Below are 70,120 nucleotides of genomic sequence, written 5' to 3' on the forward strand. Positions count from 1 at the left end.
TCTTCATTCACCAGATTTTTGAGCAAGAGCTTGAACAACCTATCCAATGGCATTGCAGGTGTCTCCCTCCATCCTCTGCAGGCCTGGGAAAGACATCTGAGAAGGGCAGAAAGAACAGAAGCTTTGTCCAGTTTGAAGCTCAAGCTGGGACAGAATCTGCGAGGAATGCCAATGACTGCAGGCTGGTGGCTAGATGAACAAGGGAAGCCCTGCTTGCTCTGTGCCCCTATTTGTCCCAATCCCACACAGTTGGGCATTCTCTCCTGTTGCCCTGCGTAGAGATCACACAGAAGGCGGCGACAGAAAACGCCAGGCTTGTGGACACAGTGGCTAAGTCCACAGGGAGCTGGAGGCACAGAGGCAACTTTCCTTGCTGTGTTCTTGGGCTTGGTAGCCCACAGGTGATGCCCCTGAGCGGAAAAGGGTGACATCTAGGAGTCAGCATCCCCACAAAACCCTTGTGCTCCTTCCTCTGAGTCATGCCTAGAGAAGGCAAAGTAGTTTGAAGGATGACAGCACAGCAATAAGGATATGCCCCTTCTGAACAACAGAAATGAAGAGCAAGTCCAAGCTCCAAAAGCTGGAAAAGCAGTGCTGGCACTCTGAAAGAGAACCTATGTACCTCAAGCAAGGGGATAGGCCTGGCCCTAGGATCACCATAGCCACCAGATGATTTAAAGCACCTCAAAGGCACGAGGGTGAGAAATCCCAGAGTTGTTCCTAGTGTCAACAGCAAAAGTCACAGCACGCACAAGAGTTAAAGTGGCCTTCCCACATGCTCAGAGACTTGGCTGCGCTAGCCTATCCCACAGCAGTCTGTAGACCTCAGCCTGAAGCTCAAATTACCCCAGGCAGGCTGAGGGTCCCATGTCAGCTGCCTTCATCATCCAGTGTCGTGTGGAGGATGTTGCCACTTAATGGGATGTGCTAGGAAAGCCCTGTGTGTGTCCTACTGGAAACCAGCAAGACAGGGGTATATATTGGAGGCACTGAGCAAGAGGCGGAGATGTTTAGCCAGCTCCCCTGCGCTGGCTGAGATCTTCATTTAGTAGTTACTTATCAGGACGTCCCCTGCATTGTAATATAATACAGTGCAGGGGGCACAAATCAAAGAGGATGGGGAGATGCGAGCGGGTGTCTGTGTACCTACAGTTACGCCAGGAAACACCAGCATGAGGTAACCACTTGTGACCCAGTGGTATCACAACCCCAATCTGAGCACACAGGGAAAAGGTTTATTGGGTATCAAAGTCGTTTTCCTTCACTGCCTCCCTTTCTCATAAAAGCTGCCAGCAGAACATGTTTAATATTAAGCTGTTTGAGGGAGCGGATACATTGTCCAATTAAACATGCCTCCTTGCCAAAAAGCTTCATGCACGTGGACAGCAAGAGGAAACCAGACCCGCAGAAACTCCAGCAATGGATGTTTAGCCCACAGGGCGGCGAATAGCATGGCTAGGCGAAGAGGGGTTTTGTGCCACATGGGACCAGTTAGGTGGAGACTGATACTCCATATCTACTGCCACCCCAGATTTGTTCTGTGGCTCCAGACAAGTCATTTCATCTGTCTCTGTCTCCATCTCTCCATGCCCAATAAAACCAGCCCTGTAGGCTGGGAAACAGCTCTCCTGTTAAGCTCCTACCTGGGAAATGCAGCAAGCCAGCCTCATCTCATAAAGCAAAGAGCCACAGAAATATTTCCTGGGAAGAGCGCACCCGACTTGTCTTCAGCAGTCTTACTGCATGAGTGCACTGTAAAAGGGAGACTGCATGTACAGAGCCTCCCATCCTTGCTTAGCCTCCTCCTCACCACAGCCTGCCCTCTTTGCCTCCCACTCCTAAGGGGAGCTGCAGTGGAAATGGTAGGGCTTCACTTCACTTGATCTCACCAGCCCAAGGGAAACCAGAAAGTCACATGGGAGCAGCCCTAGGACTCGCCATCCTGGCGGTCATGGGCTTTGCCTTGCAAGGGACAAACTCGGCGGCTATCCAAAGGGCTGGCAGCAATAACTGAAGTTACCAACAGGATTGGGGACTACACTTCTGAAAGACATGTACTGGTAAGTGCAGGTCAACAGATAGCTGTCACACATGCTGCTGCATGTAAGGAAACTATACCCACAAAATTAAACACACCATGTTCCACTCTGCTGTTGTCCACCACTGCCTGGAGAGCAACACTGCACAGATCTGCCCCAGAACTGCAAGGATCTTTCACAGTGCTGTACAAGGAATTGTTGCAAGTAGCAAGGATGCCATCTCTGCCTCACCAGAATTAATATACTGGCCAGAGTTGCCTGGAAGCAATGGTTGAGCTGCACGTCCTGCCAGAAGGGTTTGCTCACCTCCCAGGTCTTGCTTCGGGACTAAGACTACAAACTTAGCTTGATCTGTTATTGCCAACTTTTCCCCTAGCAGAAAGCAGATCCTGATAGGAAGCAACAATAAGACACACAGAGGCAACTCTCATGCCATAGTCCAGTTTAGTTCCTCATTTCTTTCTCCATTGTTTTTGAAAAGCTACAGTCTCTCCTCACGATTAATCCCAACACGCACCCTAGGGAGAAGTTGGCAAGGACTTGTGAGACTTTTGAGGGCCTGCAATGGCTACTATTTCTCATTCTCTTTGAAGGTACAACCCCTGTCCACACCAGCCTGACTTCCAGGACCATTTCATCTGGCAGGACAAGGCTGCCTCTTCTATTTTACCACCCAGAAAGCATTGCACAATGGAGGGAGCAGGCTGAGTGAATCAGGGCTAGATCCAAGATTACAGCCATGTCAGAGCACGTCCATGGTCCTACCACACACACCATGCCAGAATTTCAAAACCCAACTAACACAGACTTTAACTGCATGCTTACCTTCTACCCTGTCCTAACTCTGGGGTAAATGAGGCCATGTCAGCCAACCCCAGAAAAATGTGTCAGGTGTAACAGGTGATAATCTTCAGAGATATCTCTCCCTCCCAGTTCCCAGCAATGCCCCCAGCAGCAGGCAGTTCTAGTTTGGAATGGCAGAAAAATGAAAACCATGTCTGTATATCAGTGTTAATTCTCAAAGGAAAAGAGATCAATTGAATAACTACTGCTTGCAAGCATTGCAACCAGGACGCTATTCCTGGAGCAGGATTTACAACTTCTGCAGCAGCCAGGCTTCTTAGAAGTCAAAGCCAGGACAAACAGATCTCACATTCCAGCCTTGGGTACAGAGGAATGAGTTTCACCAGCATTCAGCAAAGACAAAAAGCGGCAAAGGATTTTGACAAGTTCCTCCTTTCTTCCTTCTTCAAATGCTCAGAACTCCCCTGTAACCAGACACAAACCAGAACCTGAAAGGATCAAATGGAGTCTCTTTCTTAATGGTAAATTCCATCCTGCTCAGGTGTGGATTCCACCAGTTTCTGAACACCTCTACCCCTTATAGGATGATAAAAATCAATTTCGTCTCCCAAGACATCCAGAAAAGATAGCAGGTACCAGCAAATGGGCACACGCTGGGGGCCAATCATGTCAAGGCTGAACATGTCATGCCTACTTTATCTTAGCATTAGTTTGTTCAATTTTTTTTACAAGTATCAGCTCCCTTGCACAATAGAAACTCTGGGATGAATTTTAAATGCAGGATTTTGATTCCCAAATTAAGCAACGTGGGGAACCAGAAAGAAGCAAATCTGTAAATCAGTGGCTTGATGAATCACACTTATATCTCATTTCAGGAAATCCAGAGTGGCATTGCTCTGCTATTCTGGCACTATAACACAGCACAATCCAGTTCCCCCAGAGTGCTGGTATCCCACTTTCTGCCGGAGCTGCACAAGAGCTGAAAGGAAGGTGCCTCCAGCAGTGAGATAAAAAACACAGAGAGACCCTATTCTTCAGCCTTCTTTTGCTACAATTTTTAGCACACAGCTGGAAGAAGCACAATCTTATTTGGCATGCCTGTGACCCCATCCAGCAATGCTCCATGGCTACAAACTTACATTTCTCCTTCTTAGACTTCTGTGCAGGCATACAATTCAAGCCTGGGAACACACTCTCCCATAGGTGCAGCAGCCTACAAATCAAACAGTGGATGCAGCCCTTATTCCCTGTATAGCACCACTGTCTGGGATTCTGTCTCCAGGCCATGCTGTGTAAACTGTTGATACACAAGCAGGTGGAGGAATGAGGTGTGTCTGTCTCTCCCAGAGAAAACCAGAGCAAGTGTCATAGGTTTAAATGCCCAGTTATCTGTGAACATGCTCAGTACGCATTATGCTAATTGAGATAAAGTTTTCTCAGGCACACAAGGTCTGGGTATCATTTGTACCCGGAGGTTTTGTTTGGGAGGGTGGAGAACAACAGCAGAAATCAAATAGTTAGGAGTGGTCCCATCAGATAGAAAAGGCTAGGTTGGATTCCAACAGCTGCAGAGGAATTACACAGCACCAGCAGACAAGGCTCTTGTTTTGATCTTGCTATGAATACCTATTTGGCAAACAAAATTTAGACCTGGGAACTGCAGCAGAACTGCACATTTCATGCCATCCTGCTGCCTCTAGCGCTAACAGGAGGACGCTATCTGATTAGCAGCTATGTGAAGAATGCTGCCCTCTTATCAAGTTTAAAAGGTTCAGATTAAATGAAGTCGTTCTCATTGAATTACTGCAAGGGGAAATAGTTTTTTCTTTCTCAGAAAAGCTCTCTAACATGGCGCCTGAGCTTGTTCCTCTAGCCCAATACATATTTCCAACTCACGACACCAAAACTGAAGCAAAGCACTGTGCTGGGCAGCCAGAATTCAAGAAAGGTTTGCTCATCATTGCAGCAAGAGGGAGACAGTACCTTCTCACCAGTTCACCAAAAATACAAGCTGGGACTGCAAAACAGCATCTAGCTGTCAGAAAAAACTTGGAACCTAACTCTCTTCAGCCTTGAGGAAAGCATCAGGGAAGGAAGGAGTAGGTCAGAATACACCCCCTGTCCAGAAAGAGCTGCCAACAGTGTTGCTCTAGATTGCTTTTACCTGAACACAGCCTTCACAGAAATGCAGGGTCACCCCAAGTCATTCTCCATATGTGTTGAGGCCTTACACCCTGTGCTCAGTGGCCTCATGTTATTTACCCTCTAAGGCACACACTGATTTAACTCTCTCCGCTGGGAAACAAGGACAGGCAAAGACAGACTTCAAACAATAGCACCTGCAAAGCATGGCAAACCCAGTGCTTTATGACGCTTCAGTGATCTCTTGCACCCTGGGCACCCTATTCATGTCTGCATAGCATCACTGCAGCGCTGATTTCCCAGTTCCGATCTCACAATGGACTCTGGGTACACAGTGTGTGAGAGAGGGGATTGACTGCCTTTCCCAAGGTCATGCTTTTCTCAGTGCACCCATAATCTGCATACACCTCATCCTCATACTAAAACCCAATTGTTAGAAGAAAGTAGAGCACATAAAGAAAAGGTTTTTTTTTTTTTTTTTTTTGAGTTGCTCAATTACTTTTATGCTCTTCTTTTACCATTTGCTGTTGACCACTGCTGAAAACAAGGTTTGATTATGTAACTGACTGATTATGTTACTTTACAGGGCAAGGTATTCAAGAGCAGGGCTGCGTACATCTCACTCAAAGTTTGCTAAATTAGCCCCTCGGTAATCTCAGGCTCCACATGACTCCCACCAGAACTCTTCTCCCAGCCTCAGTCCTTGCTGGCAGAACAAGGCCAACAGAGCCAACAGCTTGTGGCTGCTTCTTTGTTAAAGCTGTTCAGAAGTGGTGCCAAAGCTCAGGGTCTCAGCTGAGCTTGATCTGCAGGGCTCAGAGGCCTTTAGGAAATCTCTGTGCTGCTGCTCTGGGGAACTGGGCACCTTGTGGAATAGGTGCAATGAGAACAATGCTACTCCAACGTTATTCTGTTGCAAATACATGTCCAATACCAGCAGCTGACATAAGCGTGAACATAGCACGTAGCCCGGCATCAGCCTTTCTATTTTCTAATGTGGAGGAAGCTGACCCTACCACAAGGGTATGAGCAGGAGCAACGGGGAACCTTAGAAATAGAGGAGTTTAGAGCCAGGCAGCAGCCTCACAGCAGAAGGCTGTCACAACTCACCCTTGCGTCGCTTGAACATTTTTCTTACCAAAGTCACAGGCCAGCAACAGATACCAAGGATAAACGCCATTCCTATTTCATGCAGTTTTGAATGCCCATATCATCTTTCAACCAGTGTTTTATAAAACACTCACTTCACTGTGCTCAGTTTTGACTGACACAGATGGGAGCTCCCAGTGCCAAGCACCTCCATCTTGCCTGAGACCATGCACAAGCCAAAAGGCCAGGAGCATATGAAGCAGACCCAAGCCCTTTTATCAAGCCTTGAACCTTCTTTTTTCTCAAAGGCTTCCTTTAAGATGGCTTTTGAGATTCTCCATAAAGGCTCAGTGTGCACTAAACCTGAGGGCATTCATTTCTTGAGAGCAGACTGTCAAGTTATGGTGTGCCATCTCACCTCTTCTTGCTCTGGTTGCTTCCATTAACTTTCACACAAGTGATTCATTTTGCCCAGGCTTTTGTAAACAGAATTTGAAGCCAGCTGGAATTTGTTGTGCATCTAGATTACACTTGCTCATCAAGCTATTCCACAGAAGGGATTCATTTCGTTTTTTGTCTGTGGTGGGGACAGAGCAATGCACATCTATGAAATGAAAGAAAATCTGCTGCTGAAATAAAACAGAATTTAGGTAGTATGGCTAACATCTAAACCTCACTGCTATTAAAATATGAAAGTATCATTGAAGGAGGAAGGGGAGGAAGAAACTATTGGATCCCTTAATTGTAACTCTGCACCAAATGTCATTGCTGAAAAGGTGGGATGAGGGGAAGGAATGAACATTTTTATGAAAGGTGAGGAATCAACACCTTAAGCTAAAATGCAAAGCCTGAGGGGGCTCAGATGTGTGCAGATAACTTCTGCAGAGAGGCTGACCTTTCAGGTTGACCTGAAACCCTGCAAGGTTTCAGCTGTCCTCCTGCTGACAAAGAATTAACGGACATGTTGGGAAAGCACAAAAATTCACCAGTCAACAGCAGCAAAGGCCAGAGGGGGAGGGTTAAAAGAGCAAATCTGAAATGCAGTAAGCCAAATTTTTTGAAGTGGGACAGATGTTGGCATGAAATCACAAGTTCTTGAGGCTAACAGACAATCATGACAATCTCATCCAAGGCTGTATCATGACAAACATTCCCTTTGGAGGCAGGACCCATTCCCACCTCCTCTTCCTCTTCTTTCACTCCACTTGTGCAACTGCACAGGGAACCCAATGGGGTGTCACTGGAATACTGGACTACTAACCTACTGCGGGATGTCAGGGAAGTCAGTGGCTCTTTCTATAAAATAGGGCTGATATAGCTATAAATTAAACAGAACACCTTTCCTAGTGAACTTGCCTTTGTAAAACAGGCAGATTCATGCATGGAACGTGATAAGCAGAAGGCAAACTTCGCCATCCATGAATATAAGCAATGAGAAGTCAGGATAGCAGGGCAGACTGCAGATAATATCAAACACACACCAGGTACGGCACAAAAGTCAAAAGAAAGCTGTGGAGAGGACTTCAGCCATTTCACCTTTTCCTATATAATAAAGAATTGGAGACAGACTCATCCAACTAGCACAGCACAGACTTAAAAAGCCAAAGACTTTAAGAGCTGGCTAGCTAAGAGATGCTTTCTTGCGGTGCTGGAGCAGGGAAGAGGGAAGAGAAAAAACACAGCAAAAGCTCCTTCCTACAGCAAGAGAAGAAAAAGACATTTCCTTCATATTTAGTTATAAGTAGCTTTAAAGCAGAGTTAAATGTGGATTAAAAAAAAAAGTATGCCTAACATACTCAGTCATACTGCACTGCTTGCCATATAAGTAAAAGCTGTTTTTTTCTGACCAGAATTAAGCTCCTTTCCATCCAAAGCACAGCTCAGCTCACACACACTTTGTTGAACAGTCCAGCTGGAAAAGCCAAGGAAGACTATTCTGAATACTCTGCACCACACTGTGCCCCAAAATTAAACAGAGCACCTTTCCTAACATTACACACAGCACAAAATGCCTTTCTAGGAGATCTGACACAAGGTCGTATGCACAGAGCCAAGTGAATTACAACACCTGGAAAACAGAGCAATACCCAAACGCAGGACACCTGTAAAAACAGAGCTGGACCACTCAAAGAAAGCTTAAAACCATTGCAGATGTATTTTTCATCTCCACACTCATTGCTGATTGCTGCAAGATGGCACTCCAAGCATGGAAAGAAAAGCTAACACACTAATTGCTCCAAGATCTCCTTGCATATAAGAAGGCAACAGCGGCTCAGACTGGCAGGTCCATAGGTGTCTGCAGAACTGACTGATGCTGAAAAGAGGACTACCTGGAAAAGTCATGGGATAAGGAACCACATGGCTGTGTTGCAACATCCTCGGGTACACTGCCTAGACAACCAGCCTCTGGAAGCTGAAAATTCAGAGATCTTGCAATGTTTCAATAGAAGTGCACAACACGTACCCCAAACATTTCTGTAGGTCAAGAGGAGCGGTCACCTCTGTGCAGCTGAACAGGACCTGCTACACTAGAAGGAAGTCCCATTGACCCAGTTGCAAGACTTGCAGCCAGTGTGCTTTTTGTGTAAATAACCATACATCCTGCATAGAGACCGGCCTCATAGGAGGCACTGCTCCAAGACAAGGTTTAGGACTAACACCAAGACTGACAAGGTACCTAGAAAGGCAAAATGCATTATGAACTGTCTTGTGACAAGCAGGAGATGGGAGAGGAGTGCGCAACAGCACACGCACATTGCCAAGGTGGTGGGAGGACCATGGCTGAGGAGTTCTTTTTTCTCATTAGGCCCTAAGGCCAGAAAACTTCACAGGACTGACTATACCAATTCTGCCGAGTTTCTCACATGTCCAAGGAATAGTGCTGGCCTCGTATTCAGACACTTGCTTGTTACCATGAATGCCCCAGCTGTGTTAGCACAGGACAGCACCAAAGCAGAGTGAACAGTGCTTTTGTGACTAAAGAAACTCTAAAGCCATAAAACATGGAAACAAAGAGCTAAGAGATCAGTGAGGAGAGCCACATATTTTTTTTTCCTGTTCATTTATCTTGGTATTTAACAGGGCCTCCAAGATTCTTCTTAAAGGAGTCTTTTTATAATAGTTTCGATATAGGAAGGAGCATTGGCTAGCCATTGGCTTAATTCAAAAGCGTTGCCCTGAATACTGAAATGCCTGGCAGCACTTTTATTCAGTGACTGAAGTATTTAGCCCCTTGCTGGAAATGCAGAATTACTGCAGGCTAAATCTGGACAGCATTGCTTAAACCAGTGCCAAGGTGCTTCATTTGTGTGACTAACTAATACCAAATGAATCATTTCTTTAAAAAGCTTGGATTTTCAGGGACTTGCAAAAATAATAACTACTTTTACTTTGTCTTTTATACCCAACAAACATTTTGATCTATGGCTTCCTTTCAGAGGAAGGAATTATGAGTACAACTGCTGGTAATTATTAGGAAATTTTTACTTTAAAGCACAGATAATTTGCTCTTTAAATTGAGCTCACACTTATTTCCTTCCCTCTATAAACTTGTCTTTATGCTTTCTTGCTTTGATGCCGATGTCCACTAAGAGATTTTGAGAACAAGTGAATACATTTTTTTTTTAAAGCATGTGCGCTCTTCCAACAAAACTAAGAAAATATCGTGCATCACAGAGCAAGAAATTAACTCTGCGAGAGCTAGGAGGATATAGATTTAATTTCTCTTGATTTAACACAACAGCAACGATATGTATAATACTATATGTCACAGTCTTGATGAAGAGAAAGCTCATAATTGATTTTAAGTCTTCCCTGTAACATCAGATAATCTTTTATACATATACTACATAACATTCAAAGAAAGAGCATCCTGAATTCATCAGTGAGGAATAAACCAGAATAAAGCAATTTGCTTTCTTTGAGTCTATTCTTTTATTCTGTAGCTGGAAAATGAATTACCCAGCATTTTTTCCGTCCTACACAGAATTGATGCAGAGCAGGCATGCTGCACTCAGCTTCTTCTTCACTCAAGTTCTCTGGTCGATCACTGTTAGGGCTTCAAAGCGAGGCAGATTTCATTTCAGCCAGATCCACTTGTCACCAACATCAGCATTGTAGCCTTTCCTAAAATTGCGACCAGGAAGCTAGAGAAAGCAGAAATTTCAGTCAGAAACATTTTTCTTCTCACTGTTTACTGAACTTTTAGATTCTCTATAAAGTAGCTAGTGCTATCTGCAAGAGCCCAGTCTGAAACATTCTATTTTTTTCAGAATAAAGATTAGCACTTTTAGGAAATTCATCCCCCTTTGAAAAAAAACTTGAACTGCACAGCTGGTGGAAAAACCTGCAAAATATACTACACTATTTAAATACTAGGCCAATATCTCACTAACACAATAGCATATTACATCTGGATTCATCCAGTTCTTCTCTTATATTCCCTTGTTCCTCCGTTTGGTAAGAGATACCCCCTGAGAGATTTAACCATAGCATGCAGTAGAGGAACGGAATCAGCCAGTAGAATCTCATGCCAAAATAGGCACACATTATTAAATGCATGAAATATTGAGTCAATTATTACATTAAATTAAACTATTCAAATGAAATTGCTTATTTAGCTTTCAGAGCTGAACTTAACTTCATTAAAGCAGAAAGCAGTATCTGCCTGTCTTCATAAGCAAAGCCAGAAACCACTATTTGCTGCAAAAAACAAAATTTCGCAACCCTCTACCCAAATTTCATAGTTACACCGAGAGAAGCAGCAGCCTTCACTTGTTACCTCTGAACCTCACTGAAGCAATACTTCTTCTACACAGACCCTTAATGCTCCAGTGAGTTAACCTCTACCGAAGCAGCTCACAGACATGGTGGCTAGCCTGACTGACCTTTTTGGATCAGTGGTCCCCAAACCATGACTCAGGGAAACAGCAATGCTACAGGAAATTCCAATTCTTATGATGCAGTTTGGCAGTTTGTTAAGTATTGCCACACACAGGACAGCCCAGGACTAGGAACCCCTGCAAGTAGGCCTTTCCAGCAAGAACCTTCTGACAGGGTCTCAGAGTTAGGGCTGGTATAAACAGACATGTCTCTCTGGAGACACAAGAGGACCGTGCAAGGAACAGTTCAAATCTAGGAAACCAAGGAACAGACTGCAGAGGGAAAGGAGGGATGGACTGGCACAGAAGGATAGCAGCTACATTACAAAAGCTGAAGGGTCTGCACGCTCACCAGACAGGGAAAGCAAAAAGAGACGGAAACATGTGATGCCTTTCTTGGTAGTTCATCTAGGCAGCTAGCTTCACAGATATCTCTCAGTCAAAGCTCTGCAGGAGAGTTCAGAAGGAAAGGGATGTGCATATCCTGGCAGATGATGCATAGGAACAGAAAGTCAAGCCTGGCCCTCTTGGCCTGCTGCTGTGCGCAGCAACACCACAAAAAGCACTCCAGGTTGCATGATAGACACAAACATTCCATTGCAAAGCTGGTCTACCTTTAAAATCCAGAGAAAGAGGCTGATTAAGTAGCAGCCACTTTAAAGGATTATAGACACAGCATGGAGGACTACAAGAAAAAGCCTGTCAGGATGGTTAAAATAGCAAATGCTCCTTACACGGCTTACAAGCTCTCCCTGCACACTAAGACAGTGTTCCTCCAGGAGAAACAGGCTATATCAGGTCAGCAAAAGCACTCCTACATGACAGAAGACCATCTCACCACAAGTTTGCCAAAAATACTGTCATCAAAATCATCTTACCAACTTGTTTTACAAAAGCAGCACATATTTTCAATGCAGTTTCAGTCTGAATAAACATAAACCATGGCGCTGCATCCACTGGATAACAAAGCCATGAGAACAAAACCTCCAAGCTACAGGATCAGGACATAAAATAGATACTTTGACAATTATTCTAAACTGAGCGATCTTAAGGAGGAAACAGACGTAGATGCATTTCAACCTTTAGGTCTCAGATGTTAAAGCAGTGCTCTTCAGAAAGTACTGAGCAATGACCTAAAATGCCAGAAACGTTTAAGGTTCTATCTCAAGAAACATCTTGGTTCTTATCCCTATAAGTAAATGAGACATAAAGACAACATCTACCTTTGAGATATAACCCTGGCATCAAAAAGCAAAGCACCATCAAAAAGTAAATGAACTTTGTGAGAAAGTCTGAGGCAAGCAAAGATGCTATTACAAAACTCCTCTTTTAAAAATATGCCATCAGCTGAAAAATTATTACAAATAATTAAAGTTATTACAAAGAATTAAACTCAGATCATCTATGCATCTCCAAAGAGACAAACGCTTGCCCCACACAGGACCCCAAACTTGTCTTTTCAAAAAACTGTGAAACATCCTGTTTAAGAGAGCTGTCCCTGTGGAAAGAAGCATGACTAAGTCTTGATGTAATCTATACACAGGCCACAGAAATAGCTATTTACTCCAGGATGAAGTCTGTGTGTGTTTTTGTTTATTTTTTTAAATTAAGATCAGAAAATAAGACATTTCTTTCCATAAAATATCGAGCCAACAAAAGACTTCTACCTCTTTCATAACCCATGTACCATCCCACCTTGTCAGAAGCCATTACAAGTCATTCTTGATCAACTTTTCTAAGGTTTTTCATTTAAAGTTGTCTTTAATGTCTCATCTAAATATCAGAAGAAATCATGCAGTCCTGTTAAGAATTACTCCTGCTGAGAAAGAGTTGATGTGAGACAAAAATAAACGATTACGTTATCTCTGCCATCTAAATTTACAGCAGTGGGCTAGGGAAGACATCGAACCTGCTGTGACCAGCCTGTATCTATCAATTCTAGGACAAAAACAGCTTTCCCTGATCTTCTCCAGGAAGCATGTAATTGTCCCTTTGATACTTCAGGAGACTCTGAGATAACTAGATTATTAAAGCAACAGGAGCCCTCTGAGAAAATGCAGGAGTTTACAGTTTCATTTCTCGGTAAATCTCCCCTCTTGAAAAGACACAATATCAATCCCAACAGAATCCAAATTCATTGTCCAGAACAAATTCCCCATGTGTCTTTGGTTAGAGACATGCAGTACATCAAAGCAATTTTTATAATAAATATTCATCCATACTCAATCATTCACAGCAGGCCTTGGCATAAGCACTTGAATTGCGGGATATGTTATGGGCAAGCTTTCAAAATAGCCAAAAAATTCAAAAAGGAACACACTGTAAGCAAATCCCATACTACCTAGCAAGCAGAACCATGTAAATTTATGTTCTCTGCACCAGCTAGATTAGGCACAAGTAACAGACGTGACTTCCTGAGAAAGGGCCCTTCAAAGCTCACACTTGCTAAACTGTCCATAAAAGATGCACAACTTGGAACAAGGTGAATGTATGTATTCCAGAGAGGAAGAAGCTGTTCTGTTAGCGCATATGGAGCATTTGGAAAAACACTGAAAAATGTAACATGCAAAACCCAAAACCCAAACTTCACCTAGGTCCATCCCCCCTCCCACCCTAAAATAAAAGGGTGCCACATGCCTAAATCTGTGCTCACTCTATGTTCCCCCAAAAGAATGCTTACAAGGATATTTCTTCTAGAGGAGAGTAAGAAGGGTTTAAACAGCTGTAGTACTTCACAACTCATTTTATGATTTTATGATTTTTTTTATGATTCTCAGAATCTGGGCCCCAAAGGAAAAAGCCTACAGATTCTGTTTCTGTCCTGTTTTCAGACAGGTCACCTGCTTCTACCTACTCGGACAGGTGATTTTCTGACCAAAGAAGTGTCATTCCTGTTCTTGTGGTCCTCTGCCTGCCTTCCACTTCCTCACTAACCCACCTTCTGCCAGAACAAGCATTTGCTCAGCTGCATGAAGAGCCTGACTGGAGGACCAATTTGGATTAAAACAGCCAGATAAAAAGCATTACAGTGATGGTGCATGATGTGGCTGAATGGACTAAACAGCTTGATGCCAACAAAAAGGCAAGGTCCTACAGTACCAATCCTCTCATCTACCAGCTGTGCAGTCCAAATCAGCTCTGTAGCTTTCTGAATTGTTCCATAAGCTTAATCAACTCCCTTGCCCAGGGAGAAGCTATTCGCTCCTTTTGGCTGGGACAGTTTTCAGTGACTCAGTGAACTCAGTCAGCCAAGCATACACCAGACAGCTTCAAAAAAAGTGGTGGGAGCGCAAGGGAAGATTCAGGGAGGCAGGGCGGATGGCAAGATGGTGGCAACAAATGATTAAATCGGCACCCCAAACTTCACCCTTGCTTTTGACCCAGCTTAAGTACCCACCCTGTTTTTCCCATGGCTGCTAAGCCACCACAAGGAAAGGGATAGGAACAAGTGACTAGCATTGAGACTGTCAGTACTGCAGTCAGAAGAGGTAAACTGTTCAGCCCAGAAAAGAGATGACTGAAGGAAGACAGCACAAAGGTCTACATAAGTTTGAAGTAGCTGGGAGAACACAGAGAGGGACTAAATGTTTACTGTCTCTTCCACTACAAGATCTAGGTGCCATCAAATGAAGCCAAAAGGGGCAAGATAGAAACACACAAGAAGAGCTTGTTCTTCAGGTCACGGATAACGGCTTAAGAAATACCTTGCTGAAGGATACTGCTGACACTAAAAGTTTAGAGGGCCTCAAGGGGAGACTGGGCAAGTACTCTGAAGAAACTTGCATTTCCCGTGCGACTTCTGCATTTGAGCAAGTTTCACAGTCAGAATTGTAATGAAAGTCATCAAGGCCACATCTTTTGCAAGTGGTTTGCCCATTCACAGGACTGCTCCATGCTTGTTACCTTTAAATCAGACTTGAGTAAGACCAAAGAAAAACTACAGCTTAATGACCGTGTTAGTACCAGTATTAAAGCATCTTATGATGCATGAATAATTATTAACCATAACACATCTTTCCACAGGGGGGTAAAGGGAATAAGCATAGAGGGTCAAACCTTGGCTCAAATAAATCCCTTCAAACCCTCTTAGGTCTTTCACTGACATTGGCCAAAACAGACCTAAGGAGCATACCAACAGGCTTCTCCAATATCAAGTAACAGTTAACGCAGTTGACGTTTACACAAAAGCTGAACCATCTTTCCCACGAAAAGAAAGAAAAGTCACGTTATCACAGCAGCTACCTAAAAGACACATGCTTTGCAAGGTAGAATTAAGTCTCTGCCCATAGAAGCTTACAATTGAAGCAGAACTGGTCAAGCAAACAGAAACAGAGATTCAATTAAACAGACCCAACAGGTCACCCTTATCCCTGCAGCAGGAGGTAAATTAGAGCTACTGCAGAGTCACTGTTGAGTAACAGATTTTCCTACTCCATGGAAACAGATGAGACTGAGAATCGAATCTCAGTCTGCCGTGTTACGCTGTACAGAACTTATAGGTGGCAGTGAGGACTAACTCAGGAAGTATGCTCTGAAAACCACTTCACAATGAATGACACTAATAAAATGAGTTTCATCCAGCAAAGGCAGAACTGCTCAACTTTAAGAGAACATCAGTAAAAAGATGAAAACAAGATTGTCCCATCAGTTAATTTAAGAACTCTGCCACAGAAATGTCTGTCAGAACAATAAACATGATAAAAAGCCCTGTAAAATGGTATATGCTGCAGGGTAGCCACAAATAGCTTTAGTCACCTGTTTGCTATATACTGTAGCTGCATTTCATAGCTCATCAAAATAATTTCAGATCAGACATGCACAGGTAGAGCTTTGGAGAGTTTTAACCATCTGAAAAGGTGTACATCTATCAGAGTTTAGAGTCTGTCTTGTTTTCCAACAATTCTGGAGCAAAAAGAGTCACCATTCTTTTTCCTTCCATTCCCGTGTTACTTTCCACTAATGGCTGTGCTTAACAGCTAATGTAGATCTATAAATAGCGTATTTCGAGCAGTGATGATCAAAGAGCACTTAAAAACAGAGACATGACTCTGCAAAGCATGGGTTCATTCATCAATATACAAATCCTTTCTTTTACTGACCGTTTATAGTAGGTATAATAACACTATTAGTGAATATTACTGCTATTTCCTGCAGAAAGCCTGATTTCCAGAAGTTTATTGTCAATGTTAGTTGTTGGCACATAGCTAAAAAAATTAAGAGAATCTAACAACTGGTAACTTCATATATTAGTTATATTCTGGAAATGTTTGGTTATTATGTTCCAGAGCAACAGGAGGGGAAAAAAAAACAAAGGCAGGAGGGAGGTGATATCTCCTTCCAGACATACACATTCAAGGTGTATATGGTTTGGTTTTCAAAGGAGTTGCATAGATGGATGTTCATTTACAGCTCTATTCCTGCCATTCTTTACTCAAACAAAATTCTTAATGACATCCATTATAGTCCAGGCAACAAGCACAAAATTGATACTACAACCTCAATTCAGTAAAGCTTTTGAGTACTAAAACAATTACAATTCACTGAAATTGTTCAATGAATGTTGTCCTACTCTAAATTGAGTTTAAGCAGGAATCACATTTGAAGAAATGAATTTGTGAATTGTAATTTGAACAACTACAAGCACCATAAACAATCTAAAGCCTACCTCTACTCCTGCTTTTGCAAGACAGCCAGGAATAAGCAATACTGTTCAACTAAATATTTTGTTGCAGCTTTTCTCCACAATGTCAGCTTGTCCTAGTGACCATTCCACATACTGATAGAATAAAATATACATTGGTTTTCTTTGGAAAGAGAATGTTAAAAGCACCAATTAGCCACTACTGTGCATATACCTGCCGCAGGAAAAAGACAAGGAACAACATCTATGCTGGATAAAGTGTTATAATAATTGTAGACTCACTTTTCTAACTGAACAGGTAAAATGTAAAAAGCTTCTTACAACAGTATTCTTTATGTTACATTACCCAAAGTAACAGCAGGTTTTAGAAACGCCAGTTCATCCCTAACAGCTATAACTGAAACTGTCCTACCATACCTGCACAGTCCAGCACTTAAAACTGTCACTATTTCATGGTCACTCCTGGTTACCCATGCAAATGTTACCCGTAAGAGCTAGTACAAAGCAGCGACAGGAGGGAGAGTGAGAAACAGATCCCAGTATCCTCCTTGCAGATTTGATAAAACCTTTTCCTGCTCTAGAGCATGATTTTCAACATGAGATACCAACATCAAATTGTCTTCTCTGTTTTTGTTAAAAGTCTCCTGGGACACGCAGAACAGTGGAGAGGGAGCAGTTCGTCTGTGACTTCTTTCTCTGGCTCGTTTAATCATTAACAAAAGGTCTTTCTTCCTAGCTATTTTTCAGTTTTTGAATTTAATAGACTTTTACCCTGGTGATCACATTCCCATGTGGGCACAGAATTGATAAGGGTTTTGGAGAGGGAGGATGTGCTCCCACAAAAAAGTTTTTTCTTTCATAGGGCTCAGCAGAAATGGATTATTTTAATGCCAGTGGGATTTTATTGTCCTTTTGCTTTACGTGGGCACCTAGTGTACATAGAAGAATGGCAGGAGTAAAGAAGGACAGTGAAGAAGTGGAGAGAAGTAGATTACATACCCATTTCCACCCCTTTCCAGGTAACTTTGAGGAAAAACTTCATCGTTACTAATTTCTAGTTATTCTTCAGTTTCTTTTAGTCTTGCACACATTTAGCTATCTTTACATGTTTGTATGTACTAGTCAATTATGAAATGTGATGGCAATATCATACTGTTAGCTTAGAAAATGCTAAAAATATTTCTGAAGAGATAAAATAAATTGATAAAATAAATTGAGACTTTCTTAATTTATTGTGGTCTGTTTTCATTCCTTCCTGGATTCAAAAGCAGACAGGGCCGTGCATTAGAGCTGTCAAACATCTCCATCAAAATAAGAAACAGAACGGGAGACCTTGATTCTCAAAAATGAAAACTTCAGCAGAATAAGAAAAAATGGCAGGACAAGAAGAGAGAAACAGAAGATCTTGTTACCATAGCAGCCATCTTTGGCACAATCACAAACAGGGAGAAAAAGAGATATCCTAGGAGTGTTTAATCTCCTTACTTCGGAAAAGGCAAGAGTCCCATTGAAGATGATTCATGATTCAATTAAACTGTAAGAAAACCTTACAGCTTCTAAAAAACCATTTGACCAAGTTCTACTTGTATGTAGATTCTTGTATGCGATTACACATACATATATGTGATGTATACATACATATACATACACACATATATACATGTGTGTACACGTGCCTGTATGTGTGTTTATATATACATACGTGTGAGTGTATGTATACACACACACACACACAAGCAACAGCTGCAATGAGCCAAAGGCTAAAACGTTTACTACCCCACAATACAGTTATTACCATGTTAAAACTCAATGCATTATTTTGACACAAACACTCCCTGTTGCTCACCCAGACTCTGATTTCCCAGAAACTAAAGTATTTCCTTTGTAGTTCAGGAGATTTTAAATGGGGGATTTGCATGTAAGCCAAGAACGCTCTATATTCGTAAAAGAGATGAGAAGGCTAAAGGCCTTCCTAAACCCTCACTTACCATGGAAGCTATCGTCAGCCCCTTTGCAATCAGACCTGCTAAGACATCTCAGGTCATGTCAAATCTGGAGAAAATCTTCTCTTAATGTCCTCCTTTTTGGACTAGTTATAAACCTTCACAGTATAAACACATGTTATTAGAATACTCTTATTTGGGGTGTTTTAAGGTTGACAGTTGACAAATGTCATAGACCCACAGCTGTTTCCTGAGGTGTTTTACCTTCCTGTCATTCAACAGCTCACTGTGGTACAACTGTTTTCCTGTAACTATTTATATAACTAACTTGAGATATTCCAGCCCCAAGAATTTCCCCTTCAGGTTGCATCCTTAATTGGCTATGGAAAAAAGTGGAAATAAAGATCCTAGGGGAAAAAATTTGGAACTCTTCTCCCCTCCAACCTGTTACCTCTTCTCCATTTGCTGTTACAAGCAAGACTCTAGGGTAAACTGCCAACCACACTCTTCCAGATCACTGGGCCAAAAGGGAGAAGAAAGATGAGAAGAGGGATATGAAGATGCAGCTTGACCAGGCAGCTGAGCTGGTGCAGCTGCTGCCGAAAGGCAGCAATCCCACTCCTGGCTACATATTCCTGCTACTTCCCTTCTGCAGCTCCAGCATTCATCTAACCCCTCAGCAAGCCCATTCAGTTTGGCATAAGCCTAGTCCGTGAAGAAAAAAATCAATTGCTCTAAGGTTAGCAAGCTGAATGGACTTGCCAGAGGCACACAGTTATAAGAGCCAGCACAAGGAAGGGAGCCGGACCGCTTCTCTTAGGGGTAGCAAGGTCTTATGGTTTAAGCTTTCTTTGCCTCATTATCATCATCCGTATTCCAAGAAGAAGCTCCCATCAGGGGAGGAGAGTGCAAAAAGGAAAATGAGAGCTCTCTCTACCATTCAGTGGCATATTTATTTGCATTTTTGATGAGTTAAATAAATATTCGGCAGAAAAACATAAACCTCTGCTTAATGTGCAGCTATACTGACAATATACAAATATAACGTTTAGATGTGTAAGGGATGGGGATGGAGGACACAGAACCAGTGTTACTGCCAAAGAAGCCTCTGATTTGCTCACATGGTGAATATGCACGCGTGCGAAATATATCTTACTTTAGAAAGGGACACTGCACAATTAGATGTTTTAGAGGAGGACAATGAGAATGATCAAGGGCTTAGAAAGGAATCCAGGGATGGAAGTCGAAAGGATTGACAGCCAGTGTCCAACGATTAGCAAAGAGTCAATGCATGATGGTGGGAAAAATACTAAGTGGGTAGAGAAAGAAAGAGAAGCAGGTGGTTCATCATCTCAATATAAGAGCAAAACAACACTTAAGAATGAAAGATGTCAATTAAAACTGATCTAAGGAAACTTTACACACAGGCAAATGCACCCACTGGAGCTGGAACTCACTGCAACAGAAAGCTTCCTTGAAGGTAGTTCAAGAGCACGGAATACATTCTTCAAAGAATTCCTCACAAACTTTCTGCTTCAAGGGTAAGGTACACATCCTCGACTTTCTTTTTTCTGACTGTATAAATTGGGCTAACAAAAGATACAATATTTTGATACAGGCTTTGCTCTGGTACAACAGAAACTTCTAGGCACATAGGCCTTTCTTGTCTGAAGATGGATCTGTGCGCCCAAACATTTGCTCGCTTTCTTCAATGCACACACCAGCACATATGCTTAAAGAATCCCACCAGACTAAAAAGAGAATACTCCAACTGCTTGCTCTTAGCCTCAGGAGAAAGGATGGGGGGGAAACAAAAAACAAACCCTAGAGCATGAGAAGCAGGCCACAATATTTAACTTAACATAAAAACAGCTCTCTCCTACTATAAGATCTCTTGGACTTCTGTTTAAAGATTTTGAGGCTAGCCACAGGAGAAACAGTGGAAATGAATTACACAAACCAGGATCTCAGTGAGCAGCGTAACACACATGCTTTCTGCTAGAGCTGGTAACATGAAAAAGGTAACTTAGTTTTAAAGGTTTTGCTTCCATCTGCCAGAGTGACAGTGTTTCTTGGAGCAATCAGGGACCTGAGCATGGCTGAGCTGCATAGTTTTAGCTTAGAGATGTACTTCAGAGAAATCCCAAGTGACTAACGCACCTAAAAAGATTCTCTGTTCTAATGCCCAAGTGAACACCAACAAGCACTAGACTTCAGACTCCAGCAGACTTTGTAATAAGCAGCCCACTAATTTACCTTTTGTTTGTGTTTTTTGATCATTTCCTTTTTATCTGCAGTGAAGGGAGAGGTGCTAAAGTCTATTTTAAAGATCTCCATCTCAGTTTTCAGAGGTAAAGAGATAGGTGATGGTTTGAATGAGAATCTTAAGACAGCTGCATTTTTATGTATGCAGAAAAGAGTATGTACGTAAAAGAATTCTTATTTCACCCTCCCTAGGAGATTCAGGCAGAACTTGCCAACACCATTTGGGAGTGTGAAGTGCATAAGTACATTATTTAAGTACACTGATTCCATTAAACAGAACCATTCGTTTTCTTTTTCTCTGCAAACACATCTGTCTAAGTGCTCCAGCTTCACAGGGAGCACAGAGAATTTGGAGCATTATCTGCTGGGATTGCGTGTGGCTGGAAGAAAGCAAAGAGATATAGCAGTTGTTTAAAAAGAAAAAAAAAAAAAAAAGAGTAGTAGTCAAGTCTTTACTAGTCTGACAGTTCCTAAAATAATGTTGCTTCATTTAAGAATGAACATGCTTATCTTTCAGTGATCTACAGAACCTGACTCAAAGGTTACCTCTCCCTTGCCAGAAAAGCATCTTTAGAAGTTTATGAATGCTTGAACAAACTGCTGAACCCAGCCAGATGACTTTATGGTGAGAGAAGGAGTCAAAAAGCCACCTCCTCACAAGTGAAGAAAATATCTACAGAAGTAGTTTAGGGGATGCACACAAAAAAAGCAATTTTACAGAACTCAAAGCTCTATGTAGCTACCTCATGATTTTAAAGAAAGATGAACGTACCTAAAATTTTGTTCTCTGAAAAGTGTTTCCTCCTCCTCCCCAGCTACTTGTGACTAATGAATATTTTGAATAAAAAATAGCTTCTGCCTGGGATTTGAGAACCTCTGAAAACTACAAGGGCAACAGCAGCATTAGGCAGCATGAATTGTTTGCATGCAACACTGAAAAGCACAGGAGTTAGCTGCATATCTCTTTGATCAAGGATTTATGACTAGTTATAAGATTGCCGAGTAAAAAAAAATCCCCTACATAAACCATTGAATTTATTTGGTAAACATTTATTATACTAACTTTAAAAGCACGTATTTTCCACATGGAAATGCTAAAGTTCTGTAATTATACCATAATTAAGTCTTTAATTACAAGTCATGTGAGGCTAAAATCTTTATCTGCCTTCAAATGCAAGAGCAAAAGCATAGTTGTAACTGCCTGTACATAAGACATCGACAAGGCAAGGTTTTACGGGCTGAAATCCTCCCTCATCAGACTAAGCAACTTCACAGTCAAAGCCTGCGTGTCTAAAAGATCATCTACTTTTTCTGCTTGTACTAGTTGGTCTTATGCTATATTACTTCTGAATATAAGCCATCACATTGTCATTTGCAAAACAAAATTGGGGGAAAAATTAAGATCTTAACACAAAGAATTTAATTCTTAGAAGAATTTAATTCTTAGAACATAAAAAGGTGAATGGGGCTGCCCATTCTTTTGAGTAGCTTTTCTCTGGTAGCTTATGAGAGGTAGGAAAATTCAGCATCTTTTGCATTGTGCACAGCCATGCACAGACTCACTGACACTGAGTTGAGACAATCCTCCCTGAGGCTAGGACTGAATAAGAAAGGCATCACAAGCTGCTCAGTGTCTCAGTACAATTAAATCTTCTGAACATCTCCAGTGGGCTGTGGGCAAACCCTGAGCACTAAGGCTAAAGAAAGAAAATTCATTTTACTTTTAGGCCATGACCCATCCCTGTGGAATTTTATACGAACAGCAAAGACCACCAGCAGAGATGCATAGGGCCATGCATCTCTCTCATGAGCAGAGAATCTCTTACCTATCCCATGACAACTACCTCTCCCACAGCACTGTTTCATAGTAAAGCTAGTCATTTGTTCCTTCAGGAGATGGCTCTCTGGCACTCAACTCCAAGAAGCAGGGAAAGGCTGAAAATAAGCTATTTAGTAACATATTGCTTTCAACTAAAAAAAAAAAAAAAAGAAATGAGAAAAGACAGAATTGCTAGGTCACTGCATTCACAGGGAGATGAGAAAAGAGATTCGGCAGATCTACTGGGAAAGACGCCTTCTGAATAGCGGCTCCATCAGACACCTGAGGGATTACCACAAGTGTTTAAGCATTCAGAAGAGAGAAAAAACAGAGTAGCCAGCATTGTCTCAATTTAACAGAACCCTCTATGAAATGCACATGATCCCTTCTTACTCCAAAAGACATTAGCACTTTGCATAGTATTTTCCTGAATGAGGGCCTAAAAACATGCCTGCAGAAACGAGATTATATTTTGGCAAAGCAGTTTTTTGGCACTGATAATACTCAGTTTCTGCTGTCAACTAACCGGCACCAAACCGAATAACCCAAGATCACCATTTCCCTTCCCAGGTATTCAGATTTCTATGGCTAAGCAACCCTCTACTATGTCTGCAAGGCAAGTCACAATCTTTTTTGGAAGCCAGTTTTCTTATCAGCCAGGGCATTCTCAGTTTCTTGCCATCACAAAGAGGAATGTGCTGTTGTATAGTCAGAAAAAAAAAGGCTTTCAGAACTAGTACCCCTGGTTCCCAGCACACAGCACTGAGGTCACATCTAGCTGTGTGTCAGGCAGCCTCAATAATTCCCTGCTCCACTGCAAAGTGACATTTCAACCAAAAAGGCCTGTCATCTTCAGGAAGACAGGCACAGTCAGTACAGCTGGATGTTGCATGCTGGTGACGAGTCATGCAGCCGATCATTCTGAAATACGTGCTGCACACACAAAGACGTCTTTTGCAGTGAAGAACTCAAAAAATTCTTAGTCTGAGCTTGACATTTCAGATTTAAACTGTGATACCAAGAAAAGCTAAATTCTGGTAGCAATTTCCCTGGTAGATGAACCAGGGAATTTTCAAAACCATTAGACAAACTCAAGGAATACTGACAAGCTTTCTGCTGCTTTAACCCTTAATTTTAGCTCCTTTTACACAAAGCGGAAAGAATACTCTCATACACAACTCAAATGAGGCAGAACAGCATGAACTTGGAGAGTCTCTCCACTGCACAGCTAGCTGAAGAGGAATAACTTATGTCGAATATTTGGAGGAAATTCTGAACTGACTATTCAAGAAAGCATTTGCTAGTTTCCAAATAAGTTGAAACATACCTTACATTTTAATTCTAGTAACAGACCATACGTTAACAGGATCAGAAAAACGACAGTGTTTTCACTATGCGAATCATGGTTTATAACAATTTCCACATATATTCCTTGGTCTTCAGTGATTGCTTGAAAAAATAGCAGAGAAAATTTCTACAAAACTTGAAAAATATACTATCACTTGCAATTTCAGTTTGTCCAAACAATAATAATTGGCGTCAGTTCCACAATTTCTCTAATGAGAATTTACAGTACCTGTGCCTTAGAAAAACACTACATGGTGTAACAGGATCCCATGCCAGCCAAACAACTGACAGGACTAAGCGCTAAGTCAATTTGAAGCCATTGTCTCCAGAACCAGAAAGGCAAGCAGCTAATTAAAACATTGTGTGGGAGCCTGCATGAGGTGTAAGAAAGTGCTGGGCCACAACAGGCTTTGGATGTGTGCCTGCTCACAGAAATACACTATTTAAAGCAACAACACTTTTCAGAACCAATGTAATGCTCATATCTCCTCAGCCTACTTTAGAAAAACACCCCTTCCTGAAGTGTTTTATAAGTAGTCTTCTTTTCAGAAGCCTCCATGAGTTCCCAATTTTCTTGTTTGACTCAGAGGATTATTTTAGATTTCAGAGGTCAGAGATTAATCAGGGCAGGAGAAACAAAAACAAATGAAAATCACTTCTCCTTTAGTCCACATCTAAAGATCAAAAAAGAAAATCAGCTTACGAAACAAACAATTTGCTTCACTATGCCTCTTATGTGGAAGCTAGACTTCAAAAAAGGTGGGGATCTAGGCAAAATTCAGAACTTACTCTTAGAAATGTGCATCTATGTGCATGAAGTTAACACCCAAGCTGTGCACAGGACAGGTATGAATATGCTCACACCTTCGCCGGCATAATCGTACAGCTATTGTCCAACTGCTCCTCTTCCAGAATTACTTACCGATCGATATTCATAATAAATTTTATCATACTCAGTGCCTCCAATTGTTATTTCTGGAATGAAACGAGGGATGGCTGCAGGGTCTAGTACTCCATCCTTGTCCTGAACACTGAGGGGAAAGAAAAAAAGAAAAGAAAAGAAATGAAATTAATTAATAAAGGAATAGTTAGTCCACATCCTGCCCAAAAGAGAGCAACCTTAAGCCTGAGTTTGCCCAATATGGAAGAACAGCTCTTCTGTTAAACAATTTTTCCACAGATTCTGGCTCTCTTCTGATTATGACAAATAGAAAGTCCTTTTCCTCACACTGTAGTGTGTTAGGGTTCTCCCACAAGGTTTTACCTCACTGAAGTTACTCTGTCATTGCTGGGAATGTATAACCTTCTTTGTAAGGCAGCTCTAGCTTGTTGCTTTCCTATATAAGCAAGATAAAGTCAATGCTTTCAGCGAGTTCCATATTCCATCTTCTAAATCAACTTCATTTAATTACTTCCTGACAATCTATTTTCACACATAGACCCCCACAAGGATTAAAGTAGGGTAATGCTCTTCTTCCCCAAATTCCCATCCTAAATGTATCAACTCTTACTAGGTACCTTGCCACTGAGGCAAATCAAATGATTCAGAAGAAGTCAGTGCTTCCAGCATCCTATCTGGGACTATTTAGAGGCAGTTTGCTGTGGTACCTATTATGACAGGCTGGCTATGATGAGTACAGACACCAGGACCAATCAAAAATCCATGCTGCATGGAAACAGCACTTTCAAATATCCCAAATTTCAAATGTCTGAGAAACTGCTAGAAAGCCACCTTTTGGGTACAGACACTACACACAGCTCAACTGTGCCACCTATATGTATGTGGGGAAAAATACATCGGCTATCAATTTGCAGTGGACAATGACTGAATTTTAAATTCGATACTTGAGAACTCTGCAAACAATTGCGTTATAAGTTTTCAGTGAACTGCATTTCTTTACAAATACTTACACATGCATGAAACAAACAGATGCACTGAGCAAGGCAGAGTTAATTGTCTTTCAGCAGTTAACATTTTTCCCCAAGTCACAGAGCTTGGCATATTACTTCACAGCACTGCAGTTTCAATGGGTAAACCACTTTATTAATATATACTGACATGCACACTGCAAATTATCCTAATATAGTCAAATCAGTAATAAAAAAAGGTGAGGGGGGAAAAGATAAGAATAAGTGCCTATTTACAAGACCAGGATGAACACTGAAGATGTTACCTACAAACTTTAACATTATCTATCTTCATATGTATTAAGTCAAGTATTTTTTAATCATTTGGGAAACTATCACAAATTTATTTAATGCTCTAGAAACCTGTGGAATGACATACTATTTCCGTAAGTATTCTTAGGATCTCTGGGGCTCTACTCCGTAACAGGTAAAATGCCAAAAGGCAAATCCAGCAAGGTTCATTTAGCAACTAAGTATCACAAAATCATAGAACGGTTTAGGTTGGAAGGGACCTCTGGAGATCATCTAGTCCAACCCCCCTGCTCCAGCAGGGTCCTCTAGAGCACATTGCCCAGGATCGCGTCCAGGAGGGTTTTGACTATCTCCAGGGAAGGAGACTCCACCACCTCTCTGGGCAACCTCTTCCAGTGTTCTGTCACCCTCCCAGTCAAGAAGCTTTTCCTCCTGTTCAGATGGAACTTCCTGTGGTTCAGTTTGTGCCCGTTGCCTCCTGTCCTGTCGCTGGGCACCACGGAGAAGAGTCTGGCCCCATCCTCTTGACATCCTCCCTTCAGATACTTGTACACGTTGATGAGATCGCCTCTCAGTCTTCTCTTCTCCAGGCTGAACAGGCCCAGTTCTCGCAGCCTTTCTTCAGAGGAGAGATGCTCCAGTCCCCTCATCATCCTTGTAGCCCTCCGCTGGACTCTCCCCAGGAGTGCCATGTCTCTCTTGTACTGGGGAGCCCAGAAGTGGACACAGTACTCGAGGTGAGGCCTCACCAGGGCTGAGGAGAGGGGCAGGATCACCTCCCTCCACCTGCTGGCAACGCTCTGCCTAATGCACCCCAGGCTCCCATGGGCCACCTTGGCCACAAGGACACATTGCTGCCTCATGCTTAACTGATTGTCCACCAGGACACCCAGGTCCTTCTCTGCAGAGCTGCTTTCCAGCAGGTCAACCCCCAGCCTGTGCTGGTGCATGGGGTTCTTCCTGCCTAGGTGCAGGACCCTGCACTTGCCTTTGTTGAACTTCAGGAGGTTCCTCTCCGCCCAGCTCTCCAGCCTGTCCAGGTCCCTCGGAATGGCAGCACAGTCCTCTGGTGTATCAGCCACTCCTCCCAGTTTAGTATCATCAGCACGCTTGCTGAGGGTGCACTCTGTGCCTTCATCCAGGTCCTTGATGAATAAGTTGAACAAGACTGGACCCAGGACTGGCCCCTGCAGAACACCGCTAGCTACAAGCCTCCAACTAGACTGCGTGGCTGACCACAACCCTCTGAGCTCTGCCATCCAGTCAGTTCTCAATCCACCTCACTGTCCACTCATCCAGGCAACACTTCCTGAGCTTGCCTATGAGGATGTGAGGGAAGACGGTGTCAAAAGCCTTGCAGAAGTCCAGGGAGACAACATCCACCGCTCTGCCCTCCTCCACCCAGCCAGGCATCCCATCAGAGAAGGCTATCAGATTGGTCAAGCATGATTTCCCTTTGTGAATCCGTGCTGACTACTCCTGATCACCTTCTTGTCCTCCACATGCTTAGTCATGACCTCCAGGATGAGCTGTTGCCTCACCTGTCCAGGGATGGGGGTGAGGCTGACAGGCCTGGAGTTTCCTGGCTCCTCCTCCTTGCCCTTTTGGAAGACTGAGGTGACGTTGGCTTTCTTCCAGTCCTCGGGCACCTCTCCTGTTCTCCAGGACCTTTCCAAGGTGATGGAGAGCGGCCTAGCAATAACATCCGCCAGCTCTCTCAGCACTCGCAGATGCATCCCGTCAGGGCCCATGGATTTACGGGTGTCACGTTTGCACAAATGATCTCTAACCCCATCCTCCTCGACCAAGGGAGAGTCTTCCTTTCTCCAGACTTTCTGTCTTGTCCCCAGGGTCTGGAATTCCTGAGGGCTGGCCTTAGCAGTAAAGACTGAAGCAAAGAAGGCATTTGGTATCTCTGCCTCCTCTGTGTTCTTCATCACCAGGGCCCGTGCCCGATTCAGCAGCGGGTCCATTTTTTCCCTAGTCTTCCTTTTGCTATTGATGCATTTGAAGAAGCCCTTCTTGTTGTCCTTGACATCCCTTGCCAGATTTAATTCCAAGTGGGCCTTAGCCTTCCTTGCCGCATCCCTGCATACTCTGACAATGTCCCTGTATTCCTCCCAAGTGGCCTGTCCCCTTTTCCACCTTCTGTACACTTCCTTCTTCTGTCAGAGTTTTGCCAGGAGTTCCTTGTTCACCCGTGCAGGTCTCTTGCCCCCTTTACTCAACTTCTTGCATATAGGGATGCCCCATTCTTGATCCTGGAGGAGGTGATTCTTGAATATCAACCAACTCTCTTCATCCCCTCTTCCTTCTAGGGCCCTATCCAGTCCCTTTATACAGGGCACCTTTGGAACAATACCTCCAGAAAGAGTTTGCAAAAACAAAGAAACAAACAAAAAGACACAGGAACTATGAGCTGAACAAGAAAACCAAGCTGCCAAAACCCACATCATTCACATGCGGGAAGCCAGGAAAATGTGCCCTCTTTAGCTCCCTCCCCAGTGCAATGGCAAAAGCCATTTTCGGGACACATTAACACCGGGACTCCCATGTGCCTCTCCCAAACTTCCCACATGAGGAGAACTGGGGAATAACTGGGATGGGAAAGCCTGTCCAAGATAGTGGTCTGACGCTGAGCATGTTTTTTCTTCTGAATCCCAGCATACTTTGTGAACAACACCTTTGCACCTGGTAGCTCTCCTCTGTTAGTGCTCTGCTGAGACAGAATCAGCTCTAACTCCCACTGCTAATTAAAACGGAACTAAAATAAACTGATCCCCTCCAGAAAGCAGACATCCAGGTATCAACTCTTCATTCCTTAACCCCAATCCATCTCTAAACACAACTTGAAGTAAGTACTGAAGCAAGGAGCTTTCATCTGTATTCTCATTGTGCAGAGAGCTGAGAAAAGCCTTTTGAAAGACAACAAGCTAAGAATATTGATTAACAAAGGAATACTTGCAGGCACTCTTCAAGGACCTTGTGGAGCTCACCCTTACCATCACAGGCTATGGAATACCCACTAATTTATCAGTTAATAAATACCTCTGTCCCTTCTTCCCACATCAGTGTCCCATAGTAATGGGAGAGTCAGCTATCTGCCAAAGAGTAGCAGGTGTTCCGGACCTTTCAAGTCTGTAGGAGATACAAAGATATACACAGACACATGCAGGAGAACACAGATATAACCTATATGGGCATACGTTCACACACAAACTGAGTCCAGTTGTCAACCAATCTGCAGCCAATCTATGCTTTCAGGCATCTCAGCCAAATGCTAAATGGCAATTCTAAAGGACAATTCCCAGGCACAACTTATCACAGTTAGTGACTGAGACAGAAAACCTGCTGCTCTTATAACTTCCTTCACAAAACCATTGCCCCCAAAGAAAATGTTGTGTAACAAAAAACCCAAACAACCTAATGCTACCAAAGATACCTTCTCCAGGTTCTGCTCTACTTTTTACGTTAACAAATCACTTGGAAGATGAAGTAAATGCGCCAAAGACACCTGCCACAACGTCTTCAACAACAAAACCAAATCTGCTTGCCAGAACTAATTCACTGATCAGCAGGAAGCATTTAAAGTTACGTTAAGGAAACCTAATAAGTTTCCTTAGTTTTCTCTCTCTTTCCCCGTATAAAAGTACCACCATTCATTATTTTCTGGTATTTTCCTGTACTTTCCAGAAGCAGCTCACTGCACTTACGCAGTAACATAACTACCCAGAGTATGTTCTATCTATCCATAACATTATGTGAAATTTCAAATATACTGAGAACATGGACGTGACTACATGGTCCTAAAAATGTAGGAAAATTAGATTTTAGTTTACCATCATTAAAACAGTCCACAACCCAATTAGCTGAGATCTTTCCACTGTTACACAGAACAAGGAGTTAGACTTGCAATTATGTTACAAGTGATGGGTAGCTCTTGTCTCTTTTCCAAAAGCATCTACGACACAGTTTGATGCAAGCTGTGTGAGCAGGTAAGGAAGACTCAGGACTGACACATGCTTGCTTCTTTTCCAGAACAGGAAGTCTGTTTCTTTTAAAGGCAGTTTACGATAAGAATACACAGTGTTTTCAGGGAACCCGCAAAAACCTGATGACATACAAGTATTGTAAGCTGTCCTGAAGTTACTGCAGTTCTCACAAGAGCTAGGCATTCTTTCTAAAATTAGTGTTCCTAGAACGTCAGCTTTTCTATAGAGGAGAAAACCACCCTAGGACTGCCTACCACAATTAAGTTAGAAAGTCTTACGAATGTAACTGCTAAAGGTGCATGGTGGGAAGGATATGGGATGTAGACTGCTTGGAAAACAAACAAACAAACAAAACAGAAAAAAAACAACAGTTTGCATAGCCTGAACCACGATTTCTCAACAATTGATGTTGGCATTATCACAAAAATTTAAATGAAACAATATACAATAATAGAAAACCGCACTTGTACCTAAAAGCATTCATTGATATAAAAGACTTAGAGCTAGCAACACAAAATCATCCCATATTAAATTCTACGTTCATTCATAAAAGCAACTTGAGAAATAGAAAAAAAGGGCATTCGAAGAAAAATCAGGTCTGCAAGAAAAAGCCAAGGAGATGAAATAACAACTCTTCAAACCTCCAAAGAGGAAATGACAAAGAGTAAATGTTTAAATTGAAGCAAAAGACAAGATGGACGCTTGGGAAGAGGTTTTTAACCATGCCAAAAGTTTTCCAATGGATGGTCTATGAGATTTCAAATGAGTCTCCAAGACAAAAAGTTTTTAAAACAAGCCTGATACCCCTCTTACAATGACCTCTAGTCCTGCTATGTGAACCTGGATGTTTCTTCCCTTTGCTAAGTGTGTTCAATTAAACTGTGAAACAGGACTTAAAGAGTTAATTTCCCTCATTCACTCTACTGCTTCCTCCTTGCAAGGTTTCACTTAATGAGAGCAAAATGAACAAAAAAAAGAAGTAAAAGCAAAGCATCTGGGGCAGCTGATAGTTCTCAGAATCTGAAACAGATGTTAAACCAACTTAGAAATTATCCTAACAGTTGCTCCTCATACAAGATCCTTCAGTAAGAACTTCAAAATGTATTTCTGACCTCCTACCAAGGACAACATTGCAGGATTTACTAAGTAGAGTATATGGCATACTAATGCATATTAATGAACAAAACTGAACAGATAACGAGTGGCATACTATTTCACTGCCAGTTTTATTCCAAGTAGAAATAAATCCCTTTTCATTAAGACAAAATAAATGTTGATACCCATCCTTTTTTCTTCCCGAAAACAGCGGTGGCTGGAAAAAACAGAAGATTTGCCCATAGAAAGCATGTTCGGCTACAGTAAATTCTTAAAAAGGTGCAGAGATGCAACAGATTTCACCATGAACTTCTCTACTGAAAAAAGTCAAACGTAGTAAGCAATGGGGCCTGAAATGCAAATGCATTAAGTAATGGTCCTGAAATGCACCATTTTCAAGGTTTTCCCCACCTGCTGCTAGTAAACATAGCACTGGTGACATTACGAAATCTGAAGTTCTTTGTTCCAAAACATTATTTCCTTTGCAATGCGTGTATACAATGGCACATGATTTTACTGGGAAGGGCATGGATAAAAACATGCTTGAGACTTTAGCAGCAACACGGGAATCCTTGAGACGTTTCAAACGCAGCCAAAGCCAGTAGAATGATTTCTATTGGACTCAGGTTTTTCAGAGGTGAGAGGAGTATGTGGAGAGCATTCTCCAGGAGAGGCCTTCACATTACATATATGCATGCATATATGTTTTTAAGCTTTTACCAAGAAAAGCCTCAATCCCATAACCTCGCTACCCTCTATTAGGGCAAGGGAGAGAGGACTAGAGGACAAGGTGGGGAGATGAAAAACGCTGTTGTGCAACTGATTTTATATGGATGTGGCTCACTTGCTTGACTAGCTGGCTTGTCATTTGCATCACCAAAGTACTTTGAGGCACTGCTAGGGTTTCCATATTTTAGAACCTGTATACAAGCAATGATAAAAGCCATCCTCATCTGCCCTTCATTCCCCTTCCCCCAAAAAGGATGCTGCTAGGAGTCGAAGGTGGAAAGGATAAAAAAACCAACTGCCCACAGCCAAGCAACAAACCAGTACTGGAACTGGAATAAGAATGCACTGCCTCCCACTGCAGTGCCCTGGTCAGAACACACTGTCTCTCTGCATTTGCAAGTAGCATCAGACCTGATACAGTCAAAATCAAAATGAGTGGGCTGTGTAAAACACTGGGAGATGGTAACGCAAGCAACGACGACTAGAAAAATAGCCAAATGCTTTCTGATCATGCTTTCTGTTTCAGCATCACCTCAGTCGCAGAATTCATCATCAAACCACCACCCACAAGAGGGCAGCACATGCCAACATATGGAACAGGGCAGCCCATCAGCTCGCAGCACACTAAAAAAAAATCCTTTCAACATCAAAATTAATACAGGTCTGGGGCATTTGAAAGTCCATGAAGGCCCGGGCACCACAAGCTCTTTTTCACTTGAGCATTGGAATAATAAGGACAAAAAGAGGAAGCACTAACTACTTCGGCAAGTGGAGATGCAAAGGATGGGCTAAAATATGGAATACAGAGCAATTTGTGCATAGAGTGATGCCCTCGCTTACTGTGATTGAAAGAATACTCAAACTAAGCACAGCTGAGTTCCTATAACCGAAAGCTAAAAAATGTAATGTTTTTAACGTAAAATGTAATGTGTGCAGACTCCGTCATTCCCAACATTTAAATGATTTAAGCAGTTAAAAGACAAAAAAGAGATGGTCCAGGGGAAGTGTCAGCTTTAACATTCCTGAACTAGCACCTGAATTTGGCATTTGATGCTCTGGGATGCAATTCCAACAGTGAAGACATGAAGCAGACTCTCTGCAGTATTCGTTCAGTCCTTATACATTTGCCCTCCATCTGACACTGGAACTGTTGTCAAGTGTGAAGGCTCTGCAAGTGGAGACAGGAAACTCACACCTGTCCTACACTTCTAGAGCTAACATGAAAAAGGAATATGCCTGGAATATACATGTTTTTACAAAAAGTTGTAAGATGTTATTCCCTACTCAGATTGTCCCCTGTTTCCAGTTGAACAAGGTGTGGGCACAACAACAGCACAGGATTTTAGTCATGTGTTTGACAGATGTTCTAATACCCCAGCATCAAATGAAGGTTCAAAGCACCATGATGTTTGAAACACTGAGCACATTCATCAGATGTCTGAATATAAACACTATCTTGACAATAGTCTTCTGAAAGCAAGTAGGAGTAGTAAAATTCAAACTGTATGAATATTCAAATGAGCAGTTTGTTGCATTATAAGAACTTAATAACTTAGCAACATTGCTAAAAAAAGAAATAATTTTGTATTTTCTGCAATGACAAGAGGCGTGTAAAGAAAACCCTCCTCCCCCAAGTTCAGTGAAAAATTAAGTCCTTAGCAATAGAATTTATCCCTTTCTACAACTGTACAGTTTCCATATGATATCTTTATACACTGCTCTTTAATTGTACGCTTTCCTTTAACTCTCTCCTACACTGTGCAATTAACAAGAATCCTTTCTTAATGCTGTACAGGTATGAAGTTATAGAAAAAAAAAAACCCTTCATTTTCTCTTTCAAAAAGAAAATCTGATATTGATAGTTTTGCAGGATCTAAGCTGCCAGACTCTATACTTTTAATTACTACATAAAGAAATCTCTTATTAGATAGTTAAAGGGCATTCAAGTCATGACTCTTCTCTTACATGCCATCCAATCCAACACTGCTCTTCTGCAACCTGTCTTCATCTCTTGAAAGGAGATTCACAAAAAAGGGACAATGTTGTCTTTAATTTTAGGAGGCATTTTAAGTAACAGCACAGAAAAGTAAAAGGCAAAGAATATCTAAAGACTGTAAGTCCTTGAGAAAACAATATAACTTATTTTGTGACAGAATTATTTTGATAGAAGGCACCAGAATAAAAGACTGAAATTCACAAGCAAATCTTCAATTAAAAAAAAAATCCCTATCTTTCCATTAACCTGTAAGATTACCCAAAATTAATACCACAAAAATATTATCCTTAAACTTTGTTTTAAAATGGTAGCAACTATATTGATCTTGTTTCTTGTATATTTACTATAAAGACGATGAGGCCTTAGTCTAATGGGTAGTTTGCACTTCAGTGAAAGGTTATCCCTATTTATACTTTTACAAGTGTAGGTTTTTTTAAATATGGGGTATGTCTTGTTCATCAAGATGACTTCAGAGTGGCATTCTTACATTTCATCTGTAGTACATGTGTGAAAGTGTAGGTCTGTGATGGACTATGCTAATAAAATCAAATTTGACTCTATTCCAGCAAGGCGTTCTCTACTATCTGAGTTTTATCTCTTCAGAACCAATAAGGCCGATAAGGATCTTTAACAAAAGAACAACCTGAAACGGGTGTACTTTACAATCCTCTTTGCTATTATTGAAAACGAATGACAAAACTGCAAAACTTCATCCTGCAAATTAGGATTAAAGCTTTCATAACCCCCTTACATGCTGAGGGCTGAGGGAAAGGAGGAAAAAAGCACTTTTTGAGTTTATCAAAGTTTATCTGTTTCCGTTTTCCTCTACGGTCTCTTCAGCCAGCTTCCTGGTTGCTGGAAAGATACTTAAAGGCAGAAAGAAGTGCTGCATATAAGAAAATGGACTAGTTTTAGAAAAAAAGCTCTTTGAACATATCCGATCTAAACAGCACTACACTACAATTACATACCTTTTTGTTTTAAAATTACACACACATTCTGCATTCCGGAACAGGAGTACTCACAAAAAATACATTCCCCCCAAAAAGCACCATAGGTCATAGCACTTAAGAAATGACGATAAAGGTCTTCGGATTCTTTAATAGAATAAGAACTACTCATCTGGAGTCTCTGGTCTAATCAATTATCAAGTAGCAGCAGCAAAACACCACACTCGTATTAAAATGGCAAGCACTCATATTACAAAAGCCTGCTATCAATGCTGATTTCTGACAAAGAAGCAAGTCTCAGCGCAAATATAAATATACTTTAAAAAAGTCAAAGCAATAACAGTTTTCCCAGAGCTCTGATGCTAAATAGCATTATGTTACTCAAAGACACCACACTTACTAAAGTCTTAAATGATGCAAAGAAACATCATCCTGTTCCAGCCAAGGCCCCTTGTCAAACTTCAGGTACTCGATGTCTTCAATCACCTGGAATCAGAGGATAAAATTACACTAAAAGGTGGTCTGACCAGAATGACTGATTTTCAACAACTCCCCCCCACCCAAATCAATGAAATACTCAACATATATGATTAAACAAGTCACCCAGCAGGAAAATTTCACAGATACAGCAACAATGCAGATATTTGGGTTCTCATGATCCAAAACCATATTGCTAGAGGTCCTTATCCTGCCATAAGCATTGGACAGACACATGGGGGTCATTTCTAAAGCTCCTGGTGCTCTGAATCCTACTGAGCAGAGGATGGCAGGGAATAAACAGGCAGGGAGGTGCAAGTACTTTTCCTCAACCTGCCATGAAGGCTAGAAGGAAGCAAAAAAAAAAAAAAAAAAGCGCAACCCTACCTCAAAAGTACAATGAGAAGGAAATGAAAATAATAGCCTAAGTTTAGCCCTTTGTCATTGCAAACAAAAGCCACACTCCATGCTACATAGGAAGTCTGTTTTTTTTCAAAAGGCTCCGTAATCTAATAATTAAGTAAAGGTTGAGGAGCAATACTACATAGCAACCAGCTACTCCACATTGTGAGGATGGTGTCTTGGTGCTGTTGTGCAGGGTTCACACATTGGAAACTGATGAATACTTCAGGCTCCAATACCCAAATATATTTAAAGCAGCCATAGTAACAAAAGTCTAAAGGCTCCCAGTTTGACTGATCATTAAAAACTACCCATGTATGCGCACAACCTGAGCAGAAAGTAAAGGCAAAACTCACAACACTGTACCAAGGATCACTCAAACAAGTAACACTGTCTCAGCAAATCACTCCTCTAGCATCTCCAAGGTTATCAATGCCATATTTCAGCTTCATTTACAGACTGGCTCCATCAGAAAACACATCTTTGCCGGCACACTAGATAATCACTTAACACAAGCCTGATGTAATTACATATGACTGACTTGATCTGAAGAATATCGGAACTAGTGTCAGGAGGATGCACTGAAGCTATTTTATAAATCCTTGAAGTGGGGATAATATCTTGAAACAACCTGGGAAGGAATGGATCAATACAGCTCTAAACACTATTTCACACACACACACACACAAAAAACCCTTTTGAGGTCAGGAAGCTTGTATTATTTGCCATATACTAAATCCACAGTAATATATTCCTTGCAATCTCAGAGAACGCTAAACCCCATTTATTACCACATAAACTGAAAGGGCAATTTAAAAAAAAAAAAAAAAAAGGTGTTATTACAAAAGAGTCTCAACTACAATGGTCTGTTCTATTATGAGTATGACATTTTATGGTAAGAAGAGGTAGCTTAGAGAAACAACGAACTGAACAATCATTTTACTTGAGGCATTTGTATTTTTTAAGGGCTAAATTTGCTGACAAAGACTTCAAACACATAGCTGAAACGTGACATTAAGTATATTTCAAACTTCAGGAAAGTTCCCATTTAACCATTTTTGATCTCTTACAAATAAGCAAAGTTGGCAAGTCAGATACTGTAACCAAGAACACAGGAATGTATTCTTGGTTACACCTTTCACATAAAGAAATAATATATTTATATGTATATATACTGTATATGTATATGTTATAAAGTATATTACATATATAATGCTATTGTGTGTACGTGTGTGTGTGTGTGTGTGTGTGTGTGTATGTATGTATGTATGTATGTATGTATACACACACACAAGACTTAATAGCAACAAGAAATTTCTAGACTGCAAAGAGATACTGTTCCAATCCCTTCCAGAAATCCTTTCAACCAGAAGAGGCTCAGAGGTATATACCATTTTCCAGTTTGCACTCAGATTTTAGGATCCCTACGTACTGGAGAATGATGTGACTCAGATACTCCTAAGCACAGTAAGAGCTCAACAATAGCCAGATAGTCAGACAACATTTGCGTTTGCTGCAGTTGGGATACTGTTTTTTTTGAAGGGGGAAGTGTTCTTGAGCTTATATGACAGGTCCCATTCACAAATCATGTCATATTTAATAAACTAGCTCAGATCTAAACTTGCATTAACTGCATTTGAACATCACAGAATATCACTAAATTCATTCAAGGATGTAAAAAGGAAGAAAAATGTATGGTAAGTCATTTCAAATATCTCTTATTCTTAATTTAAATGCCAAACATTCAGCTTCCTATTAGATATGCAAAAACAAAAACAAAACCCCTTCTATATGCCACAGCAAATCTTTGGAAACTCCACACCATGGCTGATGACAGGAATAACAACAGATCTTCTAACAGGAGGGCTCAGAAGATGTTGAGGGGGAAAAAAATCAGTATCTAAATTAGTTTTGCACACTCGTATTACCATATCAGAAGGTGTCTTTTCCAGCAGCTTTTCAACAATGGTTTCAGCCCCCTACCAGGCTAGAAGAGCAGCTTCTTAATTCCCAAGGAATGCCCTGGCATCCCCTGGGAATTGGCAGCAAATGAATGATTTAAACCTAACCAAGTAGCACAACATGCACTAACGTCCAGGAGAGATCAGATTTTAAATATACTGGAGAGTACGCTAGGATTTGGAAAAAAATAATTTTCAATAATTAGACCCCTTCTATAATCTTTGCAGCTAAGCCAATACATTGTCATAAGCCAATACAAATGATGTTCAAAACCTAAGCTTATTTTGTGGGGAACTGGCGAGTTCTGCTGTTGGAAGAACTATGGGTGGGAAGGTGGGAACAGGGCATAACAACACTGTTTTTGTTCACATAATATACGGGGAGAAGGACACTGTACCTGAGGGGGGTGTACTCTAGAGAGCTGAATTTTCTCCAACTTCCTCCTCACAGGTTTCTTCTTTAAGCCAGAGACAGATACAGGGAGCAACTCGGGATATAACCCTACAGAATTCAGACTACAACTTGCAGGAAGGAGCTTAACCCATATATAGCATCTGCAACAGAACAATATACATGGGATACTTCTGAAGCCTTTCACCTCTGCACTGACAAGGGACGTGGCATAAAGCTTCTCTATGGCCTCCCATCTTCAGCATCATCTCTGATTTGTGCAAACTCATTACATTGAATAACATTGACACATAATGCAAAATACTGTATTCACACGCACAGAGGAAATGAAATATTTCCTGTGCAGCTTGCAAACTATTCCCTTTCTTCCCTCCTTTCCAATATACTGTTTTTTTTTTTAATTGGGCACCTTTTCATTTCCAGTTTCATCCTCATGTTAAAGCAGTCTGAAACATCCTAAATAAACAAACTCTATTTTAGCCTTACAACTCCTTTAGCCTTACAACCAGTGTTAAAAGACAATATGAAACACCAACTGAGCTGTTTAAACACACCTAAGAAACTTAAAGTCATTTCTGTAAGTTGTGCATGTCCACTACAAGCAACTGCAAAGCCACTGAACTCTAAATTCATAAAAAATTAAGTTCTCAAATTGCAAAGCAAAGAATCTGTACATCAAAGCTACTTAACAGTTAAAAATCAACATCTATTAACAACATATATCTGTGTATACAGACACACCACAAGCCAAAAATAATTCCCTCCTACTAACCGTTATTCCCAAATTTCAATTATTTAATTTCAAAAATAAACCAAACCTTAACAGGGAGGACAAAAAACTTCATTCTTTCAAATGGAATCAGTACTAGTTTTTGTAGCTAACATCAGTACTGAAAATATGGTATCATCTTGCAAAGTAATAAATCCTTCCTCTAGTCCAGATTTGTCCAAACAACTTAAGAGGGTCATCAGTATGTATTCTGCTTATGTTCAGCGACGATGCAAGATTGCTGAGCTTGGTGGACTCTCTACTTGAACAATAAGAGCTTTAGATTGACTTTAAAGACTAATTTACAGTATTAAAATAAAATCCCCAGCAATGCATTTTACTACAGAATCCAGGGAGGAAACAAATGGCCTTATTCTAGCTACTTCAGATGGGCACAGAGAGAAAGAGGGGGAGAAAACAAACAGACAAATAACCACCCACCCCAACTCTCTTTTGTTTCCTCCACACAATGTGTGGTTACCCACTTGAAACACCATGGCTCTCAAATCTTACTATCCTTTCTTTCATGATGTCCTGAAGAGCTAACTAGAATTACTCAGTAATCCCATCCACACCTCAACCACTTTCTGTTGCTGTTGTTCATTTCAGCTGCTTCCTTTTTTTCGTCCCTCAAAAAAAATCTAAAAACAAGGTAGAGAACACTTTATTCCTAGGATGTTAATCCTTCCTCTTCACAGAGGATGCTTCTCACTGAGTATGCACTCAAACTGCTTCACAAGTCTACTGTTTGATAACCATTATTTGATAACCTCTATTATCAAATGTAATGGAAACCCAGTCACAACAGGGTAAGACCCAAAACATAAAGCCCAACCATTTTTTTCATAAAAGGAACTAAAATGCACAGAAATGCACAGTAATGTAGTTAATGGGGTTTAAAACTTTACTATCAAGAAAGTCCTTACCAACATTTCCTGCTTTACATAAAGCTTTTGCACAAGAACATGAGCATATTAGGTACAGGCTACTGTAATGGGACATGCCAACTAGATTCAACTAGATGGGAAGTTTATCACAGACTGAACTCAGCTGAAACAAATTCATCATTGACCGCAATAGCAGGAACTGAACTTAAAAATCCAGGAGATTTTCCAGCCCCTTGCATTAAGCTTTGCCATCTTGCTCAAGCAACCTGAATGCAAGTCAGTGACAATAACGTTATGCTTCTTTCTGAAAAAGTAATGCTACCACCGAATATGCTCTAGCACAAGGGCACAAAAGCCCGAGCTCTATCAACTGTAGACAGGGACAACAGTGAATTTTTCATTATTCTCTTCTAGCCTCCTTGACAGAAGACAAACTCAACTTCAAACTGTTCTTGTAAGGATCTAACAAAAACATCTCACTACTCTTAATTTTGCAACAGTACCCTGACCACAATGACACAGTGTTCTTGTTGCCCAATGGGAACTATCAACCTCGATCACGAGTAGTTCTTTCTAAAAGTCTGAAAATAATATTTCAGCATCTCCAAGGCTCACTGCTACTCTGGTAAAACTTCCTGAGTGAGAGATATAGCAGTGATAGGCTACCTGCCTACAACACTTAGAAAATATTCAGATATATTTAATATACAAGAACTCTACCACAGTAATAAGCAGCCAGAAACCTCCCTTGTTATCAATGCCAACGTTAGGCTTAAAAATCTTTTAATTAAGAATCGACCTGGAGGTTTAGCAAAGAAAGGCTCTCAGATATGCCCCACAGCAAGAAGGAAGTGCCATCACGAACCTAGGTGTACAGCAACAGGTGGCCTGCTATCTGTTGAAGGAATGTCATACATGGTTTAAGTGGATGAATAGGTGCAATATACATACTGAAAAAGGAAGGTTGTTTCCCTTTTGCATCTGATTCTTGACATTCCTTTCTTTGCTGTTGGAGTAACTGGTAGTAATTGGAAGCAACTGGCTTGAGGTTTTCCGTCTGGAAAGCCTGAGAGCCAGCAAACCAAGTAACATAGAGAAGAAGGAAAAAAAGGAAGGAATGAGCTATGGAGGATAACTAGGTGCTCTAACTCTGCAGCCTTTGCCAAGTGTACTTGCACATTTCAAGTTCTGCTTCAAAACAAAACATACTTCACTCTTGAAACAAGATTGTGCCTACGTATGAAGCAGAACACTGCCAAAATTTTAAAAAGAACCACAGTAATGCCATTTGCATGGGGCTTCAGCAAGCACCCTGTTATCAGTGCTGGACTGCCATCTTAATATATTTATTTACTTCTGTAAGGATCACGTTCTTTCCAAAGGGAGCAAGGATGATCTGCTAAATAAGCTGGGGTGGGGAGGGGGGGTGCTGTTAAAAGAAATCAATTGTCATCCTCCCATCAGTACAAATAGAGTGAAAAAAAAAAAAAGTAAGCTTAGAAGAAGCAGCCTAAACACTGCATTGAATTTGGTAAAAATACCATTACACATATGGGTCCCTAAATACCAAGTACTTACTACATGCTAAAATAAGAATATTTAAAACATATCCTATTAATGCAAACCAGCCTATTATGCTTCCTCTTTCTCCCCTTCCCCAAAATAGTAAGTTTTCCATCCCAAATGAAGCTACCACCCTGACACGTCTCTCTTTCCAGCTTATTTAGGAATGAGTCATCTACTGATATGTAAAGGTCTGGGCCTATTTCCTCAAACAGAAAGCAATATAACCAGCCTCTTATTTCTTTTCCTCTCTAACAGACAGAGAGCATTAACTATCAGGAAGCAAAAGGCTTCAATCATCCCACTAGTAACCTTCCACAAGCAAGACTGTCTGCTGAAATAAGGCAAATATGCTACACCTACTCTGGAAATAACAGTCTGGAGTAGGAGGAAGCAGCCATCTCAGGCTAATCCTGTTACATACTAAGAGATGGTTTATTTTTGGCAATGGGATGGCAATTTATTATCTGGTACTAGCTTGTCTGATCAAACTGTTTGGAGAAAAAAAATTGCAGTTCAGCTACCACACGCTATTATAGATGAATAACCCAGGGTTAAAAAGCTGACAGCAACTTTGGTTACCAAGCTGTTCACAATAACCAAATAATGATCAGCTTTTAGAAGATAACAGTTATTTTACTGCACAGGAACTTGTTCACTAATCTAGATCACAGAAAGGTGCACACTGGGGAAAGCCAACAGAGACAGACATTACACTGGTAGAAAGAGTCTCAGCTGAATGGTGGGGGTGACTTACCTCTTGGTTTATGCCATTAGTTCCCAAACTGAGCTACGCAGAGCCATGCCCATCCCACCAACCACTTCAAACAGGGAAGCTGACTGAACAGCCAAACACTGCACAGCCCAGCAAAGACTCAGGAGACACTGTTTTCATTTCTCTCACCCTATTTGCTTGGAAAAACAAACCAAATTTGGAAACACCTGACATAAGTTACATCAGCCCAAAAGAAGTAGTAAACCACTTCTTTTACTAGTGATGATCATGTGGTCTGTAGTAGGCTTTGCTTACTCAGATACCCAGATAATTTAGCAAAGGGAACAGGATGGGGAAGAGGGAGATTTCCACTCTGCTGAGTAACAAAACTACAGTCACTCGTCAACATTTTCTAGCGTAGATCCAGGCCACATCATTGCCATAACAGTAAAACAGTAGATGCATTAAGTAAGTTATCTAGCAGGACAACAAGAGAGATCAGTGTTCGGTTTACCTTTTGCTCTTGGAACTTTAATAAAAGTTGAGTCAATTTTGCCATCTTTTCAATACAAATTTCAATACAATGACTTTGACATTTGCCACACTGATTATCCAGAAAAGATGACAAGAACAAACCAGGAAAGACAAAAAATCTTTTCACGTGTAAAGGCAGTTTTACAACCAATGCATGCTGCAAACTCTTACCTTCTCCACATCCTCTGCCTCACTTGCAGTATACTGCAAAACTTCACTGGACTCACTGCAAAGAGAAGAAATTCTTAATTCACAAGATGCAAATGCTATGCCTATCCTCTCTCCCCTGCTCCAAAATGAAGTAGAAATGAAGTTCAAAGACACAATAATAAGAGCACTCAAAAATTTTAAATATTTATTTAAAATACATATGGAGTTCTTGCAAAAGAATTTCTATTAGATCTACAAGTTGTTTCTTTCCTGGTACAAGATTATTTTTAAAGAACAAATGGTCTGTGGTACCTACACAGTTTCAGTTCAAAAAAATTCCCACCTATGATTTTGTTTCCATTTCACTTTTGTATACCTGCCACAATTACCATTTTCCAATCTCTCTGAAGCCCAGTGAAATCTTTAACAAGTCAAAACCAAAACTTCAGTAGACTTTCAATGTTATAGCACTTTTATGGGTTATTTTTAGGAAAATAATAGATTCATTATTATTTACTAGGCCTGAGCTAAAACTGAAGCAATACAACACAGGCTGTGGGATCTGTAAGTAGAAAAATATTTACAACATGTAACAACTTCCCAGTTAAAAGACTGTTTTCCTATTTGTACAGCAGCCTTCATAGAAAAGTCACTTGAGGAGCAGGGCCATGATCACAGCTCCTATATGAGCATTTTCCACTACTGTATACACATGCTACTCAGCAATAGTTGCTCCCAAATCTACTGCAGCTTGGGTGCAAGACACACGCTGTTCCTTTAGCTAACAAAAACTTAAAGGAAAAATGAAATGGAAACAAGGTACATCCAGCCATGCAAAGAACTGCTAAAGAATCTGGAAGAGTATCTGCAGACTTTTTTCTTAGCATAACCACTTCCAAGTGGTTAATCAGAATTAAGGCAGGCAATCTAAACAGTATTGCTGGAAGCAATCACATTACCAAAATAATATATAACTGCAGCAGTCCAGACTAGTTCCTGATCTGCATTAATGGAGGTCAGTCAGAACAGCTCTGGTAAAAAAGCTCATTTATAGAGTGCCTTCTATTTCTGTGAACCCCCAAGCTCTTACAGAGTCAGTGACAAGCAGCTGGTCTGAGATTCTGCAATGCTGCAATTTAAACTAGTGCTCATAATGGCAGAACTATTTAAAGAGTTTGTTCTTCACTTGTGGACAAAAAAGAAAGGCAGAAAGACTCATGCAACTCTTTACGGTCACAGAACAGAAGAAAATAAATGGCATCCTTTTCAAGGGAGCTGTTGTGACAGCATAACATGCATACTTGCATCTACAATTTCAACTGTCGTTAATCAGAACGAGAAGCCAGACTTAACCAAATGCAGAGCTTTATACTGGCAATTGCATTAACAGTGCACATCAAGTCACTTGAAAGCCCTAATAATCTGCAGCGTATCATTAAGAGAAAACAGCTGCTCAGTAGAAGCAACATCAGATATGAAAGATAGCATTTCAATCAATTTCAAGCCTAACAATCTTAGGCTTCGGGCCCAGAAAAGAAAACCCAATGAAAGACAAAGCTATCTGTTCAAAATCACTAAGTAGCATCTGCCACAGCACCAGCCTCACAAATCACTATCCAAAGAGGCATTAAAAGACATTCACAAACATGTCAGACTAGAAAGGAAGCAGCAATTTTAAAAGAGCTAACCACATTATACAGGACACTCCACTTAGGGCAGTGCCAAGTTGCTTCAGTTAAATGGAACTAGAGAAGAGGAATGCTACTAAGTAACAAACTACATAATTTTCCTACTGCGTTTCAAGACTTTTCCAAGAAAAGCAAGAGAGGACAAGCAAACACAAGCTTAAACATGGAGAATGTACAGGCCAGGAATTTGTTCAAAAGTCTAAATAAAATTTGTTCTATCTGGACTTGATTTTGGTTGTCTGAAAGAGCTAAGGAATCAAATACTTCCTTGTGACAGAGATTCCTTGTCTGTCCAGAGATTAACAAGACATGAAAGAATTCACTGCATCACTCTGCAATCCAGCAAACAGAGAGTTAAAGGCAACTGGAGCTTCTGGATATTCATCCAATCTACAAGCTATCAGTGAGATCCAAAGATGTGCAAAGCTGAAGTTTCACACATTTAGAACTTTTCCATATTAAGGGGACAAAGAAGTCCTCCTCCAGACTTCAGCACAAAGATTGATCTGACAAGCTATTGTAAACCCATACACTGATAAGGATGCCAACCAGAGGGTGTTTGCTTAACAAGCGTACTGACCATGTACAGCCAAAGGGGAAATCACAGCACGACCTAGGAGTCTAGGCTCTAGCCTCACTAAACAACACAGTATATTTCCAGGGCTCGATTTGATCCAAAGAATAAGCAGCAATTTTCTCCTCACTAGCAAATTCAAGACAGTTCTGTGCTCAGGGGGGATGACAGTCCTGAGGTTTCCCACCCTCCCTCCAAGTTCTTAGCTCCCATTTCCCTTTGACAGCTGTGTGCTAGCTGCTCATCTCTGGGGGATACATTCAGAGGCAGCTGACCATACACCACACTAACAACTTTCGCCCTCTGTGACTGACAGCCTCAGTATGAAGTTATTCAGTTCAGTTGCTGACAATTACACTGATTTATCTTGGGAGCTGGAGCAAGAAAACAAGCGCACACAAGCAGGCTACACACACAAACCAAACTTTATGCAATTAGAGATTTTGATGTAAAGTAGGCTTGGGTCTGTGACTTTTAAGAGTTGCCCTTCCAGAGAGTCATCTGTTTAGGAGAGACCAAGATTGCTTATGCTCACGTGCTTTTGGATTGCAAGACAATTTGATTTTCGGTAGAGCTAAGAATTGGGATAGCTGACAATCTAGAAGAGTCTCCACGTCTCAAGTTTACAGTTCCCACATTCTTGCTTCCTAGCTAGAGAAAGCCAGAAGAGCCTAGAAAAGAGCACCCTTAGTCTCTCAAAGCAGGCAGCAGTGTAGTCTTTATTTAACAGCCCTGATAATTCCATCAAATCTTTGTCAAACGTGGAAGGCTGTAAGAAGGTGTTTGCCTCATGAGGCAGAGAAACAGAACTACAAAAGGGAACAAAATGCCCTATCTCAAAATCTCTTTCTCCGCCCCCTCCCTATCAGGAGGCTAACCAAAGCTATGACAATTGAAAGGAATTTCTAAAAGAGAAAAATTGCAAGTGTTCAGATTCTCAAAAAAAGCCTGAAAAAGCCTTGCATTGCATCACACTCTCCTCAGGTCACATGAATGCAAATACACAACTACAGCTATGGCATTCTGTACATAGTCCCAAGAAAGCGCTCCATCCAGTTTCTAGCTAACAGAAAGCAGCAAACAGGCTAATGCCAACCACATACAGTGTGCTGTCATAAGAGGGAGACAAAGACAGCACTTGTTTCTGCAGAGCACAGAGGATAGCTGTAAGGGACCTCATTCCTCCTGGCTTTGCTGCTGATGTGTCCTTTTGACGAGGAACAAATTAATGCTACGCTGTATCTGACTCCATGACAATAAAGTTGTAATGCCATGAGACAGCAGGATGAAGAAAAGTACTGCAGGCCATGGCTCATTAGCTTTGCAATACATTAGATGAATCAATTAATGAAACCGAATGCATTTACCATTCTACAATTCCTCCCCTGCTTTGAATCTCAAGAGAGTCACAAAACAGCACTCTAGAAAGATCATACTTACAAAGATTTCATTTTTGACCTTCTAATATTGTAACGGTGGCACTGGGCTTCTCAGATGCAAAAGATAACTACACACGTTAAGGTTTGCACACGTTTTTAATCAAAGATTCATTGGACCACACAGTTTAGTTTGCTAACCTGATCTGTGGTATGAAAGTTTTCTTGTAAGCATCTTCAATGTTCTGGAGATAAGCAGTAGACACCTTTTTTTCATATGGCTAAAAATAAACAAAAAATAGAAGAACAACGTTGTAAAGTTTGCTTTCTTTCTTTTCCCACCAATGCAGATTTTAGAGTGTTTAAGCAGAAGCTGCTACTACACCACCTCTTAAGAGCTCACTCTCATACTAACAGCCAAACATCCACTGAACCACAAATGAATTAATGAAAGTGTAAAGAATTAAGACGTTTTGAGTGCTTAGAATTTCTTATGCGGCACTAAACATCTAGAGGACCCCACACAATGAATCACAGCCTCCTGAAATCACTGTTTTATCCCACAACAATCAGCTCCCAGCCTTTAATAAATACCCATTTGAATAGATTCTTCTAATATGCTAGTGAATCTAGAAAGAAAGGGAAAGGCAGGTTCAATAGAAGAATGTGAAAGCAAAGCAAAAAAAACTTTCTTCCTATTTATTTCAGTCTGTTACGGGAATAACCTCATTTTCCCTGAGTCTCTGTAAACTAAAAGCACCATCCTAAAATAGCCCTCAAAAAAATTAACTTTCCACGGACTGATTAATCCTAGACACCTGCACATTCAAGGAAATTATGTAAAATCATTCATAAAAAGGGAAAGGATTGTTTGAGGCTCCCGCCTTGCATCCATATCTCCAGTTCTACACAAGTGCATTGACAACCATCTACTCTAACAACTTCAAAGCCCTTCTTTGAGAGGTAAATGGATACCATACGCACTGTTAAACAGCTCACCACAAGCTGCACCTATCATTCGGTGTATCCTAAAGGACACATACGCAAAATGCCTGGAATTTCATCTACCATGGAACATGGGCTTTATCTTCCCTCAGTCCAATCCTAACATTACATTATATTCTCTGCTGCCCTGAAGACGAACGCTCTACCTTCCCCATCAGCTGGCTGTGAATGCCCATCTGAGATGCCCATTATGTTGGAAGGATCTATTTCTCAGCTAGCTGGGCCCATTAGGGGGCTTTTCTCTTTCCAGTGCACTGTGATAACTGCACACTGAATATCAGTCACAAACCCTCCACCCACTTGAGAATACTGAATTCCCCAAAACACCATCCCCAAACAAGTACTACAATATTCAGCAGCACCCCTGCCCCAAGAAGTTCCGCTACACTAGCAATTTCTGCCAGAAGAGAAGGTCTCAGAAACGCAACTAACTTTATGCCCATGAGGGCAAAGAACTCATGCTTTCCCAAAATACATTAAGAAAGTTCTAATTCTGTAACTCAGGTTGCTTAAACAAAAAAAACTATAGTTTTCCCATACAAAAATATCTTGTTCTTTAAAAGGTAGAGGAGTATTCAGTCATGGCCTAAACAGCTCAAGGGTAGAAGGGTAGAGTCATCTGAACAGCAGACAAAGCAACTTAGGCCACAGAGATCCTGAAGCAGCAAGGGCAGCCCTCCATTCGCTGCTTTGAAGTCACTTCCCTTTGGCAACAATCCACTTCACTCATAAACGAACACGAAACTTCAAAACTACCAGCTTCACCTCAGCATATTAACATATACATACATGCTTTAAGAAGCAGATGTGGCCAACCATTTAAGGCATCTGAGAATTTTTTTCTAATAAATCAAAGCTTTCATTCAATACATTAGGCTTTCCACCGTTAAATTTTTCACTTGACTACAACTTCCATTCCCTTTGAACAAGGTACAAAGTAAATATCATGTGATTCTCACAGCCCATCTGAGAACAGTTACCAGCACACATCTAAATATCTCAAGAGGAGGAAGAAAAAACTCCAAACTTCAACTATTATTTAGATAAGTTATTATACAAAAACACCCTACAGCTTTTCTGATCCAAAACCAATCCAGTAATCCAGCATGCAGAAATAATGCGAGAGGTAATTTTAAGTCATAATGACACAGAACTGAAGTTAATTTTCTCTGAATAGTGTTCTCCATCCAATACCATGTCTTAAAAAAAGACAGCTTGAAGAGAGAAATTATGTCAGTCTCAAAGGATTTTGAAATAAAAAGCAAGAATGTCCTGCAATTGTCAAAGATCAGCAATAGCTAAATTCATATACTACGACCTTAGATAAGATTGAATTTGTACTAGTGACAAATTAGTAAACTGTATTTCTTATTAACTTTATACCAGATAGCCAAAAGCTCCCTAGATTTTATATCTGATGGAAGACCTATAAAAAAATTAGCTTTTATGTTTAAAATTGACAGTTTTACTGAGCTAACACAAAAGCACCAAGCAGTAAATTTCTTCTTTTCACAAAACCAACTGAACCTGCTGGTCATCCATTCCCACAGTGACCCACACATTAACGTCAACAGTTCAACAGTTCTGAAAAAGCAATCAAGCAGTGAACCTGGAGAAGGGGGCAGCCAACTGCAGCTGATCGCACTCAGAAAGCACAGGTAATCATAGAGTATGTTGAAAGAAGCACGTTGTCTGGATGTGATTCCTGGCATGAAAGCTACAAAGGCTGATTTATAGCACAGGGCAGCAAACAGACGCAGCAGTTTGCACAGCAGTGTATGGGCTCTACATGGGCCTTTTGTGGGCCTTGTTGGAAGTTCTGGAGACTTTCTGGGGACCCCCGAGGAACTAGACAGGGCTTACTGCTGGCAGGAAGAGAGAGCTAGGCAAGGACTACTGCAGGGGGCCTTGACTTAACTTCTGGGAAGTTCCAGCTAGGTGTGGCTGCTGCTAACGAGCTCTCTGGGTTGCCCCTGATCCGAGGGAGTTGGGGCTTTTGATTCAGGTGACTCCTGATTGGGTGGGTCAAGCACCCTTGTGAGTCACTGCTAGGCAGAGGCCTATATAAGAGCCAGGCCTAGAGCACAGCTCCTAGAGTGCAGCAAACAGAGGCAGTGAAGAGATGCAGCAGTTCATGCAGAAGGCAAAGAAGGCACCTTCATTTTCCATAGTGGTGTGTCCACCCCCAGGCATGGTCATGACATGCCACAGATCACATTTCCCCAGGGGCTGTTGCAGCTGCTGCATCACCTGTGTCTGAAGCTTCAACCCAGACAGACCCTCTGACAGCAGATGCAGCTCTACAGGTGTCAGGCTGCAGGGAGTGGCTGGGGCCTCTCTGTGAGGCCTGGGCTGACAGTCAGCTCTCCTGCAGAAGGTGTGCTGGCGTTGATCAGCTGTATCGCCAGATAAAGGAGTTACGGGAGGAAGTCAGTAGGCTACGTAGCATCCGAGAAGATGAGCAGGAGATTGACAGGGTATTTTCGGAGACTGTGCAGCTCCAGGAGTCCCCCACCCTCCCAGTACAAGAGAGACATGGCACTCCTGGGGAGAGTCCAGCGGAGGGCTACAAGGATGATGAGGGGACTGGAGCACCTCTCCTCTGAAGAAAGGCTGCAGAGAGCTGGGCCTGTTCAGCCTGGAGAAGAGAAGACTGAGAGGCGATCTCATCAATGTGTACAAGTATCTGAAGGGAGGATGACAGGACAAGAGGCAACGGGCACAAACTGAACCACAGGAAGTTCCATCTGAACAGGAGGGAAAACGTCTTTCCTGTGAGGGTGACAGAGCACTGGAACAGGTTGCTCAGAGAGATTCTGGAGTCTCCTTCCCTGGAGATAGTCAAAACCTGCCTGGACGCGATCCTGGGCAATGTGCTGTAGAGGACCCTGCTGGAGCAGGGGGGTTGGACTAGATGATCTCCAGAGGTCCCTTCCAACCTCAACCATTCTGTGATTTTTAAGAACAGATGAGTTTTACAGAGTTTCTCATGGCAGAAGTGAAAGCATGCTGAAGTGGTCAAAGTGTTGATTTTCTTAAATTATAACGTACCAGAATAGCCACACAGTCATCACTGACACACAGTTCTAATACCTGAAGAGGACTAAAAGCTTTCCAGAAACAGAATTCTGCAGCAAATCTTATGGTATTCATGCATAAGGGCCTGATTATGACAAATGTTAGTGGACAGTAAAAGTGGTAAGGGATAAAATTACCTCTCCTTTCTCTTGAATCCTCTTCTGTACCTCTGAGACAGGTACATCTACATAAATGACCAAGTGAGGTGGTAGAAATTCACAAATACTGATCTCTTTGATCTCCTTGTAGTGATCAAGGCCTGGATTAAAACAAACAAACAAACACACACATTACAGACCTAAGAGCAGCACAGCTGAACACATACCCATATTCCAAATAAGGAATAAAAGTAATGATAATAGCATTAAAATTATAAACTATCAGGTAACCAATCTATAACCACTTCCTGAGTGTTCTTCCTGCATTTACTAAGCATACTTTACTCCCAGATAGATCATTTCCCCCACCAAAGTATTTTAATCTCTTCTTTGCTGATAGATCAAGTGCAGGGTAGGCTTTTCTTCAAGTCAGATTCAGCAAGTTTTCAGGTTAAACAATGTTCCAGAAATAGAAAGTAAAAACCAATATAATTAACCAATTAAATGCTATGACCACTAAAATGTAAGGATATTTAACAAACTAGTTACACCAAATGGAAATTTATTTCTGACTTAACTTTGGAGAAACATAGGTTTTCCTCATCCTGTACAGACAGCTTCTGATAAAACAGTCAGATAGCTGCAACACTTAGATTACCTGAGGTGATTAATGGCTGCTGCTGCCTTCTGTTAGGCAAAGCCTCACATTTTATATATATATACATATATATTAGTACTAGCACAGTGAAGGTCAGAGTGCGGCAAAGAGTGTGCTGGAAAAAAAATCACACGTTTCAGGAGGATTAATACAGGAATAAGATGCTTTGCAAGAAGTACTCTTTTATTTCCCACCATGGGGGGAAAATCCAAGGGTAAGGCATGCATTTGCCTTGTCCCCTGATGCAAACACAAAATCATCCTGGAGGAAAGCAAATATTATAGAACAGGTCAGCATCCCAGTATGCTGCTTCCCTCCACACATGTCTTGGAGGCACACTCTATACTACTGTTTCTCAGTAGCTTTGTGCTCTACTGCTAGAAATAGCTAGGAACAGCAGACCTTCTCTCTAAGAATACAGTAACCAGAGGACTCCACTACTGGATTCTTTTATCACATCAGTTAACTTAAAGCATCCTTTGATTAATACTTTGATAGTTTAGAACCCACCCTGACTCAGTGGAAGCATCTTTTCAACATTTATGAATAGCATGGGTTCCTTTTCACCCAGCTCAAATGCAAACATTCCTCAATAAGGCTCATTGGCTGAGCTAAAAATGTAGTGCTAGGCTTCCAAATTTAAATAGTCTGTGAAAAAGTTAAAACCTACTGAACTTGGCACCACAATAAGAAGTGTTCAGCCATCTCTTCATCAAGGTGTTTGCTGTTTTAGGATTCCAGTGCAATTGTTAAGTTGTTAACTGCATTTTATATTAAAGAATAAATGTACACAAATGATTCTCCCCACTGTAGAATCATAGGTTGCTGGGCTTTGTTTGCCTCGCCAGCACAGGTCAGTGAGACACAGCTCATTATAACTAGCTCTAAAAATAAACTCATTCAGTAAGGAAGTTGCTACTTATAGCTAGTGTTAAAAAAACAAATATAAACTGCCTAAATCTAAACCAAATCAAACGAGACACCGGAAACAGAAGTTAGTTAGAGAAACGTTCACCTCAGGAGTAGCCAAAACCCCAGATTTGCCAGGAACAGGCAGAAACAACAATTTCAGTAAGAACTTAACTTTGGGGACAGTTGAAGACTTGGTTTTACAGCTACTTCTACAGACTTTCAAACTTTTACACAGCTTGAAGTTTTTAAGGGTTGGCTGCAGCTGGTCTCCTACTTACCTCATATAATTACCCCATTTCCAGCCAAGTGACAGTGACTCAAGTGAGTCTGCCCAAGACACATCAACACAGAAACACTGCACTACTCAAGAATTTCACAGTCCACAAATCAGAATCTCAGAACTGCTAAAGCAGGAAGGAATTTCTGGAAATTGTCTAGTTCAATTGCCTTGCTCAGAGCAGGACCAATTAGAGCATATTGCTCAGGACTGCAGTGGAGTTGCTGGAGGGCTCTGTACCGTATGTAATGGTACATCATAACACTTGTTGAAGAAGGCTGGAAACTGGTCACCTCTTGAGGCAAGAGCCTCAAAGGCTCTTGCTCCTCCTCAAGATTTGCCTCTGAAGAACAAGTTTAGCACCCTCCAAGCTGAGGAGGAGCTGGGCATAGATAGCTTCAAGGGAAGCAACTGGCCTGACAGACACTGTGCCATACAGGAACACCTGGAAGAAGCAGCGAGTGATTGTTGTGGGTTGACTCCCTGCTGCAGGGGACAGAGGCACCTCTCTGCCGACCTGACCTCTTGTCCAGAGAGGTTTGCTGCCTGCCAGGGGCTCGAATAAGACATGTCATGGAAAGGCTGCCAAGGCTTGTCCATGCATCAGACTACTACCCTCTGCTGCTCTTCCATGTGGGCGCTAACGACACAAAGGGCAAACTGGATACCATCAAACAGGACTTCAGAGCTCTGGGGATGGTGGTCAAGGGTCTGGGAGCCCAGGTCGTTTTCTCCTCGATCCTGCCTGTGAAGGGGAAGGACCGGAGGAGGAGGAGAAGACGAGTTTTCCAAGTTAACAGCTGGCTGCGCCGCTGGTGTTGGCAGCAGGGCTTTGGTTTCTGTGACCATGGGACCCTGTTTGAAGATCGACAGCTGATGGAGAGAGATGGGATCCACCTCACCAAGCGGGGCACATGTATCTGGTAAGGAGGGCTTTAAACTAGGCAAGATGGGGGAAGGGGAGTGGTACAGTGACACGGTAGTCAGTAAAACACTGCTCAAGTCAGGATGCCTCCAGCATCCTGGAGCATGCAGCCAGGGGAGACAGCATGGGACATGGCGAGGGAGGGTCCTCTTGCACCTCTCCTGAGAAGCCTGCATGCTCCATTGGCTCTCGGAAATGCCTGTACACCAATGCACGCAGCATGGGGAATAAGCAGGAAGAGTTAGAGATCTGGGTGCGGCTGCAGGGCCATGATCTCATTGCAGTTACAGAGACATGGTGGGATAGCTCACATGGCTGGAGTGCTGTCATGGATGGCTACGTGCTTTTTAGGAAAGACAGGCCAGGAAGGCGAGGTGGTGGAGTTGCCCTTTATGTGAGGGAGCAACTAGAATGTGTGGAGCTCTGCCTCGGGGTGGATGAAGAGCAAGCTGAGAGCCTATGGGTAAGGATTAAAGGGCAGGCTAGCATGGGTGACACGGTTGTGGGGGTTTACTACAGGCCACCTGACCAGGAGGAAGTCGTCGATGAGGCCTTCTACAGACAGCTGGAAGTAGCCTCACGATCACAGGCCCTGGTTCTCATGGGAGACTTCAACCACCCTGATATCTGCTGGGAAGAGAGCACAGCTAGGCACAAACAGTCGAGGAGGTTCCTGCAGAGCACTGAGGATAATTTTTTGTCCCAGGTGGTGGAGACACCAACAAGGAGAGGTGCGCTGCTGGACCTTGCACTAACAAGCAAAGAAGGTCTAGTTGGAGAGGTGAAGGTTGGGGGCAGCCTTGGCTGCAGTGACCATGAGACGACAGATTTCAGGATCCTGCGAGAAGGAAGCAGGGCAATAAGTAGGATTGCAACCCTGGACTTCAGGAGAGCTAACTCTGGCCTCCTCAGGGACCTACTTGGAGGAAACTCATGGGGTAGGGCCCTAGAAGGAAGAGAGGTCCAAGAAATCTGAAGGGAGGATGTCGAGAGGATGGGGCCAGACTCTTCTCCATGGTGCCCAGTGACAGGACGAGAGGCAACGGGCAGAAACTGAACCACAGATGATGACTAGATGATCTCCAGAGGTCCCTTCCAACCTCAACCATTCTGTGATTCTGTGATTCTGTTACTGTGTCTGCTCCCTTTCGGAAAGTCTTCAAGGATGGATATTCCACAGTCTCTCCAAGCAAACTGTGGTGGTGTTTGACTACCTTCACAGTAATTTTTTTTTCCCCTATGTTTCAGTGGAATTTCCTGTATTTCCCTTTGTGCCCTTTGCCTCTCATCCTTCTCACTGGGCACCACCGAGAAGTCTGGTTGCATCTTCTTTACTCCCTCCTATCAGGAATTTATAAGTATTGATAAAATCCCTCCTGAGCCTTCTCTGCTTAACCCTAAATAATCCCAGCTCTCTCAGACTCTCCTCATGTGAGAGATATTCCAGTTCCTTAATGACCCTCACAGCCCAATGCTGGACTTGCTCCAGTCAGTCCACATTTTCTCCTTGCACAGGGGAGCTCAGAACTGGACTCAACATTCCAGATGTCACCTCACAGGTGCTGGGCACAGAGGAAGGATCACCTCCCTCAATCTGCTGGTAACACTCTTCATGCAGCATAGGAGGCTGTTGGTCTTTGCTGCAAGGTCACACTACCAGCTCATTTTCAACTTGTCTAATATTCCCAGGTCCTTCTCCACAAAGCTGCTTTCCAGCCTGTGCTGATGCATGGGGTTACTTCTCCCTCAGTGCAGGGCCTTGCACTTCTCTTTGTTGAACTTCGTGAGGTTCCTCTCTGCCCATTTCTTCAGCCTGTCGAGGTATCTTTGAAAGGCAGCACAACCATCTGGTATATCAGCCACTCCTCCCAGTTTTGTATCATCAGCAAACTTACTGAAGGTGCATTCTGTCCCATTATCCAGGTCGTAAATGAAGATAACAAACAGTATCGGCCCCAGTATCCTCCCCTGGGGTAAACCACTAAGTGATCGGCCTCCAGTTGGACTATGCACCACTGTGCACCCTTTGAGCCCAGCAGTTCAGCCAGTTCACATCACCCTCCAGTTATCTAGTCCATACTTTATGAGCTTGTTAAGAATGTTACAAGAGACACTTGTAAAGGCTTGCTAAAGTCAAGATAAACAACATCCACCACTCTCCCCTCATCCACCAAACTAGCCTTCTATGATATGATGACTATCAGATTGGTTAAGTATGATTTCTCCATCATAAATCTGTGACAACTATTCTCAATCACCTTCTTGTCCTTCCTGTTTGGCAATGGATTCCAGGAGGTTTTGCTCTACCCCCTTCCTAGGGATTGAGGTGAGGCTGACCAGCCTGTAGTTCCCCTGGATCCTCTTCCTTGTCCTTCTTGAAAACTGAGTCACATTCGCATTCTTCCAGCCCTCAGGAACCTCCCATGACCACCATGACCTTTCAAAGATAAGCAGTGGCCTTGCAATGACACCTCTCTGCACTCCTGTATCTCTTGATGCATCTCATCAGGTGCCCCAGACCTGTGTACATTTGCTCTGTTTAAAGTTCTCTGACTTGCACATCTTGTACTGAGGGTAAGTTTTCACTGTTCCAGACTTTCCCACTGGTTTCAGAGCCTGGGATTCCTGAAGGCAAATCTTACCAGTAAAAAAATAAGGTGAAGAAGGCATTTAATACCTTGGCCTTTTTTGTGTGTCCCATAACTACATCCCCTTCCACATTCAGTAGCAGACACATTTTCCCTACTCTTCCTTTTGCTGCTGATATACTTGCAGAAGCACTTCTTGTTGCCCTTCACATCCCTTGCCAGATTCAACTCCAGGTGGGCTTCGGTCTTCCTAACCCTATCCCTGTGTGCTTGGACAGTGTCTTTTAATTCCTTTTCAGATAACCTCTATGGTTTATTCCCAGTTCTACAAAATTGCAGCTTCTGCTTGCTTATTGACCATTAGGTCTGCTAGTTCTTCTAATAAGACCTACTCTTATTAGGTGTTCCTCAGCACTCACCTCTCTCAGCTCTGTAAAAACAGTTTAACGAACAAAAAAACCCAAAACAACCTAGCAGTATCGCTGAACCAAGTCAATTTTTTTCAAAAAAACTATGTAAAATGAAAAGAAATTACAAGGAATGTTGCACCTTAGGAGGGGCAGGGGAACAGTCTTTTTTTTTTTTTTAAGATACGGTTTGTTTGTTAAGACCTTTGAGATTCAAAAGGGAGCTGGTTGTTTAAGGGAAACAGGCCAAACCCACGATCTACCTCTCACCTAATGCTGCAAGATAAAGGTCTGCCTGAAGAACATCTGATCTTCATAAGCATGTTCACCCTCATTTATAGAGAACTGCAGGAATTCCTGGCTGGCAGGACACAAATAACCAATATGCAGAACATATCCTCTTTAACATATAAGAAGAACTGAAGCCTTCAAGAAAAAGTGAGAAGTCCCATGGCTTGAAACTGGTCCTAGATGCACGAAACATTAGGATGCTAAGCTCCTTATGAACAACTCTGAATATTTAAATAAGTCTTCCCAGCAGGCTTTTTACGTTTCTCCTTTAAATACTAAACTACCACGCTGCAGCCTGAGATTGTGGCAAAATAACTTTCACATTCAGATAACTCACATCGTTTGTGGATGTAGCCTTGTTTAAACATTGCATCCAAAAACACAAAATCACTGTAGGGAGAGCGCTCCATCACCACACCTTGTCCTGCAATTGAAAGTAGGTTCCAGTCAAGAAAGGCCCAAAAAGATTGTTTGTGACAACATTAAAATCAAAGACAGTAACGCTCTTATGGTCAATTTTCCAAATGCTTTTCTAAGAAATTTTAACTAAGACAAGAAAATAAATGCTTTCTGCTTGCACAAATATAGTGATTTTTAAGCAGAACATGCCTGCCTAATCCATATATTCTCTTATTGTGCGTATCCTTACAGTAGCTAAGTATTACTGCATTTAAGCAGTTCATTTACATTTTTGTTTAAAACATTTTCTGGTATTCACACCTTTTTTGGAAAACAGTGATTAAAGCACTAGCAACAGGGAAATCCATGCTGATGCATAAAAGCTTCTCTCACCATAATTAAGATACTGAGAAATTATAACAATACCATCAAGGAACAGTGTTCAATGAAGTCAAAATGACTAAAAAAAGATGCTGTCAGGAACAAAGCCTAGGGAGAGTTTTATAAGGCTGTAGAACTGATAGCTTAAGCAAACTGAGGCTCTTCCAAGATATTCATTTTTACCTTTCAGTAAAGGAGAAGCTCATTATATTGTGTTTCTTTTGTTTTGCTTTATACATCGGTACGATACCTGTATTTTTGGTGATTTATGCGAACCAGAAAAGATTTGATTCAACTTTCAGATCACATATTTATTCAAGTTTGCATGACTGGACATTACATGTTTATCTAACTCTACACGGGTTTTGAATCTGAAGGAGATCAGAGAGCTTCTCTAGTCTTATTTGCACAGCCTCTTTTCAAGACAAAAGCAGTGGGTTATGTTCACCTGGATTTCAGTTCTTTCACATGAAGGGCTGAGTTAGACTAGCTCAGCATAAAAAGCTTTAAAGGAAAGCTATGCCTCAATATATTTAAGATAGCCTTTTGTATACAATCATCAGAGATTGCCCAATTAAAACTAATGAAATTTTTAACTACTATGTATTTCTTTAGCTGAGGATGACGTAAGATACTGTTCTAACAGAAAAAATACAAGATACTGTTCTAATAGGACTGCTAATCTATACTCCCTTAGGAAGGGAAAAAAAACTCTAAAAAACTTAACATAGTAGCATTTCATTTCAAAATCTGGGTACTAGCAAAACACTTCAGACCAGCTTAAGTATTTCAGAGATAGAACTCACATTCCCAAGCAATTTAGAAATGAATTTTTTTTACCGTGAAATCTAACCTGTGCTCAGCAGATGCTCCAACGCATCAGCATACTGTAAAACACGGTTACCAAACAGCCAAGCCTGCAGTCGATACGAATTTCCATCAGGACATTTTGGATCATTGTAAAATTTCTCTAGGCTACAAAAGCCATTAAATTTCTCATCCAGCAGTGTTCCATCTCCTGTGATTCTGTCTAGATAATGAATATCTGCTTCTGGGAAATATTTCATTCCTGACAGAAAAGAAGACCCCCCCCCCAAAACAGAACACCTGTTAAGAGAGTAAGTTTTGTTTGTTTACTATAAATATTGCCTATTCAGTTTATTTAAATAAATAGCTCTAATCTAAACAACACTTGAAAACAGCATATACAATCCTTTGGTCAACCAAGTCACAAGGTGGACAAAACCTAATTAAAAGTACTACCTTCCACCTTTACAATGAGAGCTAAGCTACTGTTCTAAGCAGAACCTTTTTGCCATTAATTCTGTACTCCTCCCTTCATGCTATGACAACACCAATAAGGAAAACCCTACCTAAAAATCTCTTTTTAGGTAGGAGCTCAGTGAGAAAACTGAGCTCATTAGAACTAAAATTTTATCCACAACAAATAATACCGACACATGTATCCCGCAGATCTGACAAGAGCACAAACCTCACCAAGATTTTAGTCTCCCCTTATCTATAAACGGTCCACATTAACAGTGGCATTGCCTAACTAGTACTTTGCTAGTCAAGAATTGCTGGTTTGGTGAACCAATTTTCTTTATACAAGAATGATAATTACACTATGAAATTGTATCAAATACTACAGAAATATATACAAAAAAAAAAGATGTACCTAATTTTTCTGCTAGTTGTTGTGCAAGCTTGCCCTTCCCAGAAGATAAGTTGCCCTCCACTGTAAAAATTTTGCTGTATTCTTTGAACTTTTTAGTAGCTCTGTCTCCCAACATATAAGCCAGCCAACCATATTGCAAATTCTGCTTAGGGCTCATATGAATTCTTGCCTGGAAGAAAACATAGCATTAAGATTAACAGATTTTAGCACTCTTAACTGAACTAAACGTGCTCAAAGAGTAGCTTTTTCAGACATTTTGTGCAGATACATGGAATTTTAATGCAGTAAAGTTAACACTGTCATTTCAGCTCAGCAATCGAAACAGCCATTAGGCTGAGAAGTTACTTATGAGATGCAAGATTGAGAAGCCAGAAATGGTGGATCAGTTTTCAGTGTTTAAAATCTGAAGAAGGACTATTCTGCCAGAACTTTCAAGAACTACAAACACACAAGGTGCCCTGCATTCCTAAGGGAGATCCTATAGTAGGTTTCTGGTTGGTTGTTTTGTTTTTGGGTGGAGACTGACTTAAACCCTCTCCTAGTCTCTCTGGCGAGTTACAGCTTCACTGCTGCACAACACAGTTCCTGCACATGAAGGTGGAAAGTAATACCCACCCAGCCTGTAAAGCTGAAGGCGGTACATGTCTAAGCTCAGTTCAGCCAAAAGCCAGTCTGCCGAGGGACTGCTAAAAATTGAGTAAACCTTATTTGGAGCAATGTAGTGATCTCACTTACATAAGCTCTTCATTTTTATTTGTCATCCCGCCGTTTACCCCTTCAAAGCTTACATTCATCTGCTAAGGTCACTGGGTCACCACACTCAGGGCTCACACATTTAGCTGTATTTCCACCTTAAATCTCATCTCATCCTCGCCTTTGCCCACTCGACATTTTCCTTTCTATGGGGCAGCCCAACCTAGGATTTTCCATGCCATATCTGCACTTGCCCCTAGCACTTCCCACGGATATCTCCCCCTTCATACTCAGCAGCTGAGCGCTGCTAGAAGAAGAGATCCCAGGGTCCCCGCTCAGCGGGGACCATTATCTATTCATTAGATAATGAACTTTTTGAGAGCTGCAACTACATGCACACCCAGACGACAAGGCACCCCCCCCCACCGCCACCCCCCCTCAAAGGGAAACCGCGGTACGGAAAAGAGGGACTTCAACGGGTGCGGGGCCGCGACACTCCTCCCAGCGCTGGGGCGCTGGGCACTCAGCGGGGGGGGGGGTGTAACCATGGCAACGGCCACGGTGGGGGCGCGCTGCGCATCGGCGCGGAGGGCCGGCCAGGGGCACTCCTGGCGTGGCGCACGGCTCCCCCACCCCGGGGGGGGGAGTAGGGTCCCGCTCACCGCCGGCAGGACGGCGCTCCCCAGGCGACCCCGCGCAGCCGCAGCCGCGGCGGAACCGAGCTTGGCCAGCCACAAGGACATCGCCGCGACCGCCGAAGAGACGGCGCTGACCCCACGGCGACGGAAGGGCCACGGCGGGGGCCTGGCGCTGGGCCGCGCAGAGAGATGACGTCACGATCCCTGGGTGAGGGAGGCGCCTGCAGGGTGCCTGATGGGAACGGCGAGCTGGGGTGCCACATGGCTGCTTCGCCCGCAGTAAAGCTGCGGCGCGCACCTCCTGCTTGGGCTCTGATCATGGGTAGAGAGGACATGCTGTAGTGAGGAGGTTTACAGACCGCAATCACTCCCTGGGCTGCTCTCTTTCAAGCGCAATTGCTCAGCAGAAAAAGTGCAGAAAGCTGGCCTCAGTTTTTGCCCTGAAACAGTTTTTATGATGAGCTGATCTCCAGAGGTCCCTTCCAACCTAAACCGCTCTGTGATTCTGTCCCCTCTAGCACTTCATGGGTGTTACAAGAGAAGGAGGCACCATTTGTGCCTCCTGACTGTAGAGGCAAGAGAAAGCAAAGGTAGCACCACATGTGTTTGTGCTGTCAGCCCTGGGATAATCCAGCTAGGGGCAGGCGAAAGGAAGGGATCCCTAGGGAATGCTTCTTCAAAAGGACAGTGGGAAAAGGCTGGAGACTTCAGACAACACAGATGAGCATGCTATGGGATGGGAGCTCCAAGGACAAGAGGGAGTCTTGCTCTTTTCCTGGTACCAAGTTTGCCTTTGGAAGTCTAAGTATAGATGGAGATAGTGTTGGGGTCTAGCAGGGTTTGTCACTTAGGAGGCCAGGCGGTATAAGGAGTGAGATGTGTGATGTGATGTCCGTGAAAACCCCTGTCCCTTCCACCAGCCTGACCTCATGCCTCCCTCTCTTCATACTCTCACACATGGTTTAGTACACTTTCACATGGTCCAAGCAGGTAATATACAGACCTACTGTGAGGATCTGGAGAGTAGAGACTGAAGGAAGAGCTCCAGACCTTTTCCAGTGCCTTAGCAGTCTGACAAGATAAAAGTCTTGGTAAAAGACTTTGTCTTCCATTTAAACCTGAGAAAAAACTTCTTTACTGTGGGGGTGGGAGAGCACTGGAACAGGTTGCCCAGAGAGGTTCTGGAGTCTCCTTCCCTGGAGATAGTCAAAACCTGCCTGGACGCGATCCTGGGCAATGTGCTCTAGAGGACCCTGCTGGAGCAGGGGGGTTGGACTAGATGATCTCCGGAGGTCCCTTCCAACCTAAATCATTCTGTGATTCTGTGAAAAGGTTAGCAGTGTTAGCATGCCCAGCAAGAACATGTAGGCTTCTCCCATACTCTAATTGCAATGTGTTGCTTCCTCGCACTTAGAAAACAACTTAGCAAATTTTGCTCCCTTGGCAAATCACAGAGCGCTAGGAAGAGAACCTGCATTGAGACAAGTTACAGCTACGCAAATGTCTCTGGTTCCTGGGACTCGGTGTGCGTTGAGCTATCAGAGGAAATGTAGAGGTGGTCTCATGCAAAAGCCTTTCAAGCACCCACTGCCCACATGATCTGTGGGTCAGGGAGGAGCATGATGTCTGGTGTCTGGATGAGTGCTTTGGATTCCTGAGTTTTTGGAAAATGAGCTGCGATTCACTGTAAATTTACTGCTTGTTCCTGTCTTTTCTTCTGTGATATAATGCAACCTAACATAAATGGTATTTTTTATTATGTCACTTCAGATGTGAAAGATGCAGTCGGTGTGCTGCCTCTGTTTCCCCACAACAGGAACTGGAGAGATCAAAGAAAGCCCCAATGTCAAAGCTGCAAAGGGCCCTGTTACCTGGGAACAGGGTAGGCAAGAACACCACTTCTGTTTCTAAGCTGGATCGATATCCATCATAGACAGACTGTTACAACAAAGACACTGGTGTCCCTCTATTGACATCATTCAAGATTTGCCAAAGCAAACAGATGGAAATTGCAATCTATCTCATTTTCCACTTGTAAAAATACATCTGTATTGGAGCCGGTGATCTGGGACTCTCTCTAGTTCCTCATCTAAAACACTTTCTACTGTTTGCTTTAGCCTTTGATTTATGTGGTACTTCCTAGGAATTGCTAGCTAGGGGCAGCATGGCCTCTTCTGTACTGGCACCTTTGAGTGATACCATCCCCATTCAGATTCTCATGTGTCTTGCTGTTTTGACACTGACAAGGGGGCAGTGTACTTCCACCTACCCCTACATGCGTTTGTCACTCTTCATGATCCCATTAGCTACTGCAGACGTGGGTTTGCTCAGCCCCTATAGAAAGGTTCCCCATTGTTCTCTCAGCCCACACCCTCCAGCCACAGAGCATGAGGAGAGAAGGGAATCTACCTGGTGTTCCTCAGCATCGCTCTCTGCTTGTGGGAAAACAAGGCTTGTGGGCCTCGTTCAGTGGGGAAGGGGGTGATCTTCCTTGATGGCCTCCGAAAATGGAAGATAGACTGCGACTGGAGGCCACAATGAAGTGGCAAAGAGAGGAGATGCAGGGTAGCTTGCCAGTGGCCTAGAGATTGTGTCTTTCTGCAAACAAGACTTGCCCAGCCAGCTTGCACAAACTGTGCATCAGATCCAAGGCTCAGTGGCTGACAGCAGCCAGGATAGGCCCATGGAGTGAGGCCCCATGCAGAAGACAGACTCCTTGTGCACTCGTGTCCTGGCACACAGAGACCTGAGCTGACTGCTTGAAGCTTGGGCCAAGCCTGTTGCTCCAACACACAGATTATCTGTGGCTCAATCCACAGGCTTGGGGTCAGACTTCAAGGACAATTTTAACCCTTCAGTTCCAGGATCTTCCTTGCTGTAACCCTGACCTTGAGATGTGATGGGGATGAGGAGAGAGTAGCAACAGTTTTAACTTCCCCTGGAAGTAAGTGAGGAGTCAGTGAGGATGCTCAGCTCTGTATAGTGGTGGGGAGGTGAGCAAAGCAGAGATCCAAACTGATGGGCAGTGGGAAAATGCATGATCAAAATCTGTCAAGATAACTGTAACTCCCTAAGAATGCCACCCAGGAAAGACAAAGTGTGTATCAGGAGCCAGTGGCCACTGGAGACAGTCACAGGCCCTTGATATGAGTGAAATTCTGAGCATCTGAACCGTTCAAAGGTGAACTATTAGGGTTCCGGATGATCAGTAGTACAGCTTCTTAACAGGGTGAAAGGAGGAGCTTTGAAAAAAGCTTCTTCATATGTGAAAAATGTGCTTCCCAGCCAAAAGCCATCTGTGAAGCCATCAGAGCCCACTCCCCACCTGCCACTGACAGCAGAGAGCACCAAAGGAATCATGGACCCCAGCTGCACAATGGAATTTAGGTGAAATTTAGGTGTCATCCTCTGTCATCTTACTTAACAGGGCTAGGATGTGCTAGGACCTGCGTGTGTTGAAAGCCCCCAAACTCTCTGCATGTATCTGGTACCCTGCTTTTGTGTGTGCTCAAGCTGCCACCCTTCTCAGCACCCATCTCCAGCCTCTGCTGAGGATGTGCAACCCTTTGTTGTTGTCCTAGCGCACCTAACACATGCCAACAGTGCAGAGCATGAATCTGAATGTTGTGGTGAGATAGGGCACTGCTGTCTGAGCCCTGACAAGGTCTAACCATCACCCAACAAATAAATACCATTTTCCTGCAGCAATGTGCATCAGGATTGCTAGAAAAAGAGGCTTCCCAGAAAAATCAGCATCTTACTATGCAGCAGAAGATGTGAAAGCACTTATAAGAACATGCCCCCTAAAAGGCTGGGCTCTAGCTGGATCACAGTCTGAGATAGCTCATGAAGCCTAGAGTCAATGGAGTCTGCAGTTGTTCCTGTTTTCAAGGTAAGAACTGTCTGACCCTCAAAAGCGCAGGCGCTCAGTGTGCCAGGGAGAGGTGCTGCAGGGATCTGGGCTTGGTGGTGCAAATGTGTAACAAACCTGTGAAAACAGTGGTGGGTGGGAGGAAAATGGTTCATAGTATCTGCCCTGAACTCTCTGTGGCAGACCCTGAGCATTGGCAGGAGCCAGGATCTGGCAGGAACCCGGATCCGGTGCAAAGGAGCACTGACTGCCGCTAAGGACTCCACCAAGGGTGCCTGGGAAAAACAAGCCTATTGTGAGGAGCCATGATTTCTGATACAGGTATTTACTAAATCCAGACCCACTACTCTAGCAGTGACGGACTTCACAGCTTTGGCACCTATCTCTCCCCTGCTCCATGTACAGGGATGTAGGCACCAATGCAGCCCCCAAACTCCCACCCAGCATCACTTTCACATGCTGCAATGAAGCATCATCAAGCCCTGCAGTGGGCCTGGCCCTAAGAAACTTCCCCTGCTGAGGGACATCAGGCAGCTCATGCTGTGTCCCAGCCTCAATCCCTCTGAGCATTTGAGACATGGAGAGAAGAACAGCCATAGAGTGCCCATGGCTGGAACAGGGTGTCTGGAGGAGGGGGGACACCATAACCAGATACCTAGGGCAGGACAAACACATCCTGAAAACCTCCTTGCCCGGTGCTTCAGGAAAACCATCTTGATGCCCACACATAGTGCTTCAGGAAAACCATCTTGATGCCCACGCATCAGCAGGCAGACATGGTGGTGGCATATGTCACTGCTGTTCTTGGAAGTTTGCTAGTCCTTGCCACAAGATGGGGCTGTGTAATGCTCAAGGAAAGACGCTTTTTCCCTACCGGCCGTCATGGCCTCTTATACTCCTGCCACGCATGCATGGTGGTGCCATGAAATGAGCACAGAGGGCAAACAAGATCTTGACTCGGTCTGAGATGTTCTTCTCTAAACAATGTATATGTTGCTCCTTTCTAGCTGTCACCCATACTGTGGAACCCTGGGCTTGCTGGAGGCTCTGGGGAAGGGCCAGCAGCACACTGGCAGCATTGGCTCAGCCATGTCCCCAGGTGACAGCTCACAAAGCCAGCCAGGCTCCCTGCACTAGCCTGCTCACACCTCTGGCCCCGACGGTCCAATTCGCTGGGCAACTTACACCTCCCCACTGCCAAGTTTATCTTGTTCCTGCACCAGGGAGTTGATTTCATGGGAATGAAGAAGCTGTTTCACTCCCACTAGTGGGAAAATTCCACTAGAAAACACCCCACCCCAGTGGCTGTGGGATGAGAACAGTAGGACAAGGGCACCCGGTAATGCAGCATTTTGCCAAGACTCTGTGGAGCTCAGAGGCACAAAGACTTGCAATACCTCCAAGACAAAGCTTCTATAACAAAGAAGGTCTGGTTGGAGACGCGAAGGTTGGGGGCAGCCTTGGCTGCAGTGACCATGAGATGACAGGGTTCAGGATCCTACAAGGAGGGAGCAGGGCAATGAGTAGGATTGCAACCCTGGACTTCAGGAGAGCTAACTCTGGCCTCCTCAGGGACCTACTTGGAGGAATCTCCTGGGGTAGGGCCCTAGAAGGGAGAGGGGTCCAAGAAAGCTGGTTAATATTCAAGAATCACCTCCTCCAGCCTCAAAAGCAGTGCATCCCTCTGAATAAGAAGTCTGGCAAAGTGGGCAGGAGACCTGCATGGATGAGCAAGGAACTCCTGGCAAAACTCTGACAGAAGAAGGAAGTGTACAGAAGGTGGAAAAGGGGACAGGCCACTTGGGAGGAATACAGGGACATTGTCAGAGTATGCAGGGATGCGGCAAGGAAGGCTAAGGCCCACTTGGAATTAAATCTGGCAAGGGATGTCAAGGACAACAAGAAGGGCTTCTTCAAATGCATCAATAGCAAAAGGAAGACTAGGGAAAAAATGGACCCGCTGCTGAATCGGGCACGGGCCCTGGTGATGAAGAACACAGAGGAGGCAGAGATACCAAATGCCTTCTTTGCTTCAGTCTTTACTGCTAAGGCCAGCCCTCAGGAATTCCAGACCCTGGGGACAAGACAGAAAGTCTGGAGAAAGGAAGACTCTCCCTTGGTCGAGGAGGATGGGGTTAGAGATCATTTGTGCAAACGTGACACCCGTAAATCCATGGGCCCTGACGGGATGCATCTGCGAGTGCTGAGAGAGCTGGCGGATGTTATTGCTAGGCCGCTCTCCATCACCTTGGAAAGGTCCTGGAGAACAGGAGAGGTGCCCGAGGACTGGAAGAAAGCCAATGTCACCTCAGTCTTCCAAAAGGGCAAGGAGGAGGAGCCAGGAAACTCCAGGCCTGTCAGCCTCACCCCCATCCCTGGACAGGTGAGGCAACAGCTCATCCTGGAGGTCATGACTAAGCATGTGGAGGACAAGAAGGTGATCAGGAGTAGTCAGCACGGATTCACAAAGGGAAATCATGCTTGACCAATCTGATAGCCTTCTCTGATGGGATGCCTGGCTGGGTGGAGGAGGGCAGAGCGGTGGATGTTGTCTCCCTGGACTTCTGCAAGGCTTTTGACACCGTCTTCCCTCACATCCTCATAGGCAAGCTCAGGAAGTGTTGCCTGGATGAGTGGACAGTGAGGTGGATTGAGAACTGACTGGATGGCAGAGCTCAGAGGGTTGTGGTCAGCCACGCAGTCTAGTTGGAGGCTTGTAGCTAGCGGTGTTCTGCAGGGGCCAGTCCTGGGTCCAGTCTTGTTCAACTTATTCATCAAGGACCTGGATGAAGGCACAGAGTGCACCCTCAGCAAGCGTGCTGATGATACTAAACTGGGAGGAGTGGCTGATACACCAGAGGACTGTGCTGCCATTCCGAGGGACCTGGACAGGCTGGAGAGCTGGGCGGAGAGGAACCTCCTGAAGTTCAACAAAGGCAAGTGCAGGGTCCTGCACCTAGGCAGGAAGAACCCCATGCACCAGCACAGGCTGGGGGTTGACCTGCTGGAAAGCAGCTCTGCAGAGAAGGACCTGGGTGTCCTGGTGGACAATCAGTTAAGCATGAGGCAGCAATGTGTCCTTGTGGCCAAGGTGGCCCATGGGAGCCTGGGGTGCATTAGGCAGAGCGTTGCCAGCAGGTGGAGGGAGGTGATCCTGCCCCTCTCCTCAGCCCTGGTGAGGCCTCACCTCGAGTACTGTGTCCACTTCTGGGCTCCCCAGTACAAGAGAGACATGGCACTCCTGGGGAGAGTCCAGCGGAGGGCTACAAGGATGATGAGGGGACTGGAGCACCTCTCCTCTGAAGAAAGGCTGCGAGAACTGGGCCTATTCAGCCTGGAGAAGAGAAGCTCTCTGGGTTGCCCCTGATCCGAGGGAGTTGGGGCTTTTGATTCAGGTGACTCCTGATTGGGTGGGTCAAGCACCCTTGTGAGTCACTGCTAGGCAGAGGCCTATATAAGAGCCAGGCCTAGAGCACAGCTCCTAGAGTGCAGCAAACAGAGGCAGTGAAGAGATGCAGCAGTTCATGCAGCAGTTCATGCAGAAGGCAAAGAAGGCACCTTCATTTTCCATAGTGGTGTGTCCATCCCCAGGCATGGTCATGACATGCCACAGATCACATTTCCCCAGGGGCTGTTGCAGTTGCTGCATCACCTGTGTCTGAAGCTTCAACCCAGACAGACCCTCTGACAGCAGATGCAGCTCTACAGGTGTCAGGCTGCAGGGAGTGGCTGGGGCCTCTCTGTGAGGCCTGGGCTGACAGTCAGCTCTCCTGCAGAAGGTGTGCTGGCGTTGATCAGCTGTATCGCCAGATAAAGGAGTTACGGGAGGAAGTCAGTAGGCTACGTAGCATCCGAGAAGATGAGCAGGAGATTGACAGGGTATTTTCGGAGACTGTGCAGCTCCAGGAGTCCCCCACCCTCCCAGTACAAGAGAGACATGGCACTCCTGGGGAGAGTCCAGCAGAGGGCTACAAGGATGATGAGGGGACTGGAGCATCTCTCCTCTGAAGAAAGGCTGCAGAGAGCTGGGCCTGTTCAGCCTGGAGAAGAGAAGACTGAGAGGCGATCTCATCAATGTGTACAAGTATCTGAAGGGAGGGTGTCAAGAGGATGAGGCCAATCTCTTCTCCGTGGTGCCCAGTGACAGGACTAGAGGCAATGGGCACAAACTGAACCACAGGAAGTTCCATCTGAACAGGAGGGAAAACTTCTTTCCTGTTGGGGGTTGGACTAGATGATCTCCAGAGGTCCCTTCCAACCTCAGCCATTCTGTGATTCTGTGATTCTGTGAATGCCAATTTCTGCAGGAGAGAGAATTTGTGGCTGGTCTCATCTCTCCTTCTACAGCTTCACATTTAGAAAGGCGGGTTGCCCAGCCAGCATGACCTTCAGTATTGGTAAAGAAGCAGAAAACTGCAGAGAAACCTCTGAATGAAATAAGGAATCTGGTTTTCAAATCTTCAGCTCTTGGCTGAGCTTGGAAATCTTGGAAGTGCCTCATTGAAACAAATGTGTAGGAAGAAGAAGAAATTAGAGACCTGAGGATGGGAAAGAACTGCTGTCCTCCCACACCAAGTATTCCCTATGTGCCTAGGACCATGCTCCCTGGGAATGCATTCATCCAGGGCAGCCTGGCTTACATGAACATAGCCTGTGGCACACTGTCCTGATCATAGGCATCACAGAAACTGATGGAGCGGTGGTTTGCTTAAGGATTAACTAGTGAATGTCTCTTTAATCCCAGAACTGAGGTTTCTTTTATCTGCTGGAAGAGAAACTCTTCCAGAAAGGAACGGGTAGAGGATTAGCACTGCCTTGTGCTGCCTGCAGAACATATTCACAGCCACCTCTGGCCAGTTTAGAGAGCCAAGTAGGCAGAAAAGTATTGCTTTTATCTTCAGGGTTAGTTTCTGCCCCTTCTCCCCCCCCCCCCCCACTGTCACAGCAGGAGAGGGCAGCATTTCTTTGCTCTGAATGAGCCTCAACAACAGGCCCATCAACACTCTGCAGAAGTGGCAGGGTGCCAGTTTATCCTGGTACAGACTAGAACCTCTGACTGTTCTCTCCTAGATTTTTTCCTCCATAATCAGATTTCATCATCTATTTAATTCCTGCTTTCAGTTGTCAAATAATTCCTAGCCTATTGTCTTGTAATGGACTGGCAGCGTCTGTGCGTGAGCAGGACAGTTCCCTGCCTGTGCTGCCAGGGAAATAACCTTTTTTCCAGTTCAGCCCCTGGCCCCATCTGCTGCTGCTCCTGACTGGATGCCCTGGCTGGACCCTGGCCCTGATCCATCCCCTCGGATTGCCTGGGGCTGTTGATGGACCCTGTTACCAGCACCCTGCTCTGCACCACCGTATGCAGATGCTATGGGACTGTGTCCTGTTGGTGCACACCCTGCCTGCGTGGGAGTTCCCTCTTGGCTCCCAGCTTGTCCCACTATGTGGGGCAGCCCCACTCTTGCTGCTTGCTGAAAGCTCATCTCCAGCCGTGAGCCAAGCACCAGGAAGTCTGGCCCTCGATCTGTGCAGGGCCTTGCTCCCATGGCTTCCTCTGGAGCTGAGTGCATGCATCTTGCCCCCCTCCACTCCCTCAGCCCCTGTCTGCCCCAGGGCTCCATAACTAGCCCCTTGGCTGCAGGGCTCTTCAGCAATGACTCCCCACCTCCTCTCTCCACCCAGCCTCCAGGGCCTCATCTTGTGCCCCATGCTATATCCTTGCCCTGGCTCCGTGTCCCCCTGAAATAGCTCCATGATGACCTGAAGCACCCAGAGCATGCCGGAATCCAGTTGTCTGTAAGGTATCAGGGCATTCCTTGATG

At 43.2% G+C, this 70,120-nt stretch overlaps 1 protein-coding gene across 1 annotated transcript; it reads right to left on the bottom strand.

The window, feature by feature from the left end:
- Window positions 1-9,774: 9,774 nt before the first annotated feature.
- NDUFA10 (NADH:ubiquinone oxidoreductase subunit A10) lies at window positions 9,775-60,637 on the bottom strand. The gene is made up of 10 exons (XM_068947765.1): window positions 60,452-60,637; window positions 59,097-59,265; window positions 58,272-58,487; window positions 56,976-57,062; window positions 50,620-50,741; window positions 46,601-46,680; window positions 42,783-42,837; window positions 35,292-35,377; window positions 24,892-25,000; window positions 9,775-10,219 (listed from the first exon to the last, which is right to left on the bottom strand). The coding sequence occupies exons 1-10, from the start codon at window positions 60,530-60,532 to the stop codon at window positions 10,151-10,153; spliced, it is 1,074 nt and encodes a 357-aa protein (XP_068803866.1). The 5' UTR covers window positions 60,533-60,637; the 3' UTR covers window positions 9,775-10,150.
- Window positions 60,638-70,120: the final 9,483 nt, after the last annotated feature.

Source organism: Struthio camelus, chromosome 6 (assembly GCF_040807025.1).
Source record: "Struthio camelus isolate bStrCam1 chromosome 6, bStrCam1.hap1, whole genome shotgun sequence".
In the NCBI taxonomy this organism is placed as follows: domain Eukaryota; kingdom Metazoa; phylum Chordata; class Aves; order Struthioniformes; family Struthionidae; genus Struthio; species Struthio camelus.

Bases quoted from the DNA above. Each gene is read 5' to 3' on its own strand.
- NDUFA10 (XM_068947765.1), bottom strand. From the start codon at position 60,532: ATGTCCTTGTGGCTGGCCAAGCTCGGTTCCGCCGCGGCTGCGGCTGCG. The intron at 58,488-59,096 runs GTACATCTTTTT...CTTTTCTGTCAG, and splicing joins ACAACTAGCAGAAAAATTAG to GAATGAAATATTTCCCAGAA. The intron at 50,742-56,975 runs GTGAGTTATCTG...GTTTTAATCCAG, and splicing joins AGGCTACATCCACAAACGAT to GCCTTGATCACTACAAGGAG.